Source organism: Aegilops tauschii, chromosome 5, assembly GCF_002575655.3.
Source record: "Aegilops tauschii subsp. strangulata cultivar AL8/78 chromosome 5, Aet v6.0, whole genome shotgun sequence".
In the NCBI taxonomy this organism is placed as follows: domain Eukaryota; kingdom Viridiplantae; phylum Streptophyta; class Magnoliopsida; order Poales; family Poaceae; genus Aegilops; species Aegilops tauschii.
The window spans coordinates 424,284,109-424,356,197 of record NC_053039.3 but is presented as its reverse complement, the minus strand read 5'-3'; the positions used below and the strand labels follow the sequence as shown (position 1 = coordinate 424,356,197).

At 46.1% G+C, this 72,089-nt stretch overlaps 3 protein-coding genes across 3 annotated transcripts; all 3 read right to left on the bottom strand.

Annotated features, from left to right (window-relative positions):
* Positions 1-38,873: 38,873 nt before the first annotated feature.
* Positions 38,874-39,847, bottom strand: LOC109777948 (RING-H2 finger protein ATL80-like). The gene has a single exon (XM_020336509.3). The coding sequence runs from the start codon at positions 39,563-39,565 to the stop codon at positions 39,032-39,034; it is 534 nt and encodes a 177-aa protein (XP_020192098.1). The 5' UTR covers positions 39,566-39,847; the 3' UTR covers positions 38,874-39,031.
* Positions 39,848-53,901: 14,054 nt separating this feature from the next.
* On the bottom strand, positions 53,902-54,680 carry LOC109768078 (RING-H2 finger protein ATL78-like). The gene has a single exon (XM_020336508.3). It carries the CDS (start codon positions 54,575-54,577, stop codon positions 54,023-54,025), a length of 555 nt encoding a protein of 184 aa, XP_020192097.1. The 5' UTR covers positions 54,578-54,680; the 3' UTR covers positions 53,902-54,022.
* A 15,642-nt stretch (positions 54,681-70,322) lies between these two features.
* LOC141022941 (uncharacterized) lies at positions 70,323-71,330 on the bottom strand. The gene has a single exon (XM_073499231.1). It carries the CDS (start codon positions 71,328-71,330, stop codon positions 70,323-70,325), a length of 1,008 nt encoding a protein of 335 aa, XP_073355332.1.
* Between the last annotated feature and the right edge of the window lie 759 nt (positions 71,331-72,089).

Below are 72,089 nucleotides of genomic sequence, written 5' to 3'. Positions count from 1 at the left end.
TCCTGTCAAACCGGAATTCTTCTTTGAGCAGATTTCCTGCAAAAAAGATCCATAAGGCACATGCAGAAAAGTAGAAGTTCAAATTGTCATGTGATTTCATAGACAGTACCTCATCCTGGGAACGAGACCAGTGCATAACAAGGTTTTTCCATTCAATGTCTTCTAAATTTAGCACAGGAGACTTCACCGGAAATTCGTTTATAGACTTGCCATCAAAGTGTGATTTCCTCAAGTAACACCGATACTGCTGCAATGCTTCCTTAAAAAGCACAAGCAAGCTTTGCTCGTCATGACTATCCAGATTGACCCTCGCCTAGTTAGAACAATGTAATGTAAATCATTGATGTGTTCAATCAGCAGAAAACAGGAAAATAATAACCATGAATAATAGCACTTACACGTAAGCTGGACAGGAAGATGTGAAAATGGTGTTTGTCTTCACAATAATCTTCCCATGATGGGAATATATGCACGTTGTCCCTAACAACATTGAAAGCATTGTCTTTTAAACTGGGAATAAATGGAATGGGGTTCCAATCTGCAGGAATTGGCCGTCTCTGCAGTTGGGATAGGTCTTCGGCCGGTGGACTTGCTGTACTTTTTGCTGGAGTGGGATTTTTCTGTCGTACAGCTGGTGCTATGGCAAATGAAATCGGTATACCTTTTGCTGGAGTGCAGGTCCTGTGTGGTGGGGCTAGTGGTGTGGCCAGTGAAGTATGGGTACAGTCTGCTGGAGTCGGTCCTACGTTTTGTGTCACTGGTTGTACAACCAATATAAGTGGGGTGATGTCTGATTTCTCCGGCACCACCACGTATTTCAAGGACTTTGCTGGTGCTCCTTCAGGTTCGGCATTCACCCTCTTCCTTTTTGATGTCTGATGCACAAGAATAGCATTTGAGTGGAAAAACATGGTATGATGACAGATGGAATATGTATTGATAATGGATGGGCATGGCATCTCGACATATATGATGAGTAAACTAAGCAGATGGCGGTGCAACAAAGTAGAAGAAATGCAAGACAACATATGCAAGATACCCGCAATCAATAAAACATTGCCAAATTAGAACAGGCACCTTGATGGGTGTACAGGACAGGCCATCTGCCTTTGACTCCTCGAGGTTAGAATACTCATTAGGATCATATTCTGAACAAGAATCAACAGGTGGGGAGCGTATGAGTTTCATTGCATCCAGAATGGCACTCAATGCCTTGGTGCCAATTTTGTAAGTCATTGCAGTGTTTATCTTCAAGAGTGGACTACTGCTAGTGCGACACAAAGCAGCTACACAGATCATAGTGTAGATATAACGGGAAAACCTTAAGCATCAGAGTAAAATCAGCAAAGTGGAACTTGCTGGAATATATGTGCTAGTATTGCCGGTACGGCTAGAAAGGCTTCGGATACCAGCTCTCTTCAAGTGAAGGTGCGGTACTGTTAATATTAGTGTAACTCTCAAAGGCGACATAGCTCCCCGCATTTCCTTGCTATTCTTATAGGATTCAAGTGGGCAGGCCACTACAAATCCTATTCCTATGTTTACAAGATCCTACGAATCAAAGAGGCTCAAAGTGTCCATCAGAACCGACCGTATAGACCTCTACACTGCAAATGTCCCTGCTCATCTTTAGTACAAGGAACATACTGTACTACTATCATACTCCCTCTGTTACAAAATATAAGTCTTGGTAGAGATTTCCACTATGGACACATACAGATGTATCCAGATACATTTTAGAGTGTAGATTCACTCATTTTGCTCCATATGTAGTCCATGGTGGAATCTATACAAAGACTTGTATTTAGGAACGGAGAGATTACATATTAAAGAAGTACGGAAAAGGAACATGGTAAAGAAGAGCAAGCAGATTTTGGGTAATAAAATGTTGGTTGCGCAGTGCCCACACATGATGAACCAGAGCGCATTAAGAATGCAACTCCCAGCTCTCTCTCGACCATTTCAGGCGGTTGGATGAAGATCCTACGTCTCCTAACCCTTCTTCTTCCTCGTCTCTGATTCTTCCCATATAGAACACCGCACGGGCCGCCGGCCGGACCACCGGCCCCCACCGCCTGTGTTCCTCCGCCACCCCCACCCCGACCCCCACCCGCGTCGAGTTTTCTTTGTTCGGTGAGGCCCCACAACCACCCGAGCCCCTTCGATCGCACCGGCGAACTCCGGCGAGCTCTGAAAAATCGACTGACCCAATTTTGAAATTTAGTCTATTGTGATTTAACTAGTGTGGAATATAAAAGGGGAAAACCATAAGCATTGGGAGTATAGTGTTGAGCGTGCCATGGCGGATCTGAAGGTGCAAACCGGACAAAGGCAACTTCGCAACCAAGACAAGAAATCAGAGTAAAGCAGTGGCGATCTATTTTCTTGCTGCGATAAATAAGTTGAGCAGATACGAAAGAGTACCGCCTCTGGTGCGGCGCCGTGTACGCATCTGCTGAGAATTTGACGGTGCTGCGGTAGCGATCGCTGTCGGCGGCGTGGAAGCAGATCTAGGAGGGTAGACGGTGGCGGCGGGGCGCGGTGGACGAGACGGTCGTAGGAGCGGCACCGGCAAGGTGGACGACGGCGGGGATGAAGCGAGAGGACGGGATGCAAGGATCCCGGTCCGAAGCCGTGGATGAAAGAGGTCGATCTCTTGTAAAGGACGGCGGCGGCGGGGTATCATCTCCGGCATGGTGGAGGAGGACGGCGGTGGATGGGGTGGCGGACGGCGGCGGACGGAGGAGGGTGGGGTGGAGAGGGTGTTTTGGCGCCCACGGAGTACGAATGGGGAAAAGGGAGGTAGAGAGGAAGGGGGGAACCATGTATACAGGGCGCGCTTGTCTCAAATGAGAGGAAATATACAAACTTAGCCCCCGTTTCAAATTTCTACTACATCACAGCAACATTAGTCGGTTGGGGATAGGGCGGTAATCTCGCATACACCAAATATTTGCCGACGAGAGTTTGTTTTTGGCGCCCACCGTGTATGAATATGAATCGGGGAGGGAGTCGATTTCGGCCGAGGACACACTGTGTTTTAGCGCCCACCGTGTATGAATCCGGGTGAGAGGCGGTTACATCACGTTTGGGTGAAATTACAAACCTACCCCTATTGAAACCTATAGAAATCCAGCAGATAGGCTTTGCGTGGTAGGGATAGGCAGTAGTAATTTCCATCTCGCAGATTTTGGTTTCGGGCGGTTACTGCGACTTTCCCCACTTCGTTCAAATTTTGCAGAGTGCACGTTTACCGTGCCAACTCAATTCGAATCCCGTTTGTATTCTATTTTTTTCCGGCCGGGATCCATTTTCAATTGGAATTACATTCTATATACATCATTTTTTATATATACTTTCAAAAGCACAACAAAGAATTCTGCTCCTTTATATGTATAATATGATTTACAAATACAACGATCTCGAAATCTTAAGGTTGAATTCGAAAAAATTTAACCAAATTATGTTCTACTAAAATGTATGGATCAGTAATATCTACATATTAAATAACATAGATGTGCGTGAATTCATATGAGTATGCATGTTCGATAGGTCAATTTTGGTTCGAGTATGGATTACATGTATCATCATCTCGAATTCAAATATTTGAATCCCTTTTTTGTTCACTCCTTTCACGCCCATCTCTCTCGCATGCATGCTCCTTCCGGTAGCTATCACTCTCTTTTCTCCAGCTCACCCACACGCTCACTTCATGTTTCTCCTATCCTCGCAAACATGGTCTCTCGACGTCTCCCTTGAGAAGTGTCACACTCTCCCTATCATTATACATTACACGGTTTTCATTATCTCTCACGTCTCTACTGTTCTCTGGTATCACTCGGTACCTAAGCTTTCTTTTTCACCGCCACACACACAATCTCCACTCGTCTTTCACTTTGTCTTTCTCTCTACGGGATTCTCTGACACACCCCATATGTCTCTACATATGACTCATACCACTAAAATTACTCTCTCTCTCTCCTGTAGACACAACATTTGTTGCGGTCTTCTTTTTGTCTCCATCCCAGACTGACATTATTCATTTGTTTACCGATCAGACAACCCCGACTACCGTCTCCCCTCTCTCTCTCATAGACACACACACACAACTCCTGCTTCCACTCCCCTTCCCGACTACCGTCTCTCTCTCACACACACAAAACTCTCGCTTTCGCACCCCGACTCGTATTTCTCTCACAAACATTTATCGACTAGCTAGCCTCTAGATAGGTTTATACACCCGCACACTCGTGCTTCCACCATCGCATACATGTCTCTCTCCCGCTCCTTGTATCTATGTAGATTTTTTCTTCCCTTCTTGAGACACACCCTCTCGATCGTGCACACACACACTATCGCCTCATTTTAAGCTGATACCTATCGTACACACACTCCTTGTGTCTTTGTCACACATGCACTCCGTCCTCCTCCACTCTCCCTCTCTCTCACACACACATGGGCTTTTGCAACAACTAGCAAGATGACCATGCGTTGCACGGAACATAAAGATGCATTTGTATGAGTAGTTTATCTTGTGGGGGAAAAGGATGAACGAGGGAAGGCCTTATTTGCAAATGTGGAGAGGGGTGTGGGTATCTTTTTGCAAAATTGCCATAGTTTCCTTCCTATCCGTCAGATATAGATCGGACGGCCTATATTGCAGGATGGCAGGCACACGATCATCACCGACAATGCTTTTTATAAGAGTAGGGATAAAAAATAGAGTTGGTGATGATGGTGGGCCTGCCATCCTGCAATGTAGGTCGTCCGATTTATATCTGACGGATAGGAAGGAAAATATGGCAATTTACCCGCACTCTTCACCACATTTGCAGATAAGGCCTTCCCTCGTTCATCCTTTTCTCCTACAAGATCTTGATGTTCCGTGCAACGCACGGGCATCTTGCTAGTAAGAGTAGAAATTAGACATATACCACTTCTCGAATCTTGAAACCAACAACATAACATATTTTTAGTGATATACGTATTTCAAAACTAGACTTTTTTTCTATCAAATCGGTGAATATGTATTAATCTACTTTGATCATGTGGCAACGCATTGGCACATTGCTAGTAGTTATTATAATTTTTGGGACACCAGACAAACGGTGGAGTACATATACGAAGAGAAGAGGCGCACGCACGCAGTCGGCCTCTCGCTGTCTCGCGCACATGAGTGTAACGTAAAGGCGACGTTAACAAATAAACCCTAAAACCCTAGGTGCACGATTGCTGCATTCGCGGGTACCGGGTACGTGGTGGAGCACCTTTGTAGGAATAGTCAGCTCGCGTGATAATTTGATCCGTAGGAGTTGATGGTCGGGACCACAGGTGAACGACTTGGAGCGCGGTGGCTCGCCAGTTGCCACAGATCGAGTAGCCACGTTTAAAATATCGTTTTTAGCGGGGTTAAGAGTTCCGATTTTCAATGGCGCGTTATAAGTAGTAAGTAGTTTTTAGAACGATTGGTATGGAGCGAAAATGGAATTCATAGTACTACGTACCTCCTTGGCGTATGGTTGTATGGTTTTTTTGCGATGGAGGTTCTATGGGTTTATGTTGCGAGATGTTGAACCTGGTAGTTCTAGGGCAAATACTATGGTTTAGATTTAGATGCTGGTTTTCAGTAATGAAAATCGGAAGGGGAAACCCTTCTTTGATTAAAAAAACTACTACCTCCATTCTGTTTTACTAGTCCCCATCGTACTTTGGGTCAAAGTTTGTCCACGAATTTTACTTGTAAAATGTGAATGGAAAACGAGATTTTGTTATACCCAAACAAAAAAGGACTGGAGGGAGTGATTGCTCTGACACGGAAGCGACCTCTCATAGCACAGGCATTGATCCGGCGCGCCGGCCAAGAGGGGCTGCACTCGCTGCAAGCCCGGCTGAGCACGCCTCCTAGCCGCGTGCAACCAGCTTAAGACGGCCCTGCCTGCCTTCATTGAATCCGCGCGTGTGCCAGCAACACGTCCTTCCGCAAGCCGACAGGCATTTTAGAACACAAAAAATGACTAAAATATAATTAATGTACGCATGGTCTTGACTTGTTGTGCTCGCACTGGTAGTAGGAACTAGTAGAGGATTTTCTTTATTTATAACTCTCCTCACATTTTTTGGCTTTGAAGTGAATCATGGTTGTGGACATTATGTATGAATGTGCAGATATCTGTGAACATGAGTTTGATGTGGAAGTTGAACTTGGAATGTCGGGCTTGCGCGTGAACTATACCATGTCCAATGCTTCGTCTGTTATTGTTTGGAAAGTAATTGCTGTTATTACATGACCCGAAAAAAAACATTTTGTGCCACATCAGTAGATGCACGGACATCACAACAGGCATGCTGACTGGATAAACATTTGAACCTAGCTATTATGAAGGAAATTTTGTATTGACAAAAGTTTTATATAGCAGGAGACGCCTAGCCTGCTCTGCCTCTGCTAGCTTATTTCTGGCTTCTTCCATCTCTTCTTTGGCTTGGGTGAAGAGAGCATCTGATTGCTCTTTTCGCTTCTTCAGGAACTCAGCTACATTCTCAAGGGCTGCTGCACGCTTTCTTTCAGCCTTTACTAATGCCATGAGGACACGAACAGCTGATGACTCCACCTGGCTTGTGTGTAATCCAGCATCATCTGGGAATTTGCACCTTGTGTCTAATCCAGCATCATTAGGGAACTGGCACCTTATGTGTAATCCAGCCTCATTTTGGAAACATGATCTCGAGGTTGACCATACTTCCCTCCTCGCAGGAACTGCATCCTGACATGAAGTTACTTCTTTTTTAGATCAATACTCAGAGCAACCTAGATCCATTTAGTAGAAGCCAGATAAACAAAACTCGGAGAAGTGAATTCAAAAGGAAAAAAAATAAAAACAGACTACAAGGTGAGAACACCCACTTCCTACATCAAGCTAAAAACGAAAGCATTAGGACGATTAAGACTCTTCTTATTACACATCGAAGAACACCACGCTTAAGAGAAACAGAAACTACAACATATACACATCGAAGAACACGAGGCTACATGAAAGTAATTGAAAGGGTGTTACTTACCAAAGCTCGTTTTACAGGTTCGGTGCAGCTCCTCTTTAACTTGCCATGCTCCTTGAAGATGTCCCGAGTATCCCGTGTTTGGTCTTCATTGCTCCTCTGCATGTTCGCACTCGTGGTTTTAAAATCTCAACATGGCAAGAAAAATATACTACTAGTAATACTCGCGCATCTTGTGGAACATTAAAGCACTTGTCTGCCATGTTAGAGCATCTCCAACAGAATCACAATGCGCGGCGCTTTAAAAAAGCGTTTACAGTGCTGAGATCGAGAAGTAGATACTAGAGAGTAGAGGATAGTTCTCAGCATAGATAGATAAAAAAAGATAATTCAACTACTCCTCGTCGTCCGACTCCTCCTCGGTGATGTCCTCCTCCGACGTCTGACTGTAGGCGTGAAGATACCGATCGTCGTCGGATTCCCAGGGCGACGCTGCTCCTAGCCTCATGTTGAATTGAGCGTCCGCTTTTCGCCCACGCTTGTCCTCGCGATAGGCGGCTCGCTCCGCCCTCCTCTTATCCCTCTCCGTCCTCCTTTGCGCGTAGAACTCGCGCTCGTTGATGATGTCCTGCGGGAAGTGTTGGCGCCACAGCGCCCTAAGCCGCGGCAGAGGCGCGAGCTCCTGCGCCCGCTCCCGCATCGGCACGTTGGGGAAGTTCAATGTTCTATGAGGCCACCGGAGGCGCCACACCGCCGCGTCGTACGCGCGGGTGGCCTCGTTGGCGGTGTCGAAATTGTCGAGGCCGAGGCGCATCCCGCGGAACCGGATCTCGGCGGAGAAGCCGCCGGAGGGGCGCGCGCAGACGCCGCGGTATCCCCAAGTTTCCCGGCGACGCGGCAGCATGGTGGCGCGGCGGTGGCGAGGCGAAAAAGAGCGGGGAGAGAGCGGTGGCGAGGCACAGAGCGGGGAGAGAGCGGTGGCAAGGCACAGAGCGATGGGAGGGCGTTGGTTTTATAAAGCGCATCGGACGCCGCGCGCCAAAACTAGCGCTCGCCCGGCCGCTTTTTCCCACGCGCACGCGATCCTTTCCCGACGTCTCTGCTATCTCTACTCTCTTCTCTACTAGCGCGATACAGGAGCGACGCACTATTACAAGCTGATATTTTGTTGGACAATGGAGGCTATAACCAATTACTTTTACGGGAACAATAGCACCCAGGAAATTTGAAGGGTAGGTATGAACAAAATTGGAACTGCACATGTACTGCTAAGTGATTCAATACACACATTACCAATCGAGGAGGAGAACGATGGTCGCGGCGGCCTCTGTGAGTCATGGTCGGCAACGGGAGTCAGTTCATTGTCCATGACGGTGGTACTTCTGCGCTTGGCGTCGGCTTCCGGGAAGCAGATCCGAGACCGTGGAAGACGATGCCGGGGAAGAGGCTCCGTGTACGATGACGACGGTGGACCGGCTCCAGTGCGGCGTACGAGCTCGTCGATGAGGCAGATGCGCTGCGGTGGACGAGTGCGCCGATGTAAAGGGGAGGAGCACGAAGGCTGCGGTGCCGTGGAGAAGTCTATTTTGCGGTGGGGATAGAAAATGGGGAGTATTCAGGTGTACTACTCTGGGTGCCGGGGTGGGGTTGGCTGGGTAGGGTGAACCTGAAGTTACGAAAACAGCCCCCTACCAAGTGTCATCCGTAGGCCTGTTCCGAAGGCTATGATGGTAACTTCCCACTGCTCAAATCAGGGTCACGGGAGATTTTTCCGCCGACCTCAAAATTTTGTGACACTGGACTCCCCGTGTGGCGTGTTGAGTGATTCGGTTAAGCAACTAGCGAGTAGTAGTAGTAGTAAACTCTGCATATTAGGTTTGACCGAAGTCAAACTTCCTAAAGTTTGACCAAGTTTATAGAAAAATATAAACATTTACCATAACAAATATGTATGATGTGAAAGTACATTCAATAATGAATCTAATGGTATTTACTTGTTATTGTATATGTTAATATTTTTTGTTATAAGCTTTCTGAGAGTTTACAAAACTTGACTTTGACCAATGCTAATACGCGGACTTAAATAAAAACAGAGGGAGTACACATTTGTTTTCTTAGTTTGTAGTGAACTAATCATTTGTTGAAATTGTGAAATAAATATATTAGGCTATTGACTTCGAATGTAATGGTCTATACAATTCAATAGTTACAATCATTGTCGAATCCCAAGATGTATACAAGGTCTATAGTACTTCACAACATGCTCAAACTCACATAATCCCAGTCAAATGAGAATCTAAATGCATTTCATAGTTATTACTTTGTAGGATGCAACAAAAACAACCATAACTCTACATCAGCCATTATAGAAGCAACATTTTGACATATCCCAATGTGTGAATGAAACGTGCAGAGAGAGCTTTTGAAGATGGAGCAGATAGGGTGGGAAAGATTGTATGTATGTGGACAAGAGAGTAGGAGACAAACCTAACAAGATAGAGAGAGAGATAGAGAGAGAAAGAGAGCGGAAGAAGTTAGGTCTGTGAGAAAGATGGATACATGTGCATCTGGATTCTGTATACGTGGAAGGAGAAGACACAACATGTTTGATGAGAGAGCTGGAAAAACATGGACGAGAGGGGAAGGATCTCGTGGGTTGAGGGATTGACAATTTTGTGCGGGGGAGAGAGGGATTGGTAATTTTGTGCAACAGAGAGAGAGGGTGGGGGGAGGAGTCAGTCAGCCGTCGTCACATCACCCTGCTTCCAAATGACCCCGCATTCTCTAGCGCGGTGTGGTCGCCGTCTTCGATCTGCTCGATGCCCTGTTTGAAGATTGAGGTGTTGTGCATGTTGGGGTGCAAAGAAGCACAAGCGAGAGTGGTCGCCGTATAACCTTGGATGGGGATGAATTGTGTGCTCGGGGGAGTGTGTGTGTGTGTGTGTTGTGCTGCGTGTCTGTGTGTGTGTGTGTCAGATATTGAGAGAAAACAAACCTAAGGAGAGAAATGGGTATTCATGAAGAGATTGTGCGGGCCTTGAGGTGGGCAGGGGCCGGGTGAGGGTGTCAAAATGTGTGCATTGATGCATGTGTTGCATGCGACCGTGCGAGGGACAGACGAATCAAGAGAGATGGTTGTTGTGTTACGGATGCTCCTCTCTCTGTCTCTCTCTCTCCCTCTCTCTCTCTCTCTCTCACACACACACACAAGTAAACTAGAAGACCGTTCTCTCATGTATACACAACGTATCGGCATCTGTCTATGTCTCACTCATGCATGATCATTTGCACATTCACACCTCTCTATGTCTGTATCACACGCACACCGTCTCCACATTGCCCTTCCGCCACAACACACATATGGACACATACACACGTTCTCTCTCAGTCACACACACAAAATCAGTATTAAAAAAAACTAGGGCGCACCTAAAACGTCCAAATCCAAATAAACACGAACTGGAGCTAAATTCAAATATATGGAAATATTGCAGCCTCAAGAACATTTACAGGAAAAAAAGTTGAGTAATATCTTGTTTTCACACACACAAAAAGGTTCGGTGGATGTCCTTCGACGACACGGTGACGCACCGATCGATCGACCGCATGGCCGCGGTTCACGCACTTGCACAGGATTCCTATCGTGGCTGTGGTACTAACTAATAAAAGCGCTGCCTAAGTCTAATGTTTACGTGTACTAGTACGGTTTTCTTTTAAGTTTGACCAACCTTATATATAAAACTAAAGTAAGCTCCCACACGCGCACTCATCAATATGCCGCCGCCGTTGCGCATGCCGGTGCCCGCCTGCTCGGGCCAACAATTTCTCGCCCATCACCGCCGTGTCGCCGCCATCCCTGTGCCATGAAGCCGAAGGCTCGCCCGCTCACGTCGTCTGCAGTCCCTCCTCGCGATGCCGCCGCGCTGCCAAGCACGCGAGCAGCTGGTGGAGCCGCGTCTATGCACGCAGCGTACGAAGAGGAGGACGAGCGCGTGCTCCAACACGCCGGCGAGGAGGAACTAGCGTGTCATTGTCGTCTCCGCCCGCGCAGAGGAGGCGCGCATGGTGGCTGTCGCGGCGGAAGCCGGTCGCGCGCGCGTCGAGCCCGCAAACCGGGTGCGGACGCGGAATCTACCTTCGATACCTTGAATGCCACGTGGATCCTGCAATCTGAAGGACCAATTTGGGTCAGTCGACTCATGTGAGCCGTTTGATGCAACACAGATGGCTAGAAAGGCTTCTTCCACCTCTTCTGCCGTCTTCTTCCTTCGCTCCGTCGAACTTGTTTCACAAATCGACTGACCCAAATTATACTACTAGTACGAACGTATTAAGTACAGTAGGAACACGAAGATACGAGCAGTAGTACCAACTGCAAGAAGAACAGTAGTAAGACATAGTACTAGTACTACTGTATGTACTAAAGAGTTCAAATAATGAGAAAGAACATAAACATAGTTCTGCTGGGGCCTCAGCACAACACACCCTTGAAAATAAACTAAGCAAGTAGTCCGCTTGACACTGCAGTAGAACCAGCATGAGCGATGGCACTGCCACCTACTCGGAGTCCGAGTCCACGTCCTCGACTTCGTCCTCGTCCCTCTTCCTCTTCCTCTTCGCCGATGCTTCTTTGCTTGTACCGGACATTGGGCTCTGCTTCTTCATCCAACCCTTGTAGATATTTAAACAAAGGTAGGCATCCATTGCTGCGTACAGGATGTGATCTTCATCTAATGTCTTTGACTCCCATGCATGATAAAACTCGTGATGAGGTTTCTTCAGTTTAGTGTACGAAGGATCAATCATGGCTGCTGCCAGGGTCAGCATTGAAGGTTGAGAGGAGGACACCAGGCTTGCCTTCTGGAGATCGAAGGGCTGGCCTACAACGAGACCTATCTGACGCAGGACATCCCTGTCGTTCTTAAAGCCTACAGTAACGAATTTCACTCTTTTCTCCTTGAGGAAGTTCTTAAAATCCTGGCACTCAACGTTGGCATGGCATATGTGGTAGACCAAGCAATCGTTATGTACGCAAACCTGGATCACGGCGGGCTTCTTCCTCTCTTCGTCCTTTAGATCCTTCTCTCGTCCCAGGACTGTGGTGTACTCCACATCTAGCCCAGCGACCCACTCATCCGTTGAACTGTTGAACATGCGTAGGAAGCGAGCAAGCCATGCTTTCACCGTCTCGGATCCACGTGTGTAGATGACGATGAACTGATCGCCCGTGATGGCTCTAACCTAGTACTCAGCGGCGACCATGGAGATTTGGGAGGCCATGGATTTTGGAGGAGGGTTAGGAGAAGTTGAACTGTTGTACCCCGCAAAAAAAACTGGGAGCGAACTAATGTGAAAGGACGGGACGACTGGGAGCGAACTGTTGTAAGGTAGAAGACGGGGACGAGTAGGGCGTGCGAACGGCGTGGGGTTGCTGGCTTGCCCGGTGGATAAACGGTTGCAAGCCCCCAAAGAGTTCTCCAGAACTATGCGGGGCCCACTAGATGTCATGTCTACTAGACCCATATCGTAGGCCTGACGGTATAGCTTCTGCCTGTTCGCACGCCATGTCGGCGCGTGGATGTAACTTCACTTAATTCCGTCAAACATTGCGCCTCCCACGACCTTCGCCTCCCTCGCGCGGTCGCGCCCTTTGAGACTTCGACCGGCTATAAATGAGCCATTTTTTTGCCTTTTTTTGACAAGCAATTTTTTTGCCTACTCCGCATGCAAGATACTCCCTCTGGTCCTTTTTACTCCCGTCAACCGTTTGCAAAGTGTTTGACCAAATTTATACTTTTTTTGAGCACCACCTTATATTAATTAACCAGCCACACCAGTACACTCATTCGATACAATATTCACCACATAGGGCGGTACGTTATTTACAAGAATACCATCTAATCTATTGTCAAAGCTATACTTAGCGATTAAGTGTGCCACCTTATTGGCCGAACGGCTAATCTTTGACAATTGAAGATTGTTGATCAACTTCGAGATGCTCAACGCTTTCATCTTCAGGTCACGCATAGCAGATCTGTCATAGTCCCCCCATGCAAGAGACGCTACCACAAAAGCGCAATCAGTCTCTAAAATTACAGGATTATGAAGAGAAATACCTATGTAGAGACCGGCAATGCAAGCTCTATGATAAGTATCAATATCTATGCTTTGACAGGCATCGATGAAATCCCACGACCAAATTTATACTAAGAATATCAATATCTACAATACTGATTATAATGAGTATAAGAACTACATTTTATAATGAGTGTAAAAATATTGATTTGACATTGTGAATGTTGACACATTTTTCTATAAGTCTGGTGAAAGTAGAGGTACATTGACTTCAGACAAAACTTAAATGCATAATGCAGACTAGTTCCTCCGTCCAGGTGCGTGCCATGCCCTATCTTGTCATCACAACAAGGTTAGCTATTAGGCTGGCCATAGTGGGGGTAACATAAGTAGTATCATGCACTTGGGACTCGCAAACATGCTAATGTGGTAGGCAATTAAAGAAGAGAGAGATGGTTATAGGAACATAGGTAGATACCGTAACATAATAAATGTGATGCTACTATGTGTCATGCATGGCAATAAATGAGGCCACCTATGGTACTAATCTATGATACTATGCACTATAGAGGTAGTAACATAGACTAGTAACATATGCATGTTACTAGTCTAAGTTACTCCCCACTATGACCAGCCTTAGAGTACCACTATCTCCCTTCTAGTTTAAAGGGCTCGATTCAAAAATTTCACCTACTCTTAGCAAGATAGTAGAGGCGGTGGAATAGTTTTTGAAGTCTGCAAAAGTACTCAACTAGTGTTGTCGTTCTTCACAAAAAAAATGTGTTTACCAATGCATGCATGAACACTAGTTACTCTAACCTCCCTCTCTTCTTTAATTCTTTGCCACATCGGCATGTTTGCTATTCCCGTGTGCATGATACCAGCTAAGATACCACCATTATGGCCAGCCTTAATCATCGCATGCAATAATTTAGTGCACCTTGAAATATGAACATGTGTGGGGCGTGTATGTTTTTAATGACTTCAGACTATACCTAGCACGGCATGCAAGATGACTTATTATGCACCGTTCCCCATACCTGCAGGAAGCCCGTTCGTCTCCAAATCTTTTCCTCTCCATGTGTGGAAACAATATGCCTGCTAAACTCTCCTTCTCCCTCCGGCGGTCCCACCACTCCACCCCGTGTGAAAAAATCTGCATGCATGACTCTCCTCCCCCCACGCTCGTCCAATCCGTTGTGACCAGCAATATTTCCACCCCTTCGCTCCCCCGTAATTTACTCCAACAAATATGCCCACGTAGCTGTTACTTAACTGCAGGTGCATTGGGTCACTGACATATGGGCCCAACAGGGGTCTGGCCCACATGTAAATGACACAACTGGACCTGCAGTTAAGTCAGTGCAGCTCAGTCCATATCTTACGTAGGTGTGCCATTGCTGCTATAAATACTGCGCCTCCCACGACATCGCTATCTCCTCCCCCTCACGTTCACGTTCATCGCTATCTCCTCCCCCTCCCTCTCACGTCGACCACCATGGCATCGCCCCTCCCAAGCCCTAGGAGCCCCTCGCTGCACCGCGCGGACGGTCATGCGTCGCCGTTCCGTTCCTCGCCGCCACTAGTCGAGGAGGACACGTCGGTGTTCTGCTGCTCGCTGCTACGCGACGCGTCGCCGTTCCATTACTCGCCGCCACTAGTCGAGGAGGACGCGTCGGCGTTCCGCTCCTCACCGCGACGCGACGCGTTGCCGTTCCGTTCCTCGCCGCCACTAGTCGAGGAGGACGCGTCGGTGTTCCGCTCCTCGCCGCGACGCGTCGAGGTGGATGCGTCGGTGTTCCCAATCTCCCCGGCACGCGCGCCGGAGGACGCGTCGGCTCCCCGCTACGAGGAGAACGCCGCGCCGCCCGCCGAGCCCCCCAGCCTTGAGGAGCTTTGGAAAGAAATGGATGTCGCCTTGTGGGAGGCTTTGCCTCCAGCAGAGCGCGCCAAAATAGAGGCGGAGAAGAAGGCCGAGGAAGAGAAGCGCACCGCGGAACAAGCTGCCTGGGAGGCCTCTGTCGCGTCCGAGAGAGTCGGGCAATTGGCTCTTTGGCAGAAGGCTCGTGCGAGGGCCGTGAGGGTGGCTGAGGACGCCCGTGCCGATGCCCTGAGTGCAGTCGGGCCCAAGCGCCTCATCTACGCTTGGCGGTACGTGGACCGGGTGCACGCTTCCAGCGAGGAGGAGTACATGTTGGCGCCGGATCACCACACCGGTGAGATCGCGCTCGCCAGCCGCCAAGCCGCCAATCAGCACCTCGCGAGTTGCGAGGCTGAGGAAGAGGCGTTGTGTCGGCGCGCTGGGAAACGGCCGCGCACCAGGGCACTCGTGGCGCGCCGCAAGCGCTCCTGCGAGCGCCGTGGCTTTTAGGAGGAGTATAATTTTTGTTTCGTAAGGCGATCTCATTAGTTTTGGGACGCAAATGATAAATCCCGAACGTTCAAGAATTTTTGGCGTCCTTAATTAAGTATGTAAAAGGGAAAGTTTGGAAACCTTGTGTATTCGTACGCATTTTGCAAGTACGTGAATATAGCACAAACTGTACTATATACTATCGCACTACACGTCTCTCTCGATATATGCTTGCAGACTGTGCTACTCCTTCCGTCCAGGTCAATAAGTCATCTTTGGTTGTGCACCGAGACCAAGAAGGATGGAAGACTTATACACCTAGACGGAGGGAGTACTACTATTACTTATGTACGTCCAAATGCACGTTTTAACATTACGATGCGGTTTTTGTAAAAGTAGAAAAACAACACTAGTCAAGCTTGTGAAACGATTCAATGCAAAACAAATGCAAAAATGCTCATTTGATTGTTTACTTCTAGCTTCCTTCTCTGTGGTTATTTCTCTGTCATACTTTGTACGGAGTATCTCACTGGTTGGAAAGGCATGCAAATTCCCAAACTGCTTCCTACACCCTGTATCGAATTTTTTGCCTAACAAGTTGTGCCGTGCAATTGGAATTCCAACTTGAGTACTACTACTACTAGTAGGAGTACCAGGGGCCAGTTCTTTTAGGCTTCTAGATTAGTAATCCCATAACTACTACCTCCGTCCTGGTTTATTGGTCCCCATTGTAATCTGTGTCAAATTTTGATCATAAATTTAACTAATGAAATGTTAGTGCATGTCACATACACTACTCCATCCGTCTAGGTGAGTAAGTCAACTTAGGCTGTGCACCGTGACCAAGGAGGAGGAGAAAACGAGAAACGTTAATGTTTATTTGCTAATTAATAGTATTGCACGCAATGAACTAACCACTGCATGTCGTGTTTCATATCTCAAGTCATTAAAAGCATGCACACTCTTTATCTCTTATTGGTTGATATGTCAAGAAACAAGAAACGAGGTACGGAGTAGAAGTTAATGCACCACGCCTAAGTGTTTTGGGATTATTTGGTTTTCGTAAGATGACTTACACACCTAGACGGAGGGATTACAATGGTGAGGAATAAACCAGTTAAATCTTTGGTCAAAATTTAGCACAAATTACAATGGTGAGGAATAAACCAGGACGGAGTAGTAGTTTAGAAGCCCAAATAAATGAGTGAGGCACCTTATTGTTACTCTCCACTGTGACTAGTCTTGTGGGAAAAGCTGGGGAAGCCGCCAAAAGAACTGGCCCTAGGAGTAGTAGCTAGGGATCGAGTGTGCGAGATGAACCAGAGAAAGTAAATGCAGAGACATGAAATGCAAAAAAGACGGAGGGATGTGATGGTTGCTTGTCCGTTTATTTTACCAGGCCACTTATTACTGGGAGTGGTTGGGTTTAGTGATATGACGGCTTTACTGCCGCGGCACGAGCGGGGTGAGAGGTGAGACTCCCGTGCAGCGCCGCCCTCTACACTTGTACTACATCGGTCGTGGTTTATTAGTCCCCCATTGAATTTCACTGAAGATTTAACTCACAAAATGTTAGTGCATGTCAACAAAAACTATATCGTTGGATTCGTATTTGAACATAGTTTTGAATGATATAATTTTAGGTGACATGCATCAGCATTTATCGTACTATATATAATGTTAGTTCAATTTTTGGTCGTACTAATCTATAGTAGTAAGGTGCCCGTGCGTTGCACCGAAGAGTGAAATGCATTGATCGGGGAGTTGTTTATTTTGACAAAGGATGTGGGGGTCATCTCATGTGTAACGGGTATCGATAGGTTTCTTCGGATATTATTTCATCTCGAGAGCTCACAAACATCCGGGTGAAATAGATAAAAAGGTATCTTTTGCAAACAAAAGCGTTCAACTGTTCAACCTGCATCCAAAACTTGTGAAGAAATAACACGTATTGTGCTTTGCAAGAAATGATCTTTAAGAATTAGTTTTTGAGTATCGATTGTTATACATGTTGGCTACAGATGACATGGCACTTTCTTATAGTCAACAGTTGGCTATACTATTTAGTAATATTAACCATGCCCTTATACACCTAGACGGAGGGATTAAATCAGGATGACTTGCAAGTGGGCAGAGGAGATGTAAGAAATGGTTCATCGTAAGTCTTTCACCAGTACTGTAGTAAAAATTCATACATGGAAGATTATAGACTAAACCATAAATGGATACACTTTTATTCATGCACGATACTCCAATAGAGCAAGATCCTGCATGGAAGTCTCCACATGCTTAGACAGCGGATTACATTGAGCGAAGACTAATGATCAACATTTAACTTGATAATGCGTATGTCCAGGTGAACCTCCTTGGAGTCCCCGTGCACCGTGTCGGCGGGTAAAGGATGCCATGGGTTTTCCAAGTCCACATTGGCGGGATAGTCCCAGCTCCCCAGAGTCCAAGTCCGTTCGATGAGGCCGGTGTCGCCGCCCACGCGACCCGGAGGGGTAGTAACACTGACCACGCACCCGTACATCGGCCTCATGTCAGTGTCAGCGTCAGCGGCGTCGCCCCTGACGCACATTAGAGACACGGGGCGGCGGCCTGCGCGGGCCTCGCCGGTGCCCACGATCAAGAGGAAGACGCTGCCGTCCTCCTCCGAGACTAGTAGGCGGCGGTGATCCTCCAGCGACTCCGGCATGGTGAACGGGTAGCACGTCTTGTACTTGATGTTCTCCGCCAAGGGCCAGCAGTGACCGCTGCATGCATCCATGAGGTGATGCACCATGTCCGCTGGCGAGCCACAAAACGGCATCTGGCACTCATAGCAGTGGATGAAGGGCTCCTTGGAGGCATCGACCAGACCGTCCATGAAACGAGAGTGGCTGTAGGGGACGTTGCGTCAGTTGAATATATGAGCAAGTTACTACGAGATTTAATCCGAATAAGCACGAAATAAATCATGACGGCTATAACAGAGATGAAACTAATCATGTGGTCTAGCATACTAGTAGGATACAGAGTAGAAACATGAATTCTACCACGATTTCGAACAGGAAGGACAGAAACACATACGGTGCAACGGGAGCAACACTGTTGGCGTTGAGGTTGTCGCCCATGTCCAAACACCACGTAGACACGGTCTTTGAGCATGGTTCGTAGTCGTTCCACGCTCGGGCATTGAAGTTTGTAACTATTTTAGATTAGAATATACTACTCCTCCGGTGCTAGTAGTAGAGCAGAGTCCTACTCTACTACTCTACTCAAGCAAGTTAGGGCATAGCACTGTAGGGAGTACCAGTACTGTGATCACTCAAGCAAGTTGTCTGGCATCGACATGACCCTACGCTACTGGTATGTGTCTCGTAAGTCAAGCGGCGTGCTGTAGTCATCATCACCTGTCCACTTCCCGCAGCACATATTCGCTTCTCCATCTTTGTCCGCACATAATCTCGTCCAATCCTCCATCCCCGCTAAGGCGCCTCCCCCCTCGTCCGAAACCCAAGCACTAACAATGGCAGAACCGAGCAGCGTCCGCTGAAAGAGTGGCTGGAATTCGCTCCCCACACAGGTAATCAAGCTCATTGTTTCGTGTGTGGACAATCTCAGTACCATGCCGCTCGCCATGTGCTCGTCGGGGTTGTACCATTTACTCAAAGCCCTTAGGCTGGAGCTTTTTATGCCAGCTCCTTGCTTGCTGATGCCGCCTGATCTTCAGAAACGGCGTGCCACGCAGCATAACGATCGTAGGGTGGTGAGCATCAACCCCCTTGACTGCGATCCGATCCCCGTCAGCCTCAACTACATTAACGGTATGTACTGGGTCGGCATCAACACATCTTGGATGGTGCTCGTCGACGGTCGCGGCAGCTGGATGCTCGTGGAGGTCTACACCCGGCGATTGATCCCCCTTCCTTCGATTAACACTGCACTGCTTTGGCACCGCGGCCCAGAATACTTGGAATCTTACAGTAGCCAACATGATACCAAGTTTGATTTTCTCAAGGTTGTAATCTGCCAAGTGCCCACAAGATCTGCGAATTATAAAGACTGCAGGCTAATTGCGTTCTTCAACCGCGGTCTCGCCTATCTGATAGGTCACTGCGGTAAGTGGATAAATCTGCACGTCCATCACAGGATCATACATCCTCCATGGTTCTCTGATGCCATTGAACACAAGGGCTTCATTTACGCTGTCGACTCCTTCTATGGCTGGACATATTGCTGGCCTACTCCAGTCATCACTACAAACGGCTGTTACAGCAGTATGTTACTCCCTCCGTCCCATAATATAAGAACGTTTTTCAAGCTTACATAGCTTGAAAAACGTTCTTATATTATGGGACAGAGGGAGTACTTTCCTATGATATCATGATGGCTTGCTTATATTACTGTCAACATTTGCTGAAAAATATTCATGCTCATAACATGATGTTCTTAAGATTTACTAAATCAAGAGCCCTTTTTTATTTGACTCCAACTTGATATGATGTTGTAGGCCGCCTGGTGTCCCTACCCTTCCTAATCCCAGAACCTTTCAAAGAAAAGCGGCATGGCAGTTGCAGGTGGTTCCTGGCTCGATCAGACGACGGCGAAAGATTGATGATCGTTCGCACGTACCGGACGTGTTGTTTCGCGGAATACAATCACAGTCACTGCAAGGTCTTTGAGCAGGATCCCAGCTTCTCTGGGCCTTCAGGAATTTTTGACTGGAGGCTGGTAAGTAGCCTTGGTACACGCTCTCTGTTTGTCTGACTGAAGTATCCGATTAACCAGGAGATAGCCGACGGCAAGGATCATGATGGCAGCGCGGTTTCGTTCATTAGGCAAAACTGTGTGTACACAGCGTACCATGCGTCTCTGCATGCACCATACCCTGATATGTGCCACCACGCTCTGCAGCCCAAAGTAGGAGAGAGGGTCGCAAGTATCAGACTTCGACCTGCTGGCTGGAGTTTCCCCCGTCAGGCACCCATCTGGTTCAAGTCGTCAGCCAATCTCCACAGCTTAATAAATAGTAACGTCTAATTGAGCCACATAGCTAGATGCGTACACTCGGTGTAGTAGGATCTTTATTTAGTTTGATGCATACACTTGTTCTTTTTTGGTAGCCCTTTTGTAATGATGGCTGATGTTTGGTTTGGAAGAGAGAGCTGCGTCTTCACTCTTCTGGCCTGCTTACTGCTTCTGTTGCACCCCCAGCCCTGGTTGTTGCTGCTGCTGTTTTCAATGTACAATCAGTAGTATATTTCGTCTGTTGCTTGAATAAATGGTTTGATAGAACGACAAACACAATGTTTTGGAAGTCGTTGCACGGTTCGATCCTTTAGTGCCCCGTACCGTACGTAGCGCATACTATTTTTCGTGCGGAACACATTTTCCACTTGTTGATAACATGCAGCCCACTGATGAAGGCCCAATAGAGAAGCCCATAATTAACTGGAAGGGAGGCTCTCACATGAATCCGGCCCAGGTACATGCTCATGGTCCCCTAAACATAAATAAGTAAATAAATGAATAAATAAAGCTAAATGCTCATGCACCAGTTCTTTGGGGAAATAGGTAGCCCAGTATTTCTTTTTGGAGAATACCCAAACTAGGCCTATTTATTTTCTCCGAATTACTGGGCTGCAAATCTTTCAAGACGAGGAGGGATGCATTCCGGCCTGGCTTAAGAGTATGGTCAATGTCTGTTAAAAGTAATACCAAAAGGGGTTGAAAATTCCAAAAAATTTATAGCAAATGGGATAGAAGTTTCTTTTTTTGTTTTTGTTCTTCACTGATATCTTATACGTATTTCATTGGATTTAACATGACATAGTACTAATTTATTTTTAAATTTGTTTTAGTATGGCTATTAATTTTTGGATTAAGAATATTTCGTTCCCCAGCAAATTTTCAAAATTTCCCACATATTTAGTTAATTTTTTGACCCTGGTACTGACCAGAAAATGGCCAGCAATTCTAAAAATGGAAAACGGGCTGCAATAAATTCCATATGAATTAGAAAATGAGTAAAAATTATAAAAATAATAGCAAATGGGTTGTACACGCCACAGATTTCGAGGCTGACTTGTTTACGCAAGGCTTTGTCAGTGAACACACGATTCTAGCAGTGACTGTTGGATGTCCATCCAACGGCCGACGTGCTTCTTCAATCTCTGATCTTCCTGCTCCAGCCGCCTAAACTAGCGCCGGCGGGACTGCCTGCTCCCTCCTCTTGTGGCCCGCTATGATGCCGCGCAGGCTTCCCCGGCCCACCCTACTCCCTCCGCTAGCCTGGCCGCACGCAATCAACTGCCTCCTTATTACGTGAAAAAAATGATTCCTCCCACTGACATCTGGGGCACACCGGTTGGGAGGCTGACCTGTGGGCCTACTAAGTTGACGCGTACGCAGGGCTTGTCAACTTAGTCAACAAACGATTCTAGCAGCAGTAACCGTTGGATTTGAATCGAACGGTCCTGCTGCTTCTTCAATCGCTGCTCTTCTTGCACCAGCCGCCCAAACCAGCGCCGGGGAGACCGCCTGCTCCTGCCTCCAATGGTCGGCTGTGCTGCCGTTGAGGCCTCATCGCCACCTACTACTCCCACCGCTAGCCAGGCCCTGCGGCGACGACAGCCTCACGCCGCAGTCGAACCAGTGAACCCTCGTACTCCTCTCCGCCTGGGCATCCACTGCCGCGTCTTCCCCGGCTCCGCGTCGTCCCCTTCCTAGGCCTCGCCGTCGTCCACCGCCTTGGTGCTCTCGGCGCGGCATGGTCAACGTGGTCAACGACATTCCATCGGAAGAGTACTGTACGTGGAGAGGCTGACAGCTGGGTCCACGGCCACAGCCTAGTTTTTTTGTGATTTGCCAAGTAAGTCGCTTTGTCAGGCCTGTTGGGCTGCAAATCTTTCAAGACGAGGAGAGCTTTCATTCGGCTGGCCGAGAAAATGGCCCATCAGTAATGAGAAATGGGCTGTACATTTTTAAAACACATCAAACCGGCAATTAGTTTCAAATATCTTTTTTTTCATTTCGAGATTTTAAATTACATTAATTTTTATGCGTGGAGAATTTGTTGGATTTTATATTGATATACATTATTTTTAAAATCAGTTTGAATGTGAGTCGAAATTTCGGGATTAAAAACAGTTCGGACCGCACCGAAATATGCAAAATTTCGTATAATTTTTTTAACCGTGGCCACAATATGGGCTGTAATGCTAACAAAAAGAATATGGGCTCCAAAAAAACCTTAATAATTAGCAAATGGGCTATAAATTATTAGAAATAATGGCAGATGGGTTGTATACTGTTTTCCACAGATTTGAGGCTTTCCTAAAAAAAAGGTTGACGCACAAGCAGTGACTGTTGGATGGCCATCCAACGGCCGCCGTGCTTCTTCAATCTCTGCTCTTCCTGCTCCAGCCGCTCAAACAAGCACCGGCGGGACTGCCTGCTCCCTCCTCCCCGCGGTCGGCTCTGCTGCCGCGCAGGCCTCACCACCCCACTGTACTCCCATCGCTGGCCTAGCCATCCCTCTACTCACCCACACCTGCTGTTATTCTCCGGCGACGGCAGACGAACCAGTAAACCCTCATACAGTCGTACTCCCCTCCGCGTGGGAAACAACTGCCGAGTCTTCCCTGCCTCCGTGTCGTTCCCTTCCTAGGCCTCGCTGTCGTCCACCGCCCTGGTGCTCTCGGCGCGGCCTGGTCAACGTGGTCAACGACCGACATGCATCTGAAGTGGACTGTACGTGGAGAGGCCGACAGCGGGGTCCACGGCCGCACGCAAGGAAATGCCTCCTTATTACGCGCAAAATAATGATTCCTCCACCTGACATCAGGGACCCACCGAAAGGGCCTCTGTATTTCGCGAAAAAAATGTTACCGCCGCTGACAGCTCGGACCCACCAGCTATATCTTCGCACGCAAGGAAGTGCCTCCTTATTACGCAAAAAAAAAAGAATACTCCCCCTGTTAGCTGGGACCCAGTATAGTGGCAGGCTGACTTGTGGGCCTACTAAGTTGACGGGGACGGAGGGCTTTGTCAACTTAGTCAATATGCACGATTCTAGCTCCAGTGACCGTATGATGTCCATCCAACGGCCATAGTGCTTCTTCAACCTCTGGTCTTCTTGCTCCAGCCGCCCAAACCAGCGCCGGTCGTGCCTCGTGCTCCTGCCTCCCGTGGCCGGCTGCGATGCGGCGGAGGCCTCACCGCCCCCTACTACTCTCACCGCTGGCCAGGCCATCCCTCTACTCACCCACACCCCCTGTTATTCTGCGGCGACGGTGGCCTCACACCGCAGCGAACCAGTGAACCCTCGTACTCCTCTACGCGTGGGCATCCACTGCCACGTCTTCCCCGGCTCTGCGTTGTCCCCTTCCTAGGCCTCGCCGTCGTCCACCGCCCTGGTGCTCTCGGCGCGACGTGGTCAACATGGTCAAGGAACGGCTTCCATCGGACGTGGAATGTACGTGGAGAGGCTGACAGCTGGGTCCACGACCGCAGCAAGGAAGTGCCTCCTTATTTCGTGCAAAATAATTATTCCTCCACCTGACAGCGGGGACCCACCGGACGGGCCACCGTATTTCACGAAAAAAGCGTTTCCCCCTGACTGCTGGGACCCACCAGCTACATCTTCGCACGCAAGGAAGTGCCTGACAGTCGGGACCCACCTGGTCGAAGCGTACGTAGCGTTGTCATTCTGGTCGCGAACGTGTATGTACATATATACTGGTGGATGTAGACGCGCGCACGTGTCGTAGTAGAGGCGCGCACGTAGCATGTACATGTACGTACAGCAGCCAGGGTGCAAGAAAGAAAATACGGCCACGTATGTGTACATACGGGCGGGGTCTCGAACGCCTACTCGCGCATACGTACGGCCAGGGCTCGTGTACATGGCTGGGTCGGAATAGAGAAACAGCGTCGTCGTTGTGTTCATGGGGAGGCAACGGAATGCGTCGTGTTCATGGGGAGGCAACGGAATGCGTCGTGTTCGTCGGGAGGCAATGGAACACGTGGGAGCCAACCGGCTGGGTCGGAACGGAATGCGTGGTCATGTTCATCGTGAGGGCTTGGACGGAACAGGCGATGAAAACGAGGCCTGGCGTACCGCAAAACGGAGGAAACAGACCTCCTACATTCGGAACAGGGTCCTATTGATCGGGAGGGTGTGGCGTACCGCAAAACGGAGGAAACGGACCTCCTACGGTCGAAACGGGGGTCCTATTGATCGGGAGGGGTGTGGCGTACCGCAAAACGGACGAAACGGACCTCCTACGGTCGAAACGGGGGTCCTGTTGATCGGGAGGGGTGTGGCGTACCGCAAAACGGACGAAACAGACCTCCTACGGTCGAAACGGGGGTCCTGTTCATCGGGAGGGGTGTGGCGTACCGCAAAACGGGACTCCATGGGATACTGTTCATCTCCACCGTCGACCTCCTCCAGCCTCCACGGGCTCCTATTCATCCAGCCTCCACCGCGCGCTACTCCACCGGCTACTGTTCAACCACCCCTCCACCATCTACTGTTCATCCAGCCCTCCACACCACGGGGTCCTATTCAACCACCCCTCCACGGGCACCCCTCCACCGTCTACTGTTCATCCAGCCATCCACACCACGGGGTCCTGTTCATCCAGAGGCAACGCCACCGCTCACTGTTCATCCAACCCCCCCCCCCTACAACGCTCACCATTCATCCAATCGATCGGCTTCAGTTAGCAGCAGTAGCGAAGGAATCGCTCGATCGGGTTCAGTTAACAGCCATCGATCGATCGCTCGGGTTCAGTAACGCGTAGCCTGCAGTGCAATCGCTCGGGTTCAGTTAGAGCCAACGCCTCGCACACACGCGCGTACGTGTACGAGAGAAACGCGCATCGCTCGGCCCCCGACCTCCCACCGTAACCGGGAACTCCCCGAAATTTTCCTCCCCCTCGCTTCTACCACGGTTTTTTCCGCCATGGACGGCCCAAAGAATGTCATGCAGCTGCGTCTCCGGCCCGCCCAGGACGAATGCCCATTTTTTGTCATGATTTTTTGTCATAGAAGTAGGAGCCCACCACATCTATGATGATACCGGGTTTTGTCACAATTATCGTCATAGAAGTGTCATATGTATGACAAAAAAAATTCGTTCGGCCCAAAATGTCACGGATGTGTCTTTTTTTTGTAGTGACGGAGGCAGCAGTCTAAACCTGCTTTACCAGGACACAGTGCGCAAGATGGGCATCGATCATTCGGTGATCAAACCCACTAAAGCCACTTTTAGAGCCATTATACCAGGTGTGCAAGCCAGCTGTATAGGCTCCATCGCCCTTGAGGTAGTCTTCGGATCACCAGACAATTACCGTACCGAAGAGTTAATCTTCGAAATCGTCCCTTTCCGCAGTGATTATCAGGCACTGCTCGGACGAACTGCGTTCGCTCGATTCAACGCGGTGCTACATTATGCCTATCGTAAGCTCAAAATGCCTGGTCCACGCGGCATCATCACGGTTAATGGCAAGGACGAACTTTAGTCGGCACCAACGAGTACACCGCTGCCTTAACAGCAGTAGCAACGAGCAGCACCTTGCAGCCGGACCTCGAGTCGACGGCCAGGTTCCCGGACACCGTCAAAGGACTCCGAACTACTTCGCAGCAGGATAGCCCGGCTCGTCCAGAGCTCAATTAAACACTACGGCGAAGGCCAGGACAGGCCGCACTCAGCGGCTCAACCGCTCTCCGGCACGCAAACATTTCTTACATTTCCTTCGCAGGTTCACCTTTGCGTCGACCAGGACGGGCGATATGGAGGCAGCTCGAACGCGCAAGGGAATCCGTAGATATTCCCCGCGATGACTATCCGACTATACTCCGGATCCGCACACAGCTTCTTCCCCCCTGGTCTCAGCAGGTTCCACAGTCATATCTCCTTTTTATCACATTACTTGTACTTATACGCATCGACGTACTACTCAACATATGGATTCATATGACGCTTATCTGCTGTTATTTCTTATTAAAATTCTTTTGTCAAGTGGCATCCGTACACCACGATATGCCTTCAAATATGCCAGGGGCTTCGTTTTACCCATAATACAGCAATAAAGTCCGAACACCTTCACGGAAGTTCAGCACCCCGAACCTATAGCATCATATGCGTCAGCTTCGAATCATGTCTTGGGTCAATAGTTGGGTTTTCCCGGCTCCCACGTTTTGGTACCTTACGTTCCGCTATATCGGCTAAGGTAGCACTGGGAGAACTACTACGATTGTGTCCCGGTTCTTCCGGACGAGCACCTAAGTAGAGAAAGCCGAAAACTGACTGTCATGATACGGCGAGAGTTGGTCAGCTGTTCGAGAGGTTGTAAAATCTTTAAGGGTTTCTCCCGCATAATGCCATAACCAATGCAGCGTGCGATGGATCGGTTTTTCTTCCGATCAGGTGCTTATAGAGCCCCTCGTGCGGTCTTCCGAACACCAGGGGCTGCGCCTACCTTCCTAAAGCTCCTATGGCTAAGTGAGAGCGATAAAGCCCTATAGTCCGATTGCCTGGTTCGTTGTGCTGAACACCTCCTTCAAAGGACCCAAAACTGGGATAAAGAGTGATCAGGTCTATCCCGAACACCCCCGTACTTCTTACGTGGGGGCAGAAGCCGACGACTGGCCAACTCTCAGGATTAATATATAAAACGGCCGCGCAGGAGGATAAACTTTTATATAGCAGGAAATAAATAACATGAATGACCTTGTTCAAAAATTACAAAGGACAACATGATTTGCATTCATGGAAATATAATGTCCTTGGTACATAGCCCCGCTGCAAGGTAGGATCTTTTCAGGACACTCTCATAATATAATTCGGGCTTGTGGTGCTCCTTCCCCTCTGGCGGTCGTTCGGTCACCAGCTTTTCAGCATCCATCTTCCCACAGTGCACCTTTGCGCGGACGAAGGCCATTCGCGCGCCCTTTATACAGACCGACCACTTGATGACATCAAGTCGAGGGCAGGCACTCACAAGCCGCTTCACGAGCCCGAAGTAGCTGCTTGGAATCGGCTCGGCGGGCCATAGCCGGATAATCAGATCCTTCATGGCTAGTTCCGCCGCCTTATGCAGTTTGATCAGCTGTTTCAGTTGATCGACAAAAGGCACCGGATAACTCGGTGCCAAATACTGCGACCAGAAGAGCTTATCCGCAGTGTTCCTTTCATCGGCTCGGTAGAATTGGGCGGCATCTGATATGCTGCGGGGCAGCTCGGCAAATACCCCTGAGAAATCCGAATTCAAAATTAGAAACATGATTTTCTCCTCAAATACTTGCTTTACATGGAAAAAGCCTTACCCGCCGCGATCTTCCTCGCCTCTTGGATCCCCTGCAGGGCGCTTTGGGTTTCCCCCCGGGCATCGCTCGTGGCCTGATGCGCGTTGGTGAGTTCGGATTCTTTCTCCATTAAACTCTGCTCCAAGGTCTCGCATTTCTTCACGGCCTCTTGCAACTCCTGCTCAGCTTCAATAACCCTGGCCTCGTGCTTCTGACGAAGAGCCTGCTCTGTGGTTGCCTTTTTCTCGGCCTCGGCCACAGCCTTCTTAAGAGCCTCGACTTCGGTCATCATCCCTAGCGCAAATCATGAAACATATTTTATCATACTGAAAATTCATTCGCAATAAACGTGAACAAGACTTGCGCATACCTTGTTTATCTCCCAACTGCATTTTCAACTAGCCAAGTTCTTCTTTGGCCCGCTCCAGACTTTGATACAGTCCGGAGACCTATGCAGTATGAGAGGCAGCAGCCGCTACACACGCCTGCTTATAACAGAAGAGAAATAGATGTCATCCAATGAGTCTTCCTGTGAACATAAATTTGATCCTCTGTCCGGTTCTTTCTTTCACTGAATAGTGTATCAGGGGCTACTATCCATACCATGACACTCTTCGAAACCTCATAAAACATACCTCAAAACATTTTATAAGGCCGGTACAGGCTTCATTCAGTCCACTCTCAGCAGACTGAATCTTCTCAATCACCGCACCCATAAGGGCACGGTGTTCATCGACGATGGAGGCGCTCTTCAACGCCACCAACAAAGCATCCGACACCTCTGGTTGGACAGAGATTGCCGGTGGAACAGGCATGCCCCCTCCAGCCGAGAGAGGCTGCCTGCTTGATTCTGGAACGGTATTGGTCTCCAGAATTGCATCCGGCTGGGAGCCGAATTCAAGATGGCCCCCGCCGTCAGCTCCCATGGGAATTTTCTCCCCCATGTGTCCGGCCCCTGAAGTTTGACCTCCAGGCGCCACCTTCATGGTCTTTCCCTCTCCTCCTTGGCCGGGGTCCCTCTGGGACGAAGCCTCGGTGTTGTTCACCTGTTTGGAGGAAGGGGCCTTCGGGGGCGTCCCGCTCTCCATAGCATCCGAGCTCAGCGAATCCTTTGATGAGGATTGTTTGGTACGGGACCTTGCCGGACTACAAAAAATATGGCTCAAGTTAAAATATTATGCCATGATGAGTCTAGACGCATAAACATACTCGGATTCAATATACTCACGAATTCACCAGGGGCTGGACCCTGGGATCCCATGCCGGGCCGCTGTCGGCGGCGGCAGTAGACTCCTCCGGAAGAGGAGCTTTTCCCCTTTTAGGCGACTCGGCCTCCAAGTGTGCGGAGGCCATCCTCTTCTTTCTTCCCCCTGTAGGGGATTCATCTTCCTCCTCCTCGTCCTCTTCGGAGATGGAATGGGCATCAGAGCCTTCGGATATTGTGTCCGAAGTGCCGCGGCGACGAAGGCCGCCCCGGGTCTTTTGGCCTCCTTCTCGGCCGTCTTCTTTGGCACCTTGTAAGGCGCCGGGACCAGCATCTTCGTCAGAAGGGGGACGGCCGGTTCTTCGGGTAGTGGGGCCGGACAATGGATCCGCTCTGCCTTCTTCGTCCAGCCCTAGGAGGGTTGTAGAAAAGACATTAGGCGCTTCCTTTGGGTTATGCGGATAAAAAGTATGATGACTTGCCGAACTTGTAGGGCGGGACAGTTGGTACCCACGGTCTTCGGCGGAGTCTGGCCATGATTTGCTAGACTTGAAAAGCACCTTCCAGATGTCTTTGTGCGAGGAGCCGAAAAGCTCTCGCAGGGTTTGGTGCTTGGCCGGATCGAATTCCCATAGATTGCAAGTCCGGTGTTGACAAGGCAGGATCCGGCGAACTAGCATCACCTGGACTACATTGACAAGTTCAATGTTCTTGTCTCCCATATCTTTAACGCGAGTCTGGAGCACCGACAATTCGTCGGACGAAGACCAGTTCAAGCCCTTCTTGACCCAGGATGTAAGCCGCAGAGGGGCTCCGGATCGAAACTCGGGAGTAGCGGCCCATTCCGTGCCGCGCGGCTCGGTGATGTAAAACCACTGCTGTTGCCACTCCTTGACGGAATCGTCAAAGGTGCCTGTTGGCCATGTGACGTTGGGCATCTTGCTCACCATAGCGCCCCCGCACTCGGCGTGCTCGCCACCCACTACCTTGGGCTTCACATTAAAAAACTTCAGCCATAAGCCAAAGTGTGGCGAGATGCGGAGAAAAGCCTCGCACACGACAATGAATGTTGAGATGTTGAGGAAGGAATTAGGGAACAGATCGTGAAGATCGATCCCATAATAACACATGATGTCGCGAATGAACGGGTGGAGGGGAAACCCTAGCCCACGGACGAAGTGAGGGAGGAATACGACTCTCTCGTGGGGTTCCGGAGTAGGGACGATCTGTCCCGCCGTCGGGAGACGGTGGCTGATTTTCTTGGCTAGATACCCGGCCTCCCGAAGCTTTTTGATATCCTTCTCCCGGACGGTAGAGGCCATCCACTTGCCTCCTGCTCCAGATCCGGACATTTTCGGAAGGCCTTTGTGGGCAGAGAAGATGAACGCTTGGGCGCTAGAGCTCGAGCGAAGGGGAATGGATCAAGAAGAAGAAAGCATGGGTGCGAAAGGGAGTCCTTATCCCCTTATAAAGGCAGCAGGGATTCTGCGCCTCACCACTTGCCTGGTAAACCCTCTTATTCCCCAAGCGCCATAATTGATGGCGCGATTGGGTTACCCACACCCGTATTGATGAGAATCCCGTGATAAGAGGAACACGATCTCTGCTTCGACAAGACGTGCCAATAAAACCGCCTCGCAACACGTGCAGTGGCAGGCTGGGAAAAACGGTTCGTCATGACCAGACCACGGCAGAACATCACGCTATGAAAAGTTTTCAGCAGATTAAGATTTGTGAAAATATTATACTCTCTACGGTGGTATGTGGAATTTATTTTACAGAGCCGGACACGATCCTTGTGTTCAAAATCTTCTATGAAGTATTCGGAGGAAGAACCCGCCTTGCAATGCCGAAGACAATCTGCGCGCCGGACTCATCGTCATTGAAGCCTGGTTCAGGGGCTACCGAGGGAGTCCTGGATTAGGGGGTCCTCGGACAGCCAGATTATATACTTTAGCCGGACTGTTGGACTATGAAGATACAAGACTCAAGACTTTGTCCCGTGTCCGGATGGGACTCTCCTTTGCGTGGAAGGCAAGCTTGGCAATACGGATATGTAGATCTCCTCCCTTGTAACCGACTCTGTGTAACCCTAGCCCCTCCCGTGTCTATATAAACCGGAGGGTTTAGTCCGTAGGACAACAACAATCATAATCATAGGCTAGCTTCTAGGGTTTAGCCTCTACGATCTCGTGGTAGATCAACTCTTGTAATACTCATATCATCAAGATCAATCAAGCAGGAAGTAGGGTATTACCTCCATCGAGAGGGCCCGGACCTAGGTAAACATTGTGTCCCCCGCCTCCTGTTACCATCCGCCTTAGACGCACAGTTTGGGACCCCTACCCGAGATCCGCCGGTTTTGACACCGACAGCAGGTATCGTTATTTTCTGACCTTCACAGATGATTTGAGCAGATATGGGTATATCTACTTGATGAAACATAAGTCTGAAACATTTGAAAAGTTCAAAGAATTTCAGAGTGAAGTGGAAAATCATCGTAACAAGAAAATAAAGTTTCTACGATCTGATCGTGGAGGTGAATATTTGAGTTATGAGTTTGGTCTTCATTTTAAGCAATGTGGAATAGTTTCACAACTCACGCCACCTGGAACACCACAACATAATGGTGTGTCCGAACATCGTAACCGTACTTTATTAGATATGGTGCGATCTATGATGTCTCTTACTGATTTACCGCTATCGTTTTGGGGTTATGCTTTAGAGACGGCTACATTCACGTTAAATAGGGCACCAACTAAATCCATTGAGACGACACCATATGAACTGTGGTTTGGAAAGAAACCTAAGCTGTCGTTTCTTAAAGTTTGGGGCTGCAATGCTTATGTGAAAAAGCTTCAACCTGATAAGCTCAAACCCAAATCGGAGAAATGTGTTTTCATAGGATACCCAAAGGAGACTGTTGGGTACACCTTCTATCACAGATCGAAGGCAAGATATTCGTTGCTAAGAATGGATCCTTTCTAGAGAAGGAGTTTCTCTCGAAAGAAGTGAGTGGGAGGAAAGTAGAACTTGATGAGGTAATTGTACCTTCTCCCGAATTGGAAAGTAGTACATCACTGAAATCAGTTCCATTGATTCCTACACTAATCAGCGAGGAAGCTAATGATGATGATCATGAAGCTTCAGATCAAGTTACCACTGAACCTCGTAGGTCAACCAGAGTACGGTCTGCACCAGAGTGGTATGGTAATCCTGTTTTGGAGGTCATGTTACTTGACCATGACGAACCTACGAACTATGAGGAAGCGATGATGAGCCCAGATTCCGCGAAATGGCTTGAGGCCATGAAATCTGAGATGGGATCCATGTATGAGAACAAAGTGTGGACTTTGGTTGACTTGCTCGATGACCGGCAAGCCATAGAGAATAAATGGATCTTCAAGAAGAAGACTGATGCTGACGGTAATGTTACTGTCTACAAAGCATGACTTGTTGCGAAAGGTTTTCGACTAGTTCAAGGAGTTGACTACGATGAGACCTTCTCACCCGTAGTGATGCTTAGGTCTGTCCGAATCATGTTAGCAATTGCCACATTTTATGATTATGAAATTTGGCAAATGGATGTCAAAACTGCATTCCTTAATGGATATCTTAAAGAAGAGTTGTATATGATGCAACCAGAAGGTTTTGTCGATCCTAAAGGTGCTGACAAAGTGTGCAAGCTCCGGCGATCCATTTATGGATTGGTGCAAGCCTCTCGGAGTTGGAATATACGCTTTGATAGTGTGATCAAAGCATATGGTTTTTTACAGACTTTTGGAGAAGCCTGTATTTACAAGAAAGTGAGTGGGAGCTCTGTAGCATTTCTGATATTATATGTGGATGACATATTGTTGATCGTAAATGATATAGAATTTCTGGATAGCATAAAAGGATACTTGAATAAGAATTTTTCAATGAAAGACCTCGGTGAAGCTGCTTATATATTGGGCATCAAGATCTATAGAGATAGATCAAGAAACTTAATTGGACTTTCACAAAGCACATACCTTGGTAAAGTTTTGAAGAAGTTCAAAATGGATTAGTCAAAGAAAGATGAAGGTCATTCCCTATGCCTCAGCCATAGGTTCTATCATGTATGCAATGCTGTGTACCAGACCTGATGTGTGCCTTGCTATAAGTTTAGCAGGGAGGTACCAAAGTAATCCAGGAGTGGATCACTGGACAGTGGTCAAGAACATCCTAAAATACCTGAAAAGGACTAAGGATATGTTTCTCGTTTATGGAGGTGACAGAGAGCTCATCGTCAATGGTTACGTCGATGCAAGCTTTGACACTGATCCGGATGATTCTAAGTCACAAATCGGATAGGTATTTATATTGAATGGTGGAGCTGTCAGTTGGTGCAGTTCCAAACAGAGCGTCGTGGCAGGATCTACGTGTGAAGCGGAGTACATAGCTGCTTCGGAAGCAGCAAATGAAGGAGTCTGGATGAAAGAGTTCATATCCGATCTAGGTGTAATACCTAGTGCATCGGGTCCAATGAAAATCTTTTGTGACAATACTGGAGCAATAGCCTTGGCGAAGGAATCTAGATTTCACAAGAGAACCAAACACATCAAGACACGCTTCAATTCCATCCGCGATCAAGTCAAGGAGAGAGACATAGAGATTTGCAAAATACATATGGATGTGAATGTTGCAAACCCGTTGACTAAGACTCTTCCACGAGCAAAACATGATCAACACCAAGACTCCATGGGTGTTAGAATCATTACTATGTAATCTAGATTATTGACTCTAGTGCAAGTGGGAGACTGAAGGAAATATGCCCTAGAGGCAATAACAAAGTTGTTATTTATATTTCCTTATATCATGATAAATGTTTATTATTCATGCTAGAATTGTATTAACCGGAAACTTAGTACATGTGTGAATACATAGACAAAACAGAGTGTCCCTAGAATGCCTCTACTTGACTAGCTCGTTAATCAAAGATGGCTAAGTTTCCTAGCCATAGACATGTGTTGTCATTTGATGAACAAGATCACATCATTAGAGAATGATGTGATGGACAAGACCCATCTGTTAGCTTAGCATAATGATCGTTTAGTTTTATTGCTATTGCTTTCTTCATGACTTATACATGTTCCTCTAACTATGAGATTATGCAACTCCCGAATACCTGAGGAACACTTTGTGTGCTATCAAACTTCACAACGTAACTGGGTGATTATAAAGATGCTCTACAGGTGTCTCCGATGGTGTTTGTTGAGTTGGCATAGATCGACATTAGGATTTGTCACTCCGAGTATCGGAGAGGTATCTCTGGGCACTCTCGGTAATGCACATCACTATAAGCCTTGCAAGAAATGTGACTAATGAGTTAGTTACGGGATGATGCATTACGGAACGAGTAAAGAGACTTGCCGGTAACGAGATTGAACTAGGTATGAGGATACCGATGATCGAATCTCAGGCAAGTAACATACCGGCGACAAAGGGAATGACGTATGTTGTTATGCGGTTTGACCGATAAAGATCTTCATAGAATATGTAGGAGCCAATATGAGCATCCAGGTTCCTCTATTGGTCATTGACCAGAGATGTGTCTTGGTCATGTCTACATAGTTCTCGAACCCATAGGGACCGCACGCTTACCGTTTGATGATGATTTGTATTATGAGTTATGTGATTTGATGACCGAAGTTTTTTTGGAGTCCCGGATGAGATCACGGACATGACGAGGAGTATCAAAATGGTCGAGAGGTAAATATTCATATATTGGAAGGTTATATTCGGACATCGGAATGGTTCCGAGTGATTCGGGTATTTTTTCGAAGTACCGAGGGGTTACTGGAACCCCCGGGGAAGTTAATGGGCCTTAGTGGGCTTTAGTGGAGAGAGGGAAGAAGGGCCACGAGGTGGCGCGCGCCTCCCCCACGCCCAAACCGAATTGGACAAGGGGTGGGGGCGCGTCCCCCTCCTTCCTTCTCCTTCTCCCCTCCTTCCTTTCCCTCCGGTGGAAGAAAGGAAAAGGGGGGAATCCTACTTGGACTAGGAGTCCAAGTAGGACCCCCCCTTTGGCGCGCTCCTCCTGGCCGCCGGCCTCTCTCCCTCCCTCCTTTATATACGTGGCCAGGGGGCACCCCAAAGCACAACAAACAATCTCTTAGCCATGTGTGGTGCCCTCCTCCACAGTTTAACACCTCGGTCATATCGTCATAGTGCTTAGGCGAAGCCCTGTGCCGGTAACTTCATCATCACTGTCGCCACGCCGTCGGGCTGACGGAACTCTCCCTCGTCCTCAGCTGGATCAAGAGCTCGAGGGACGTCATCGCGCTGAACGTGTGCAGAACACGGAGGTGCGTACGTTTGGTACTTGGATCGGTTGGATCATGAAGACGTTCGACCACACCAACCGCGTTATTAAACGCTTCCACTTTCGGTCTACGAGGGTACGTGGACACACTCTCCCCGCTCGTTGCTATGCTTCTCCTAGATAGATCTTGCGTGGTCGTTGGAAATTATTTGAATTACTATGTTCCCTAACATGTATCCCGCGTCAAGCCGTATCTGATCTATGCACACAACTGGGAGCATATTTTTCCGCGGCTTTCCACGAAACCATTTTGAGACCACACCATATTACCAAACAATCTACGAGTAATTACCTAATGTTGTGATTTCTAAAGAGAATGTATGAGAAAGTTAGATACACCTAATCAACATAGGAATTTGATCATCCAAACATCATTAAACAAAAGAACATCAAGTCAATGCTCTTGGAACCATCTCGATACGAGCAATGAGGCATGCTACAAATCGACCCAATTAGCGGCACACAAGCTAGTACTCAATGCACACACTCAAAATGGAAAGTAAAGTCAACACAAATCGAACTAATATACCAACCTAGGAAAAGAAATTGACCAACCCAGCAAAGAACGAGTGTTACAGACCCGCTGATCGGGGATAAAACTTACTAGAAGAAATGAATGCTACAACTAATCTTCTCTGAATCCTCCATTCTCTCTGGCCCACCTGCATTGACCATAATTGTACTCCACTTAGCAAACGTGTACCCACAATCAACATGCATCATGTGAATATTCAACGACCAGATGCCACAGAAAACACAATCACCACATGACTCCAAATCCTCTCTCTCAACACTTACTTATATTACATGTTCATTGTCTCATCATACACTTTTTAGTGATTTTGCTTTGTTGTTACATTTATCAAAATTAATGACAAAACCATGTTGGTTATATAACCTATCATATATCGTACAAATCTAATGTATCATATATTATACAATTCTAATGTACAACATTGTGATAATTTTGCACCATGTCTCTACTTTCCGTTTCATGAAATCCCCTTGAAAGACATATTGTTAAAGATTGGAGGAAACAAATAAAAAAATCACTTGCTTCCATGATTAGTTTTTACAATCTAATTAGACGAACCTTAGGCATAAGTATGGGTTCACTTCTATTTCAATGTTCTTCTTTTATATTTGCAAAAAACTCTATGGCATAAGCCTAAACTAGATTATTGCTATATGTATGTTTAGATGTCTATTTTAGTAACCATAACTACCTTGGTTGTGAGATCGAAAGTGTATTTCCAAGTATCTTGATACCGAATCTCAAGGGCACTATTAATTATCTTAGGTGCAAGTAAATAGAAAATTGTAAGATACATCGATTGGAGGACAAATCCTCATAGACACTTTTCCCAAACTTGGGCAACATGGTCATGCTCAAGTTGTTTACAGTTGATGATAAGATTCCTTAATTGTACCATTTAAGTATGAGGATAATATTTACTAATGAAAGCATCCTTACATTTAGTACAAGAATCAATATTATTTCTAAGCAAAGGTAGAAACCATTCTTTAGCTTTTGCTCGTAATGAAAATGGGAAAACTTTTAACTTAACCACATCATCATCTACTTTAATTTTTGCACATCACATAGATCAACAAAATTCTTAGATGAGAAGCAACATCTTCATTATAAGAACCAGATAATTGTTCTTTCATTACCAAATTCAACAAAGCAGGTTTGATTTCATAAGATATAGCACTAGTGTTTGGTGGAGCAATTGGTGTACTAATGAAATCGTTGTTACTACCACTAGTGAAACTTTCACTGATTTTTTCCAGGTTTTCTTGAGCTAGATGAAATTGATTTTCCTTAAAACCCAAAAACATACAGAAAACAGTAACTCACATTGGACACTGAATTAATAGTTTAGTTCAAAAGATAATATAAATTGATGCCAAAACTATGTCAAATGATATAAACATGACATGAAACAATAAAAAGTTACAGTTACATTTGAGACATATCATACGCGGATTCAAAACTCGATGTCCCGGCGTGGAATCCTCGAAGTTGGGAACATGCTCCTCCATACTCTCCGTTTCTTCAACAACCGCCATCATTATTACCGTTTCATCCCTCTCATCATCAGCAGATGGAGACTAACCCATGAACTCGTTGTAGAAGTACTCATCTTCTGAATCCATCATGTTTCATTGAAAGTAGACAACCAAAACATAAAAATATATGCATTGTGGCATTTAACCGAGCACTTGTCGTGTGTTGTGTCTGGCATGAACATCGTCCCTTGGGGCGGAGGGCGGATCCGATGAGGACGGCTGGCGGAGACACGGCAGAGGTCCTGATAGTTTTGTTTACATTGCCCAATCGGCAAAAGTAGAACGACACCTGGATGAAAATGTTGGGGAACTTAGAGCAACTCCAATGGGTGGACCCATTTCGTCTGCGCATGTCCATTTGGGTCCGTGCGGACAAAAAACACTGCCCACCACGCTGATCCATTTTTATTTTTTGCCCACTTTGTGTCCGCACAGACCCATTTTCAGATGCAAATTTGGGTTGCATTTGGGTCCGAGGCGGACACAAAGCCAGCGCTCTTTGCGTCCTTCTCGTCCGCTGCATGCGAGGCTGGCCCACCTGGCACAGACTCACCACCTCCCACCTCTCTCCTCCTTTTTCTCTGGCCAGCCCACGAGCCCCCGTACCCCCACGCCGGCAGCCGGCCTCGCCTCGCCTCCCCTCCCCTGCGCCCGGTCGTCGCAGCTGCTCGAGCCGGAGCGCCACCGCGCCCCGCGCCGCGCCCAGCCGGCGCTCCTACCCGCGCTCGCCCAGCTGCTCCTGGTCGCGCGCCCGGCCGTGCCCACTCCCGTGCCTGGTTCGGAGCAGGCCGTAGACGCCGCAGCTCCAGGCGTTGACGCGCTCGCCCCGCGCCACGCGTGCTTGTCGTCCTTGCCGTCCTCGCACAACCGCATGCTAGGTGCTGCTATGCTAGCCAGCCAGTGCGGCGGGCGAGGCGAGCTGCCGCGGCGAGCGGGGTGAGCTAGCGCGGCGTCGGGGGCGAGCGTGCTGCTCCGGCCGTGCTGGTGCTGCTATGGATGCGGCTGGAGTTGCCATCCGACGACCTCCGTGCTCCGCGGCGTCCTCCTGCGCATGCGCCTGCTAGGTGTTTGACAAAATGCCGGAAGCGGACATCTCACAACTACGGCAGCACCGCGTTGGGTGCATATACCGACCCAAATCAAAAAGCAGATAAAGGTGTCCACTCGGCCGACCCAACGACAAAAAAAGGACAAACCGCGCGTCCGTTTGAGTCGGCCCGTTGGAGTTGCTCTTATAACGTACTCAAAGTGGATGTTTTTTTTTTTTGAACTTACTCAAAGTGGATGTTAGTAAAACTGAACAGTCAGTCGCCACCCTCAAAAGGAAAAAAAAGAAAAAAAAGAACAGTCAGTCGCCCTCTACCGTCGACGTCACGGGCCACCCAACTAGCCCGAGCGAGGATGCCTGAATCGGCCACCCGGTGACGACGTAGCTGGCCGTTAGCACATTCACCGTGCGCATGGCTATTGTACGTGTCGTGTCCCGGCACCAGTCAACCGGCGGAAAAGAGGACATGCGAGCAAACAAATTCAGCAAAACTTTGTACTCATTGTCGAATATTTACATGAGCAATTGGGCATTGCGCCTAACAATCATAGCAATCGTTGTCGGAAACTTCCACAATCGCCTGCGCATGCAGGAGTGTGCTGTACCGGCAGCAATGGCATGCTTCGCCGCGAGACGGACTCACACGATGACAACGGTGATGACCGTGTTCGTGTCTGCCGCCTTCGCGGGCGCGCCATCGATGACCGGCTGCCGGCACGTGGGACAGGAGCCGTGCGACACCAGCCAGGCGTCGACGCAGCGGACGTGGAAGCCGTGCCCGCAGAGCGGCAGCACGCGCACCTTCTCGCCGTCCACGAACTCGCTCAGGCATATGGCGCACACGTCGTCGATGTCCTCCCCGGAGCCGTACACCTCCACGGGGAGGATCCTCAGGACGCGCCTTTTGATGCCGCTGCCGCTGCAGGCCACCCGCGCCGACGCCCGACCCTCGCCGGCAGCGGCCGCGGCCCCGCGCCAGACGCGCCGGAGCGCGCACCGCACCATTAAGTTGAGGCCGATGACGAGGAGCAGCGCGAAGAAGAGCGCGGCAAGGATGATCACCACGTTGGTCTCGACAGCCGAGTCTGCCCCCGCCCCCGCGGGCGCCGCCGCGCCTCCGCTGCCTCCGTAGGCAACGCTCGACGCCGGCGCCTCCGAATCAGGACGACCCATGGTTGATGAAGTTATATAATCTGAGAGATGCCCACCGAGCAGGATCGAGCAGAGTTCACCCGGCCTCCTCTGTTTCAAGCTATTCGAACTGGATTTTGATGCCTGTGCTAGCCGCTATCCGTGTCTGTCTGTCGTTCTCTGCTCCGCTCGTGGGGTATATATAGGGGCGGCCGCTGCGCGAGTGTAGTTTGTTGGATAACACTCGTGGGGTATATATAGGGGCATTGGGTAAAGTTCAGGAATCCTATCTATCTGCTAGTGAAAGCTCACGCCGACGACTGTCAAGTGGCACGACTGTGGGTAGTGCTGTAGTACGTGGTGCCCGTCCCCACTCCCGTGTCAAAAGTATAGGTATTACGTTGTACCGGGCTTTGTTACACCTATGAAGGGATTATCACGTTCTCTACGTAATTGTTGATATGGCAGCTTTTAATTTGTCACTAGTGGTTGGGGCGCATCACTGATGCGCCGCCTGAGAGAAAGTTGGGGTGGTGCCAGGTGAGATGCGCCCCTTTCACATCTGCTAGTGAAGTCATATCAAACTATATAAAATAGTCATATCAAACTGGATGAAGTCCATGTATAAAATTGAAATATATACCAAATGGAAACTAGATGTAGGAAATATCAATGAAGATGGAAGAAAATAGGAAATATATGACAACTTAATGAAGTTATACGATTGTTATATTCCATTGATAAATGATGGAAACTTGTTTTATTAAGATGTAAGCTTTTCTGGCCTAAATGTTTTTGTGTACATTAAGTTCTAGGAGCTTGAGAAAAACTATGAAGTCAGACAAAAGAACTATGAGACCAATAAATAGCCCATTTTATATCGGGTATCATCTTCCATACAAATGTGAAACTACAAACTATATGTCAAAGGTGATCCCTGTAAATAATGGGAAATTCTAAAGTAGCACAAATGGTTACAACACAAACATATCTACGGATAGTACTTTTTAAATAGAAGAAGAAGTTGTTGTTCGAAGCCAATATATTTTCGTTGGAGAAAATACTCCCATTTTGAAAATATTTTGTATAAATTTCATCCACAAAGCAACTTAACCTGTAACTCGTTTATGAACATGTACATATAGAAATTATGAGAAGTATGACACTAATCTTTTTGCTGATATATGTGATGCACAATTTTGACTACCAATTTTCTAGGAGTCATATATCTTAAAGTGTACACATATAATATGATTGACATAAATATGGTACTTTTAAGAACGCAATACTATATGGAACACGATAATATAACAATGTCCACCATGCTTAATGTCTTCCCAAGAATAGATAGGCTGAACTATAGAAAATACTTTTGTTAGTAGATTTGGTAAATTTAAATATTTTTTAATAATAAGCTAAAATAATAAATGCAATCTAGAATCTATGTAATCTCAAATTATATAAGGAGTTTAATATTAAAATATGACATATAGTAAATGGACATTCACGACCACTTAGCTAGTTATTTTTAATAATATTACAACTGTGTGCATGGGACATTGCCATCACAACTCCAAAGTCTAGAGAACCTCATCTCGTAGTGAAATCTTATGGTTGTGAGCACTAATGGCACGAGTGGTGCGTCTATGTGGTGTGCGTCCCTACGGCATTTTATAAATGAAGCAAAAAAGTACGCCCTTATCTGCTATACTACGGAAGAGTGTTAATGTGCGTTGTGCGTGTCCCCACCGTATCCAAAACAAAAAGAGCAAAAGTGTGCACTTTGTTTGCGTGGCTAGGAAAAAAATCTGCCACGATATCCTACAAGGCATCGTCCCTATGGGGAGTTTATTACCATACCTAAATGCATAAGGTGACAATGCAAGTGCTAATGCGGACAGTGAGTGATCGGTGGTTGGTGCTCTGCTTTATTTATGTTCAGTTTCTTGGTATCTTGGATATCCAAGGTTGATTGTACATTGATTAGCCGAGAGGTTTGGAGGATACTAATGAGTTATTTAAATGATCCATAACTGGGTGCATTGTCTATGCTATCGTCCCGTAAAGTTGCGCCCAGCAGAATAGCAGTATGTTGCTCTCAACGTACTTTTTAATAGCGATTTAGAAGAGGTTTGTTCTGTTGAGCATGTACCACTCGGTAATATCTTCTCTGTATAAATATATGGACTTTTTCTGTAAAATAAATAAATAAATAAATGCACCACAAAGATCTTGCTCTAAAGATATTGTTCTATTAAAAACAATTCAACACAGAATTAATACCTTCCCGTGCCAAATAGCGATATGCTCTTTAACAGTTTAACATACTTGCTTTTAAGTGCTTTAGAGCTAGAGTTGTTCAAGCGAACCTTGCCCTAAAGCTGGATCAACAAATATCTTCTTTTGTGCAAATAATACTAGCTTCTTAACGATTCATAAGAGATTTGTTTGACTTTTCTTTCAAGTAAAGATGCAACAAGCAAGCAGCACCACCCATTGGCCAACATATACACGTTGCGTTTTAGCATTTGGTGGCATCAGTGAATGGAGGCGGTGGATATGGGTCTACCATGTAGTAGATTGTGCGTTGCAGTTGCATCACATTGGCGAGATATTATTCTTATGAGACAATGTCAAGTATAGTAAGCGGTATCTTGTTATATTCGCTGGACTTTGGTGATCCTCCGCAGATAAATATGTTTTCTTCATCACAAACACAATGGCATGACAAGTCCTAGGAAGGCATAGTAAATCAATGTATTTTCAGTAAATATGTACTACCCTCCATACCTGCGCTGAGAGGCTTGAAGAAAAGAAGAGGCAATTATCTTACTAGCATAGTTGATTATTCTTACAACTAGATAATACCACGTGTGTTGCTTTGGGAATCAACTGCAACATATTTCAATGAGATTTGATTATGTGAAATATAAATAGTTAGTTTAATAACACATGAACCAAAATTAAAAATGTATACAACTTATTATATTTGATTATGTATAGTTGTAAAATATTTATTGAATATAAGTAGAATAATAGAATAAAGAAAATGGTCATGCATGGTTGCATGTGGTGGTGGCTCTTTTCCTGTGTATGGTTGCATGTTGAGGTGGGTCTTATCGCATCCATAATTGTATAGTGATGTGGCATGCTTGCATGTTGAGATAAAGAAGTTAGTCGGAATCACTCTCTTAGGTATATAAGATTTCAAGAGAGTTGTTTGACTTTTTCCCCATGAAGATACATCTAACAAATATTGTCACGCGGGTTCAGTTGTAGGATCGAAAGTAGGTCTAGAGGGGGGTGATTAGACTACTTGACCAATAAAAATCTAACATTTTCCCAATTTAAGTTGTGGGCAGATTTTAGCAATTAGCACAAGTCAAGCAATCAACCTACACATGCAATTCTAAGTGTGTAGCAGCGGAAAGTAAAACATTGCATATGAAGGTAAATGGAAGGGTTTGGAGTGTGCAAATGCAATGATGACATGAAGATTTTTGGCGTGGTTCCGATAGGTGATGCTATCGTACGTCCACGTTGATGGAGACTTCAACCCATGAAGGGTAACGGTTGCGCGAGTCCACGGAGGGCTCCACCCATGAAGGGTCCACGAAGAAGCAACCTTGTCTATCCCACCATGGCCATCTCCCACGAATGACTTGCCTCACTCGGGTATATCATCACGAAGTGGGCGATCTCCTTGCCCTTACAAACTTCTTGGTTCAACTCCACAATCTTGTCGGAGGCTCCCAAGCGACACCTAACCAATCTAGGAGACACCACTCTCCAAAAGGTAATAGATGTTGTGTTGATGATGAACTCCTTGCTCTTGTGCTTCAAATGATAGTATCCCCAACACTCAACTCTCTCTCACAGATTTGGATATGGTGGAAAGATGATTTGAGTGGAAAACAACTTTGGGAAGGCTAGAAATCAAGATTCTTGTGGTTGGATTGGTGTCTTGATCTCAACACATGAGTAGGTGGTTCTCTCTCAGAAAATGTAAGCTGGAAGTGTACGCACGTTCTGATGTCTCTCTCTCATATGGAGAAGGTGGTGGAGGGGTATATATAGCCTCCACACAAAATCCAACCATTAAACACATTTGAGCCAACTCGGTCAGACTGAATAGAAGAAGTCAGTGAGACCGATTTAGTTCAAAATATGAATGTTAGAAATCTCGTCGGGACCGACTGGAACAACTCAGTGGGACTGATGTGCTAGGGCTTAGAGCAAACATCAACTCGGTGGCACCGATTGCATCATCTCGGTTAGACCGAAGTGAAGCAATAAGGCAACAGAGCGAATGTCAAGCAAACTCGGTGGGACCGATTGCATAATTCGGTGAGACCGAAATAATGCAACAAGTCACAGAGCGTTTGCAAGGCCATCTCGGTGAGACCGAAATCCGTATCAGTGTGACCGAAGTGTCTAGGGTTTCTGGTAGTGGCGATGTCAAATGAACTCGGCGGCGCCGGATAGAAGATTTCGGTGGGGCCGAGTTTGACTTTGGGTTTTGGACATATTTAGAATGAGAAAGTGGTTGAGGGTTTTTGGAGCAATATCACTAAGCACTTTGAGCAAGTAGACCATTGCTGCCTCTTGAGCTTGCGTTGGTTTTTTCCTTGAAGAGGAAATGGTGATGTAGCAAAGTAGCGTAAGTATTTCCCTCAATTATGAGAACCAAGGTATCAATCCACTAGGAGACAATGCAACAAGCCACCGAATACCTGCACAAACAAACACCAACTTGCAACCAACGCGACAAAGGGGTTGTCAATCCCTTCACGGTTATTCGCAAAGTTCGATCTGATAGAGATGGATAAACGGTGAAGTAATTTTTTTTGTATTTTTGGTTTATGGGACGAAAAGTAAAAGATTGCAAAAGAAAGTAAATAGGAAACTAGCATTGCAGATCGGAAACTTCTATGATGGAAAATAGACCCGGGAGCCATAGGTTTCACTAGAGGCTTCTCCCGAGATAGAAAATATTACGGTGGGTGAACAAATTACTGTCGAGCAATTGATAGAAAAGCGCAAAGTTATGACGATATCTAAGGTAATGATCATGAATATAGGCATCATGTTCGTGTCAAGTAGACCGAAACAATTCTGCATCTACTACTATTACTCGACACATCGACCCTATCCAGCATGCATCTAGAGTATTAAGTTCATAAAGAACGAAGTAACGCCTTAAGCAAGATGACATGATGTAGAGGAATTAACTCAAGCAATATGATGAAAACCCCATCATTTTATCCTCGATGACAACAATACAATAAATGTCGGTTCCCCTTCTGTCACTACGATCGAGCACCGCGAGATTGAACCCAAAGCTAAACACTTCTCCCATTGCAAGAAAAACCAATCTAGTTGGCCAAACCAAATCTATAGTTTGAAGAGACTTGCAAAGATATCAAATCATGCATAAAAGAATTCAGAGGAGATTCAAATAATATTCATAGAGAAGTTGATCATAAATCCACAATTCATCGGATCTCGGCAAACACACCGCAAAAGAGTATTACATCGAATAGACCTCCAAGAACATCGAGGAGAACTTTCTATTGAGAATCAAAGAGAGAGAAGAAGCCACCTATATACTAGTATGGACCCGTAGGTCTGAGGTAAACTACTCACGCTTCATCGGAGAGGCAATGGTGTTGATGTAGAAGCCCTCCGTGATCGAATCCCCCTCCGGCAGGATGGCGGAAAAGGCCCCAAGATGGGAACCCACGGGTACAGAAGGTTGCGGTGGTAGAAAAGTGGTTTTGTGGCTCCCCTGGAAGTTTTTGGGGTATAAGAGTATAAATAGGAGGAAGATCTAGGTCAGGAAGTCACCGAGGGGCCCACAAGGTTGGGGGCGCGCCCTCCACCCTTGTGGCCGCCTCGTGCCTCTTCTGACTTGCACTCCAAGTCTCCTGGGTGTCTTCTGGTCCAAGAAAAATCATCGCGAAAGTTTTATTCCGTTTGGACTCCGTTTGGCGTTCCTTTTCTGCGAAACTCTTAAACAAGGAAAAAACAGAAACTGGCACTGGGCTCTAGGTTAATAGGTTAGTCCCAAAAATCATATAAAACAGCATATTAATGTATATAAAACATACAAAACAGATAATATAATAGCATGGAACAATAAAAAATTATAGATACGTTGGAGACGTATCAAGGATCCCCAAGCTTAATTCCTGCTCGTCCTAGAGTAGGTAAATGATAAAAACATAATTTTTGATGTGGAATGCTACCTAACATATTTATCCATGTAATTATCTTTATTGTGGCATGAATGTTCAGATCCATAAGATTTAAAATGAAAGTTTAATATTGACATAAAAACAATAATACTTCAAGCATACTAACAAAATAATTATGTCTTCTCAAAATAACATGGCCAAAGAAAGCTTATCCCTACAAAATCATATAGTCTGGCTATGCTCCGTCTTCATCACACAAAATATTCAAATCATGCACAACCCCGATGAAAAGCCAAGCAATTGTTTCATACTTTTGATGTTCTCAAACATTTTCAACTTTCACGCAATACATGAGCGTGAGCCATGGACATTGCACTATAGGTGGAATAGACAGTGGTTGTGGAGAAGACAAACAGGAGGAGATAGTCTCACATCAACTAGGTGTATCAACGGGCTATGGAGATGCCCATCAATAGATATCAATGTGAGTGAGTAGGGATTGCCATGCAACGGATGCACTAGAGCTATAAGTTTATGAAAGCTCAAATAGAAAACTAAGTGGGTGTGCATCCAACTTGCTTGCTCATGAAGACCTAGGGCGTTTGAGGAAGCCCATCGTTGGAATATACAAGCCAAGTTCTATAATAAAAAATTTCCACTAGTATATGAAAGTGATAACATAGGAGACTCTCTATCATGATGATCATGGTGCTAGTTTGAAGCACAAGTGTGGCAAAAAGGATAGTAACATTGTCCCTTCTCTCTTTTTCTCTCATTTTTTCTTTTCTCTTTCTTTTCTTTTCTCTTTTTTTGGTCCTTCTCTTTTTTTATTTGGTATTTCTCTTTTTTTATTTCCTCACATGAGACAATGCTCTAATAATGAAAATCATCACACTTCTATTTACTTACAACTCGACACTAGAAAAAAATATGACTCTATGTGAATGCCTCCGGCGGTGTACCGGGATGTGCAATGAATCAAGAGCGACATGTATAAAAAATGATGAACGGTGGCTTTGCCACAAATACGATGTCAACTACATGATCATGCAAAGCAATATGACAATGATGATGTATGTCATAATAAACAGAATGGTGGAAAGTTGCATGGCAATATATCTCGGAATGGCTATGGAAATGCCATGATAGGTAGGTATGGTGGCTGTTTTGAGGAAGGATATGTGGTGGTTTATGGTACCGGTGAAAGTTGTGAGGTACTAGAGAGGCTAGCAATGGCGCAAAGGTGAGTGTGTGTATAATCCATGGACTCAACATTAGTCATAAAGACCTCACATACTTATTCCAAAAATCTATTAGTCATCGAAACAAAGTACTATGCATGCTCCTAGGGAGATAGATTGGTAGGAAAAGACCATCGCTCGTCCCCAACCGCCACTCATAAGGAAGACAATCAAAAAACATCTCATGCTCCAACATCGTTACATAACGGTTCACCATACGTGCATGCTACGGGACTCACAAACCTTAACACAAGTATTTCTAAAATTCACAACTACTTACTAGCATGACTCTAATATCACCATCTTTATATCTCAAAACAATCATAAGGAATCAAACTTCTCATAGTATTCAATGCACTTTATATGAAAGTTTTTACTATATCCCTTTTGGATGCCTATCATACTAGGACTAATTTTATAACCAAAGAAAATTACCATCCTGTTCTAAAGACTCTCAAAATAATATAAGTGAAGTACGAGAGTTCATCAATTTCTATAAAATAAAGCCACCGTCGTGCTCTAAAAAGATATAAGTGAAGCACTAGAGCAATTTTGCCTAGCTCAAAAGATATAAGTGAAGCACATAGAGTATTCTAATAAATCACGATTCATGCGTGTCTCTCCCAAAAGTTGTGTACAGCAAGGATGATTGTGGCAAACTAAAAATCAAAGACTCAAATCATACAAGACGCTCCAAGCAAAACACATATCATGTGGTGAATGAAAATATAGCTTCAAGTAAAGTTACCAATAGACGAAGACGAAAGAGGGGATGCCTTCCTGGGGCATCCCCAAGCTTAGGATTTTTGACATCCTTGAATATTACCTAGGGGTGCCTTGGGCATCCCCAAGCTTAGGCTCTAGCCACTCCTTATTCCATAGTCCATCAAATCCTTACCCAAAACTTGAAAACTTCACAACACAAAACTCCAACAGAAAATCTCGTAAGCTCCGTTAGTATAAGAAAATAAATCACCACTTTTGGTACTGTTGTGAACTCATTCTTTATTTATATTGGTGTAATATCTACTGTATTCCAACTTTTTCATGGTTCATACCCCCCAGTACTAGCCATATATGCATCAAAATAAGCAAACAACACGCGAAAAACAGAATCTGTCAAAAACAGAACAGTCTGTAGCAATCTATAAATTTAGAATACTTTTGTAACTCTAAAAATCTTGAGAAAATAGGAAGTCCTAGATAATTTGTCTATTAATCTTCTGCAAAACTAATAAACTAAAAAGAAGTCTCCAGCTACAAATGAGAATTGTTTTCGTGAGGGCAAAAGTTCCTGTTTTTCAACAAGATCAAATCAACTATCACCGTAGGTTATCCCATAGGTCTTACTTGGCACAAACACTAATTAAAACACAAAACCACATCTGACCAGAGGCTAGATGAAATATTTATTGCTGAACAGGACCTAAAAAGCAAGAACAAAAATAAAAGTGGGTTGCCTCCCAACAAGCGCTATTGTTTAACGCCCCTAGCTAGGCATAAAAACACGAATAGATCTAAGTGTTATCATCTTTGGCATGCAATCCATAAGTGGCTCTCATAATAGATTCATAAGGCAATTTAATTTTCTTTCTAGGGAAGTGTTCCATGCCTTTCCTTAACGGACATTGAAATCTAATGTTTCCTTCTTTCATATCAATAATTGCACCAATCGTTCTAAGGAAATGTCTACCAAGAATAATAGGACATGTAGAATTGCAATCTATATCAAGAACAATGAAATCTATGGGCGCATAATTCCTATTTGCAACAATAAGAACATCATTAATTCTTCCCATAGGTTTCTTAATAGTGGAATCCGCAAGATGCAAATTTAAGGAAGAATCATCAAATTCACGGAAACCTAACACATCACATAAAGTTTTTGGAATCGTGAAAACACTCGCACCCAAATCACACAAAGCATAGCATTCATAATATTTAATCTTAATCTTAATAGTAGGTTCCCACTCATCATAAAGTTTTCTAGGGATATAAACTTCCAATTCAAGCTTTTCTTCAAAATATTCCATCATAGCATCAACGATATGTTTAGTAAAAGCTTTGTTTTGATTATAAGCATGAGGAGAATTCAACATGGATTGCAACAAGGAAATATAATCAATTAAAGAACAATTATGATAATTAAATTCCTTGAAATCCAAAAGAGTGGGTTCATTGCTACTTAAAGTTTTGACCTCTCCAATCCCACTTTTATCAATTTTTGCATCAAGATCTAAAAACTCCGAATCATTGGGACGCCTTCTAACTAAAGTTGACTCATCTTCAGTCCCATCTTTATCAAGATTTACATTGGAAAACAAAGATTCACTAGGGGTCACATCAATTACTTTAAGATCTTCATCATTATTTTAAAGAAAACTAGAAGAACGTGCTTTTATAAACCAATCTTTCTTAGCACGCATCTTAGCGGTTCTTTCTTTGCACTCATCAATGGAAATTCTCATGGCTTTGAGAGACTCATTGATATCATGCTTAGGTGGCATAGATCTAAGTTTCAAAGAATCAACATCAAGAGAAATTATATCCATGTTTCTAGCCAAATCATCAATCTTCAGCAATTTTTCTTCAATCAAGGCATTGAAATTCTTTTGCGAACTAATAAATTCTTTATCACTATTCTAAAATTCAGAGGGCATCTTATTATAATTTCCATAAGAATTGTTGTAGGAATTACCATAACTATTAGAGGAATTACTAGGAAACGGTCTAGGATTAAAATTACCTCTATACGCGTTATTACCAAAATTGTTCCTACCAACAAAATTCACATCCATAGATTCATTATTGTTTTCAATCAAAGTAGACAAAGACATATCATTAGTATCAATAGGAGCACTCTTATTAGCAAACAATTTCATAAGCTCATCCATCTTTCCACTCAAAACATTTATTTCTTCAATCGCATGCAATTTTTACTAGTGGAAGAGCCTCCCGATGCCGAATCTAAAAGATTTCTAGAAGCAAAGTTCAATCCGACATACAAATTTTGTATAATCATCCACAAATTCAAACCATTAGTAGGGCAATTTCTAATCATCAATTTCATCCTCTCCCAAGATTGTGCAACATGTTCATGATCAAGTTGCTTAAAATTCATAATATTGTTCCTAAGGGAGATGATCTTAGCGGGAGGAAAGTACTTGGAAATAAAAACATCTTGACACTTATTCCATGAATCAATACTATTTTTAGGCAAAGATGAAAACCAAGTTTTAGCGCGATCCCTAAGCCAGAACGGAAATAGCTTCAACTTAACAATATCATTATCCACATATTTTTTCTTTTGCATATCGCACAAATCAACAAAATTATTAAGATGGGATGCGGCATCTTCATTGGGAAGGCCGGAAAATTGATCTTTCATAACAAGATTCAGTAAAGCAGTATTAATTTCACAAGATTCCGCATTAGCATCGGAGCAATCGGAGTACTAATAAAATCATTGTTGTTGGTATTGGAAAAGTCACACAATTTGGTATTATCTTGAGCCATCGTTACAAAGCAAGCAATCCAACACATGAGGACACAAAAAGCAAGCGAAGAAGACGAATGGAAGAGAGGCGAAGAAAAGGCGAATCTTTTTGAAAATCGTTTTAGAAGTGGGGGGAGGAAAACGAGAGGCGAATGGCGAATAATGTAATGCGAGGGATGAGAGTTTATGATGGGTACTTGGTATGTATTGGCTTGGCATAGATCTCCCTGGCAACGACGCCAGGAATCCTTCTTGCTACCTCTTGAGCTTGCGTTGGTTTTTCCCTTGAAGAGGAAAGGGTGATGCAATAAAGTAGCGTAAGTATTTCCCTCAGTTTTGAGAACCAAGGTATCAATCCAGTAGGAGACAACGCAAGAAGCTACCGAATACCTGCACAAACAAACACCAACTTGCAACCAACGCGACAAAGGGGTTGTCAATCCCTTCACGGTTATTCGCAAAGTGAGATCTGATAGAGATGGATAAACGGTAAGTAATATTTTTGGTATTTTTGGTTTATGGAACGGAAAGTAAAAGATTGCAAAAGAAAGTAAATAGGAAACTGGAATTGTAGATTAGAAACTTATATGATGGAAAATAGACCCGGGGGCCATAGGTTTCACTAGAGGCTTCTCTCGAGAAAGAAAATATTACGGTGGGTGAACAAATTACTACCGAGCAATTGATAGAAAAGCGCAAAGTTATGACGATATCTAAGGCAATGATCATGATTATAGGCATCACGTCCGTGTCAAGTAGACCGAAACAATTCTGCATCTACTACTATTACTCCACACACCGACCGCTATCTAGCATGCATCTAGAGTATTAAGTTCATAAAGAACGGAGTAACGCCTTAAGCAAGATGGCATGATGTAGAGGAATTAACTTAAGCAATATGATGAAAACCCCATCTTTTTATCCTCGATGGCAACAATACAATACATGTCGGTTCCCCTTCTGTTACTAGGATCGAGCACCGCAAGATTGAACCCAGAGCTAAACACTTCTCCCATTGCAAGAAAAACCAATCTAGTTGGCCAAACCAAATCGATAGTTCGAAGAGACTTGCAAAGATATCAAATCATGGATAAAAGAATTCAAAGGAGATTCAAATAATATTCGTAGATAAGCTGGTCATAAATCCACAATTCATCGGATCTCGGCAAACACACCACAAAAGAGTATTACATCGAATAGATCTCCAAGAACATCGAGGAGAACTTTGTATTCAGAATCAAAGAGAGAGAAGAAGCCATCTAGCTACTAGCTATGGACCCGTAGGTCTGAGGTAAACTACTCACGCTTCATCGGAGAGGCAATGGTGTTGATGTAGAAGCCCTCCGTGATTGAATCCCCCTCCGGCAGGATGCCGGGAAAGGCCCCAAGATGGGATATCACGGGTACAGAAGGTTGCGGCGGTGGAAAAGTGGTTTTGTGGCTCCCCTGAAAGTTTTTGGGGTATAAGAGTATATATAGGAGGAAGATCTAGGTCAGGAGGTCACCGAGGGGCCCACAAGGTTGGGGGGCGCGCCCTCCACCCTTGTGGCCTCCTCGTGTCTCTTTTGACTTGCACTCCAAGTCTCCTGGGTGTCTTCTGGTCCAAGAAAAATCATCGCGAAAGTTTTATTCCGTTTGGCGTTCCTTTTCTGCGAAACTCTAAAACAAGGAAAAAAACAGAAACTGGCACTGGGCTCTATGTTAATAGGTTAGTCCCAAAAATCATATAAAACAGCATATTAATGCATATAAAACATCCAAAATAGATAATATAATAGCATGGAACAATAAAAAATTATAGATACGTTGGAGACGTATCAACCATTAAGCAACACCTCATCCCCTTTTAATAGTATTGGTTTTCCTATGGACCCAATGTGATCTTGGGTCACTAAAATAGAAATGAAGAGTCTTGAGCTTTTGCCAATGTGTGTCCTTAGCATTTTGAGAGGTCCACATCTCTAGTCCGTCCCATGCCATTCAGTGAACTTTCTGAAATATTAAACTTGAATGGATATTAGTTCAATGAGCTATATGTTGTTATGAATTACCAAAACCATCCGGGGATTAGTTGCACTTTCATTAGCTGAATAGCGTCTAGTGATGAAGAGACTTGTCTTTTCACGTGGAAGGCTGCCATCTTGTGTGGATCTCCCGTGTTGTGCACGCGGGTTCAGCTCAGCCTTGCCTAGCAGTGGGACGGCCGCGTGCTACGTACCCATGGATCTACGGTTGGGAGCATAGGTAGTCCGGTTTGGCGGCCTTACCTCATCTATCTTTTTGGACGCGCCTTCCCCTGTGGGGGACGACATCAGCGTGACTGCGCGCAACCAGTCTAGATAGCGCTTTGGCTTCCGGTGGTGGACATAGGCGCCCACCAGTGGCTTCTCAAGGAGAACCCTTCACCAGCGGCAATCATCTAGAACACATGGTAGTTTGGGAGCGTGGATCTAGTACCCATATGTGCTGATCCGATGGCGACAACGGGTGAAGGCTGTTGCATCACAATGGCGGTGAGGGTTGCAAGATCATGCGGATCTGGTACGATGCATCAAGCGTTGGCTTGGTCTTGTGGGTCTGCTAGGCATGGTGGTGACGCGCATGATAAACATTGATGGGACAACGATGCAGTAGTGAACGGAAGCGATGAGATCATCTTCCCTTCCTACATTTCTTCTTTGGCATGCTTGTTTTTTGTGAGGAGGGGCGATAGAGAGCTAGGTGGATGGTGACTATGGAGGTAGACATCACGGTTGTGTCCTCTTGGTGTAGAAACCATGATGTACCATTCTGACATGATCAGGTAGCGTCTACGTCCGTAAATCACTACCTTGTGGAAGGTGTTGGTTCTAGATTTTGTTCCAAGGGTGATAGTCGTTGGTCTAATTTCTCGTTCGACCAACTAAGATTATCGTGCAAGTGATGGTTCCTTCTTGAAGGGGATGAGTAGATTTGTACCCTCGTTTAAACACGATATTCCTAGATATTTTTTTTATTTTTTCCTTAAACTTGCCCGCTAATCGGTGATAATTGCAAAGATGTACTCCCTCTATCGCATTATGTAATATGGTATTGACATTAATGTAGTGTTAAAAAATGTCTTATATTATAGGACGGAGGGGTACAAATTTCCTTGATTTTTTTGTTGGAAATCAAAACATATACTATGAAAGTACTTGACTTGAATACCGATTCCACTTAAAATTGGGCATCAATGGAGTTCGGCCGGCGGTATGACCGTGCCCTGTCGTACCACGCACCATCGACTCTATGACGTCAGCACAAAAAACATTCGTGAAGAGGCCCCGGTCATGGGAGTACTATCATCCAAGTGGTCCGTTGAACAGAACAGTTAGTCGTCCTCCATCCATCGACGTCACGGGTCACCCTACTTGTGGACTGCGACGGAGAATGGGACACGGGAGCAAATTAATTCAGCAAAACTGTATACTACTTATAGTATTGTCTGTGCAGCGCTTTGCGCCGTTGAATATTTACATGGGCAATTGAGCGTTTCGAACTGTGATGTATCGTCAGCAATGCCATGCTTCCTTGCGCGAAAAACTCACACGATCACCACGGTGATGATCGTGTCCGTCTCCGCAGGGCGCTGGCTTTCGACGACACCGCGGCTGGCGCCCTTCTCGATGACCGGCCGCCGGCAAGTGGGACACGAGCCGTGGGACACCAGCCAGGCGTCGACGCAGCGGACGTGGAAGCCGTGCCCGCATAGCGGCAGCACGCGCACCTTCTCGCCGTCCACGAACTCGCTCAGGCATATGGCGCACACGTCGTCGATAACCTCCCCGGAGCCATACACCTCCACGGGGAGGCTCCTGAGGACGCGCCTCTTGATGCCGCTGCCGCTGCAGGCCACCCGCGCCGACGCCCTGCCCTCGCCAGCAGCGGCAGCGGCCCCGCGCCACACGCGCCGGAGCGCGCACCGCACCATTAAATTGAGTCCAATGACGAGGAGCAGCGCGAAGAAGAGCGCGGCCAGGATGATCACCACGTTGGTCTCGAAAGCCGGGTCTGCCCCCACCCCCGCGGGCGCCGCCGCGCCTCCGTCGCCTCCGTAGGCAACGCTCGATGCCGGTGCCTCCGAATCAGGACGACCCATGGTTGATGAAGTTATGTAATCTGAGAGATGCCCACCGAGCAGGATCGAGCAGAGTTCACCCGGCCTCTGTTTCAAGCTATCCGAACTGGATTTTGATGCCTGTGCTAGCCGCTATCCGTGTCTGTCTGTCGTTCTCTGCTCCGTTCGTGGGGTATATATAGGGGCTGCCGCTGCGCGAGTGTAGTTTGTTGGAGACAAGGCATTGGGTAAAGTTCAGGAATCCTATCTACGATTATCTGGTAGTGAAAGCTCACGTCTACTACTGTCAAGTGGAACGACTGTGGCTCTAGTGCTGTAGTACGTGGTGCCCGTCCCCACTCCCGTGTCAAAAGTATAGGTATTACGTTGTACCCGTCCCAAGCCTGGGATAAAATCCGAAGACCGAGCCCATAAATACCGAGACCGAACCCGTAAAGGCCGAGCTAAAATCGGTCGTCAAAACTAGAAGACCGAATTAAATTTGATTGGACCGGTCTTCTTCTCTGGATGACCGAATAAACCGAATAGACACAATTCTCTGGATGTTTATGGCACAATTAGCATAATCGTCGGTCTTCTCTGGAAGTTTATGGCACGATTCTAGTTGCATACATCTACTATATACACATGTTGTCTGAACTCTAAATTTACTTTAATATCAAAGACACTCAATGTTAAATTTGAGAGGACAAATGGCTTGGGGTACCAAGTCCTTTCCATATTGTCTGAAATAAGCATGATTTTATACATAATTGAACTTCTAAGCTCTTCTTAGGATTAGACACGGGGAAGGAGAAGAGAGACATGATACATATGCCAGGGGAGAAAAAAATGTGGCTATTAAAGAAAGTGACACAAATGTGCTTATTTTTGTTGCAAAAAGTCGTCCAAAGTCATGCTTTCAATACCAACTACATATGTAGTGAGAATTGAAAGTACATCACGGTACCAAACAATGCATGCTCCTAGAATATGTAATTAATTTGGATTAAGATTTTAATGTAATTATAATATGGTTAGTCACGCCTTGGCTAATTTTGGTAGGGTGCAACGCCGAACTATGGTTTGGCTAGGCCCGGGACCAGATGAGGTCGTGGAAATTGTAAGACGAGAGTGTAAAATTTGATTTGAGTTATGCAAGAAATTATTTCGCAAAGAAGAAAAATGTAATATTACAGCCAAACAAAACAAATGTTGGAGAAAAATTAAACTGAGTACAATTAGAAATGTACGGTTTTGAATACAAAGACAAAAGCGCAAACACCGTGGTCATATGAGTTTGCGCCAAAAAAGAAGTATGTATTCTTCAATATAGAATAAATAACTAAAAAATCGATATATGTTGGAAACTTCTTTTTAAGAATGAGACATGTTCGATGTCATACCTTTCATAATTGAAGTCATATGAAACTATATGAAATAGTCATATCAAACTCGATGAAGTCCATGTATAAAATTGAAATATATACCAAATGGAAACTAGATGTAGGAAATATCAATGAAGATGGAAGAAAACACGAAATATATGACAACTTAATGAAGTTATATGATTGTTATATTCCATTGAGAAATGAAGGAAATAGGTTTTATTAAGATGTGAGCTTTTCTAACCTAAATATTTTGCATATGTTAAGTCCTAGGAGCTCCAGAAAAACTATGAAATCAGACAAATAAATAGCCCAATTTATATCAGGTATCATCTTCCATACAAATGTGAAACTACAAACTCCATGAAGATATGTCAAAGGTGATCCCCGTAAATAATGGAAAATTCTAAAGTAGCACAAATGATTACAACACAGACATATCTACGAATAGTACTTTCAAAATAGAAGAACAAGTAGTTGTTCCAAGCCAATCTTTTTTTCCTGGGAGAAAATAATGCTATTTTGAAAATATTTGACGCTGCAAATTTTGTATAAATTTCCTCCACAAAGCAACTTAACCTATAATTCATTTATGAACATGTACATATAGAAATTGTGAGAAGTACGACACTGATCTTTTTAACGATGTATGTGATACACAATTTTGACTACCAATTTTCGAGGAGTCATATATCTTAAAGGGTACACATATAATATGATTGACCTAAATATGGTACTTCTAAGAATGCAATACTATATGGAACACAATAATATAACAACGTCCACCATGCTTAATGTCTTCCCAAGAATTGATAGGGCTGAACTATAGAAAATAATTTCACGAGTAGATTTGGTAAAAAAAACTACAATAAGCTAAAATAATAAATGAAATCCGGAATTTATGTAATCCCAAATTATATAAGGAGTTTAATAGTAAAATATGACAACAGTAAATGGACATTTTGCGCACCACTTAGCTAGTTATTTTTAATAATATTATAACTGTGTACATGGGACATTGCCATCACCACTCAAAAGTCTAGAGAACCTCATATCGTAGTGAAATCCTATGGTTGTGAGCACTAGTGGCACGAGTGGCGTGTGTACGTGGTGTGCGTCCCTACCGCATTGTAAAAATGGAGCAAAAAAGTGCGTCCTTATCTTCTATCCAACGGAAGAGTGTGAATGTACGTTGTGCGTGTCCCCACCGTATCCAAAACAAAAAGAGCAAAAGCATGCACTTTGTTTGCGTGGCTAGGAAAGAAATCTGCCACGATATCCTACAAGGCATCGTCCCTATGGGGAGTTTATTACCATACCTAAATGCGTAAGGTGACAATGCAAGTGCTAATGCGGACAGTGATTGATCGGTGGTTGGTGCCCTGCTTTGTTTATGTGACCTTTCTTGGTATCTCGGATATCCAAGGTTGATTGTACATTGATTAGTCAAGAGATTTGGAGGATACTAATGAGTTCTTTAAATGATCCATAACAGGGTGAATTGTTTATGCTACCGTCCCGTAAAGTTGCGCCCAGCAGAATAGCAGTATGTTGCTCTCAATGTACTTTTTAATAGCCCTTTATAACAGGGTTATTCTGTTATGCATCTACCACTTGGTAATATCTTCTCTGCCATAAGTGTAAAAAAAAATATCTTCTCTGCCATAAATATATGGACTTTTTCTCTAAAAATAAATAAATAAATGCACCACAAATATCTTACTCTAAAGATATTGTTCTATTAAAAATGATTCAACACATAATTAATACCTTCCCGTGCCAAATAGCGATCTGCTCTTTAACAGTTTAACATACTTGCTTTTAAGCGCTTTAAAGCTAGAGTTGCTCAAGCGAACCTTGCCCTAAAGCTGGACCAGCAAATATCTTCTTTTGAGCAAATAATACTAGTTTCTTAACGATTCATAAGAGACTTGTTTGACTTTTCTTTCTAGTAAAGATGCAGCAAACAACACCGCCCATTGGCCAACATATACGCTTTGTGTTTTAGCAAAGCGTTTTAGCATTTGGTGGCATCAGTGAATGGAGGCGGTGGATATAGGTCTACCTTGTTGTAGATTGTGGGTTGCAATTGCATCACATCGGCGAGATATTATTCTTACGAGACAATGTCAAGTATAGTAAGCGGTATATTGTTACTTTCGCTGGACTTTGGTGATCCTCCGCACATAAATATGTTTTTTTTATCACAAACACAATGGCATGACAAGTCCTAGGAAGGCATAGTAAATTAATGTATTTGCAGTAAATATGTACTGCCCTCCACACCTGCGCTGAGAGGCTTGAAGAAAAGAAGACGCAATTATCTTAGTAGCATAGTTGGTTATTCTTATAACTAGATAATACCACGTGTGTTGCTGTGGGAATCAATTGCAACATATATATTTCAATGAGATTTGATTATGTGAAATATAAATATTTAGTTTAATAACACATGAACCAAAATTAAAATATATACAACTTATTATATTTGATTATGTATAGTTGTAAAATATTTATTGAATATAAGTAGAATAACATAATGAAAATAAATGGTCATGCATGGTTGCATGTGGTGGTGGGTCTTTTCCTGTGTATGGTTGCGTGTTGAGGTGGGCCTTATCGCTTCCATAATTATATAGTGATGTGGCATGCTTGCATGTTGAGATAAAAAAGTTAGTCGGAATCGCTCTCTTAAGTATATAAGATTTCAAGAGAGTTGTTTGACTTATCTTCCCATGGAAGATACACCTAACAAATATTGTCATGACTGCCCTCGCCTCGCCACCACCGGCACACATTCATGGGCAAAGCCCACTAGTGTCTAGTGATGGAGAGACTTGTCTTCTCACGTCGAAGGGCGCGATCTTGCGTGGGATCTCCCGTGTTGTGCGCGCGGGTTCAGCTCAGCCTTTCCTAGCAGTGGCACGGCCGCTTGCTACCCATGAATCTACGTTTGGGAGCGTTGGTAGTCCGTTTTGGCGGCCTGGCTCATCTATCTTTTCGGACGCGCCTTGCCCTGTGGGGGACGACGGTGGCGCGACTGCGCGCAACCAGTCTAGATAGCGCTTTGGCTTTCGATGGTGGACATAGGCACCCACCAGTGACTTCTCAGGGAGAACCCTTGCACCTGCGGCAGTCATCTCGAACCCATGGTAGTTTGGGCGCGTGGATCTAGTACCCATATGTGCTGATCCGATGCGATAACGGGTGAGGGCTGTTGGATCACAATGGCGGGGAGGGTTGCAAGATCATGCGGATCTGGTACGATGCATCGAGCGTTGGCTTGGTCTTGTGGGTTTACTAGGCATGGTGGTGACACGACCACAAACATTGATGGGACCACGATGCGGTAGTGATCGGAAGCGATGAGATAATCTTCCCTTCCTGCATTTCTTCTTTGGCTTGCACCAAGCCCCAATGAAGGATAAATGGGACCGGGCAACGCCACCAGCTCCGCTTGTTAATCCATCCGGGAAAACCGATCCATCAGTGTTGATGGTAATCCACCCCGCGTCGGGGGGTTTCCAATCCTGTCCCGCCTGCACCCTTGTGCGACGAACAGGTAACTCCAGCAAAGATAGGGTTTCATGGATCCATTTGAGTGCCTGAACAGGATCATATCCATCTTGATCATGAGTCCACTTGTTCCTGGAGGTCCATATAGCGTGCATGATTGTGACGATCTTGCATCTGGTGTCGTCCGTGAACATAGGATCCAACACAATATCACGCGCCCATGTTAGCGGATGCAGCCGAGGGAGTTGAAGGTCGAACCGCTCCTTGGCCGCAATCCAGAACTGCTTCACATGCGAGCATGAAATAAGCGCATGCATCAAATCTTCATCCATTGCCTGACAGATGTCACAGCGTCTGAGTGGCTTAATATGTCGATGCTTCAAGGTTGAGGAGTCCGGTAAGATACCGTGAAGCACTCGCCACCAGAAAACTCTTACTTTCGGCACCACATGTATTTTCCAAAGTGCAGACCACAACTGTTTATTTGCCGATGAAGTATCCGTAGTCGTCCCTTCCTCTAGAGAGCTAATCTCGTTGCGAGTCATTAGAGAGCGATACGCTGATTTGACAGTGTAGTTGCCTGACTTTTCCAGTGCCCACGCCAAGGTGTCTTCCCCTCCCACTCTATTCAAAGGTATGTTCAGAATGGCCTCGACATCCGGCAGGAGGAAATTTTGGCGAACGAGATCAACATTCCAACTACCGGTGTAATCATCGATCAACTCCGATATGCACTCGAGAGGGGCAGCCCCGAGGCGACCGACCGGTTTCATAGTAACAGTATCCAAGGATCGTTCCAAATGGACGTGGAGGAACCATCACCTATCCGGTGGATCAGCCCAGCTTCCAAAGCTTTCCTTCCCGCAACAATCGCTCTCCAGGTCGAGGAAGCACTCTTAGGAATCGTGGCTTGGAAGCTTTGTATGAGGGAAATATTTACCCTTCAACACCCGAGCACAAAGAGAGCTAGGGTTTGTTAGAAGTCGCCAGCCTTGCTTGCCGAGCATGGCTAGATTGAAGACTTGATGATCCCGAAACTCCAGGCCGCCCTTGATCTTCGGCTGTGTCAGCTTATCCCAAGAGAGCCAATGTAGGGATCGCTTGTCCAAAGAACTACCCCACTAGTACTTTGCCATGGGCGATGTGATAGTCTTGCATACTTTTTTGGTCAACTAAAAACAACTCATGCTATATGTTGGGATTGCTTGAGCAATGGATTTAAGTAGCACTTGTTGGGGATCGTTGCAGAAATTAATTTTTTTTCTACGCATCACCAAGATCAATCTATGGAGTTTACTAGCAACGAGAGGGGAGTGCACCTTCATACCTTTGAAGATCGCGATGCAGAAGCGTTGCAAGAACGCGGTTGGAGCAGTCGTACACGTAGCGATTCAGATCGCGGCAGAATCCGATCCAAGCACCGAACAACGGTGCCTCCGTGTTGAACACACGTGCAGCCCGGTGACGTCTCCCGTGCCTTGATCCAGCAAGGAGGAGGGAGAGGTTGAAGAAGAAGGCTCCAACAGCAGCACGATGGCGTGGTGGTGGTGGAGTGGCAGTTCTCCGGCAGGGCGTCGCCAAGCTCACGCGGAGGAGGAGAGGTGTTGGGGAGGGGAGGGGCTGCGCCTTGGATGTCGTGCTGCAGCCCTCCCTCCACCCCTCTATTTATACGGAGAAGGGGGAAGGGGGCCGGCCCCTCTAGATGAGATCTAGAGGGGGGCGGCGGCCAAGGGGGAGGGGGCTTGCCCCCCCAAGCAAGGGGGGCGCCCCCCTTTAGGGTTCCCCCAACCCTAGGCGCATGGGCCTTAGGGGGGATGGCGCCCAGCCCACTTAGGGGCTGGTTCCCTTCCACCTACAGCCCATAAGGCCCTCCGGGGCAGGTGGACCCTCCCGGTGGACCCCCGGAACCCCTCCAGTGGTCCCGGTACAATACTGGTATACCCCCGAATATTTCCGGTGACCGTATGATGACTTCCCATATATAAATCTTCACCTCCGGACCAATCCGGAACTCCTCGTGACGTCCGGGATCTCATCCGGGACTCCGAACAACATTCGGTAATCACATACAAACCTTCCTTATAACCCTAGCGTCATCGAACCTTAAGTGTGTAGACCCTACGGGTTCGGGAATCATGCAGACATGACCGAGACACCTCTCTAGCCAATAATCAATAGCGGGGTCTGGATACCCATGTTGGCTCCCACACGTTCCACGATGATCTCATCGGATGAACCACGATGTCGAGGATTCAAGCAATCCCGTATACAATTCCCTTTGTCAATCGGTACGTTACTTGCCCGAGATTCGATCGTCGGTATCCCAATACCTCGTTCAATCTCGTTACCGGCAAGTCACTTTACTCGTTCCGTAATGAATGATCCCGTGACCAACTACTTGGTCACATTGAGCTCATTATGATGATGTATTACCGAGTGGGCCCAGTGATACCTCTCCGTCATACGGAGTGACAAATCCCAGTCTCGATCCGTGCCAACCCAACAGACACTTTCGGAGATACCTGTAGTGCACCTTTATAGCCACCCAGTTACGTTGTGACGTTTGGTACACCCAAAGCATTCCTACGGCATCCGGGAGTTGCACGATCTCATGGTCTAAGGAAATGATACTTGACATTAGAAAAGCTTTAGCAAACGAACTACACGATCTAGTGCTATGCTTAGGATTGGGTCTTGTCCATCACATCATTCTCCTACTGATGTGATCCCGTTATCAATGACATCCAATGTCCATGGTCAGGAAACCGTAACCATCTATTGATCAACGAGCTAGTCAACTAGAGGCTCACTAGGGACATGTTGTGGTCTATGTATTCACACATGTATTACGATTTCTGGATAACACAATTATAGCATGAACAATAGAAAATTATCATGAACAAGGAAATATAATAATAACCATTTTATTATTGCCTCTAGGGCATATTTCCAACAGTCTCCCACTTGCACTAGAGTCAATAATCTAGTTACATTGTGATGAATCGAACACCCATAGAGTTCTGGTGTTGATCATGTTTTGCTCGTGGAAGAGGTTTAGTCAACGGATCTGCGACATTCAGGTCCGTATGCACTTTACAAATATCTATGTCTCCATCTTGAACATTTTCACGAATGGAGTTGAAGCGACGCTTGATATGCCTGGTCTTCTTGTGAAACCTGGGCTCCTTGGCCAGGGCAATAGCTCCAGTGTTGTCACAGAAGAGAGTCACCGGGCCCGACGCATTGAGAATAACTCCTAGGTTGGTAATGAACTCCTTCATGCAGATTGCTTCATGCGCTGCCTCCGAGGCTGCCATGTACTCCGCTTCACATGTAGATCCCGCCACGACGCTTTGCTTGCAACTGCACCAGCTGACTGGCCCACCATTCAAAATATAAACGTATCCGGTTTGTGACTTAGAGTCATCCAGATCTGTGTCGAAGCTAGCGTCAACGTAACCCTTTACGACGAGCTCTTCGTCACCTCCATAAACGAGAAACATATCCTTAGTCCTCTTCAGGTACTTCAGGATATTCTTGACCGCTGTCCAGTGTTCCATGCCGGGATTACTTTGGTACCTTCCTACCAAACTTACGGCAAGGTTTACATCAGGTCTGGTACACAGCATGGCATACATAATAGACCCTATGGCCGAGGCATAGGGGATGACACTCATCTTTTCTCTATCTTCTGCCGTGGTCGGGCATTGAGCCGTGCTCAATCTCACACCTTGCAATACAGGCAAGAACCCCTTCTTGGACTGATCCATATTGAACTTCTTCAATATCTTGTCAAGGTACGTGCTTTGTGAAAGACCAATGAGGCGTCTCGATCTATCTCTATAGATCTTGATGCCTAATATATAAGCAGCTTCTCCAAGGTCCTTCATTGAAAAACACTTATTCAAGTAGGCCTTTATGCTTTCCAAGAATTCTATATCATTTCCCATCAATAGTATGTCATCCACATATAATATGAGAAACGCTACAGAGCTCCCACTCACTTTCTTGTAAACACAGGCTTCTCCATATGTCTGCGTAAACCCAAACGCTTTGATCATCTCATCAAAGCGAATGTTCCAACTCCGAGATGCTTGCACCAGCCCATAGATTGAGCGTTGGAGCTTGCACACCTTGTCAGCATTCTTAGGATCGACAAAACCTTCTGGCTGCATCATATACAATTCTTCCTTAAGGAAACCATTAAGGAATGCCGTTTTGACGTCCATTTGCCATATCTCATAATCATAGAACGCGACAATTGCTAACATGATTCGGACGGACTTCAGCTTCGCTACGGGTGAGAAAGTCTCATCGTAGTCAACCCCTTGAACTTGTCGATAACCCTTAGCGACAAGCCGAGCCTTATCGATGGTCACATTACCATCCGCGTCTGTCTTTTTCTTAATGATCCATTTATTTTCTATGGCTCGCCGATCATTGAGCAAGTCAGTCAAAGTCCATACTTCGTTTTCATACATGGATCCTATCTCGGATTTCATGGCTTCAAGCCATTTGTCGGAATCCGGGCCCACCATCGCTTCTTCATAGTTCGAAGGTTCACCGTTGTCTAACAACATGATTTCTAGGACAGGGTTGCCGTACCACTCTGGTGCGGAACGTGTCCTTGTGGACCTATGAAGTTCAGTGGTAACTTGATCATGATCGTCATCATTTACCTCCTCTCTAGTCGGTGCAGGCACCACAGAAACATTTTCTTGAGCTGCGCTACTTTCCGGTTCAAGAGGCAGTACTTCATCAAGTTCCACTTTCCTCCCACTTACTTCTTTCGAGAGAAACTCTTTCTCTAGAAAGCATCCATTCTTGGCAACAAAGATCTTGCCTTCAGATCTGAGGTAGAAGGTATACCCAATAGTTTCCTTAGGTATCCTATGAAGACGCATTTTTCCGACTTGGGTTCGAGCTTTTCAGGTTGAAGTTTCTTGACATAAGCATCGCATCCCCAAACTTTCAGAAACGACAGCTTAGGTTTCTTCCCAAACCATAATTCATACGGTGTCGTCTCAACGGATTTCGACGGAGCCCTATTTAAAGTGAATGCGGCAGTCTCTAAAGCATATCCCCAAAATGATAGCGGTAGGTCGGTAAGAGACATCATAGATCGCACCATGTCCAACAGAGTGCGATTACGACGTTCGGACACACTATTACGCTGAGGTGTTCCAGGCGGCGTGAGTTGTGAAACAATTCCACATTTCCTTAAGTGCGTGCCAAATTCGTGACTCAAATATTCTCCCCCACGATCTGATCGTAAGAACTTTATTTTCCTGTCACGTTGATTCTCAACCTCACTCTGAAATTCCTTGAACCTTTCAAAGGTCTCAGACTTGTGTTTCATTAAGTAGACATACCCATATCTACTTAAGTCATCAGTGAGGGTGAGAACATAACGATAACCACCGCGAGCCTCAACGCTCATTGGACCGCACACATCAGTATGTATGATTTCCAATAAGTTGGTTGCTCGCTCCATTGTTCCGGAGAACGGAGTCTTGGTCATTTTGCCCATGAGGCATGGTTCGCACGTGTCAAATGATTCATAATCAAGAGACTCCAAAAGTCCATCTGCATGGAGTTTCTTCATGCGTTTGACACCAATGTGACCAAGGCGGCAGTGCCACAAGTATGTGGGACTATCATTATCAACCTTACATCTTTTGGCATTCACACTATGAATATGTGTAACATCACGTTCGAGATTCAATAAGAATAAACCATTGACCAGCGGGGCATGACCATAAAACATATCTCTCATATAAATAGAACAACCATTATTCTCAGATTTAAATGAGTAGCCATCTCGCATTAAACGAGATCCAGATACAATGTTCATGCTCAAAGCTGGCACTAAATAACAATTATTGAGGTTTAAAACTAATCCTGTAGGTAAATGTAGAGGTAGCGTGCCGACGGCGATCACATCGACCTTGGAACCATTCCCGATGCGCATCGTCACCTCGTCCTTCGCCAGTCTCCGCTTATTCCGCAGCTCCTGTTTTGAGTTACAAATATGAGCAACCATACCGGTATCAAATACCCAGGAGCTACTACGAGCGCTGGTAAGGTACACATCAATAACATGTATATCACATATACCTTTGGTATTGCCGGCCTTCTTATCCGCTAAGTACTTGGGGCAGTTCCGCTTCCAGTGACTGTTTCCCTTGCAATAAAAGCACTCAGTCTCAGGCTTGGGTCCATGCTTTGGCTTTTTCCCAGCAACTGGCTTACCGGGCGCGGCAACCCCCTTGTCGTCCTTTTGGAAGTTCTTCTTACCCTTGCCTTTCTTGAAACTAGTGGTTTTATTGACCATCAACACTTGATGTTCCTTTTTGATCTCCACCTCCGCTGATTTCAGCATTGAATACACCTCAGGATTGGTCTTTTCCATCCCGTGCATATTGAAGTTCATCACAAAGCTCTTGTAGCTAGGTGGGAGCGACTGAAGGATTCTGTCAACGACCACGTCATCTGGGAGATTAACTCCCAGCTGAGATAAGCGATTGTGTAACCTAGACATTTTGAGTATGTGCTCGCTGACAGAACTATTCTCCTCCATCTTACAACTATAGAACTTGTCAGAGACTTCATATCTCTCGACCCGGGCATGAGCTTGGAAAACCATTTTCAGCCCTTGGAACATCTCATATGCTCCGTGCTGCTCAAAACGCTTTTGGAGCCCCGGTTCTAAGCTGTAAAGCATGCCGCACTAAACCAGGGAGTAATCATCAACACGTGCTTGCCAGGCGTTCATAACGTCTTGGTTTGCTGGGACGGGTGCTTCACCTAGCGGTGCTTCCAGGACATATGCTTTCTTGGCAGCTATGAGGATGATCCTCAAGTTTCGGACCCAGTCCGTATAGTTGCTACCATCGTCTTTCAGCTTGGTTTTCTCTAGGAACGCGTTGAAGTTGAGGTTGACATTAGCATGGGCCATTTGATCTACAAGACATATTGTAAAGGTTTTAGACTAAGTTCATGATAATTAAGTTCATCTAATCAAATTATTAATGAACTCCCACTCAGGCAGACATCCCTCTAGTCATCTAAGTGATACATGATCCGAGTCAACTAGGCTGTGTCCGATCATCACGTGAGACGGACTAGTCATCATCGGTGAACATCTTCATGTTGATCGTATCTGCTATACGACTCATGCTCGACCTTTCGGTCTCTTGTGTTCCGAGGCCATGTCTGTACATGCTAGGCTCGTCAAGTCAACCTAAGTGTATTGCGTGTGTAAATCTGGCTTACACCCGTTGTATGCGAACGTTAGAACCTATCACACCCGATCATCACGTGGTGCTTCGGAACAACGAACCTTCGCAACGGTGCACAGTTAGGGGGAACACTTTCTTGAAATTTTAGCGAGGGGTCATCTTATTTATGCTACCGTCGTTCTAAGCAAATAAGATGTAGAACATGATAAACATCACATGCAATCAAACAGTGACATGATATGGCCAATACCATTTTGCTCCTTTTGATCTCCATCTTCGGGGCGCCATGATCATCATCGTCACCGGCATGACACCATGATCTCCATCATCATGATCTCCATCATCGTGTGTTCATGAAGTTGTCTCGCCAACTATTACTTCTACTACTATGGCTAACGATTAGCAATAAAGTAAAGTAATTACATGACGTTCCAGTTGACACGCAGGTCATAAATAAATTAAGACAACTCCTATGGCTCCTGCCGGTTGTCATACTCATCGACATGCAAGTCGTGATTCCTATTACAAGAACATGATCAATCTCATACATCACATATATCATTCATCACATCCTTCTGGCCATATCACATCACATGACACTTGCTGCAAAAACAAGTTAGACGTCCTCTAATTGTTGTTGCAATTTTTTTACGTGGCTGCTATAGGTTTCTAGCAAGAATGTTTCTTACCTAGGCCAAAACCACAACGTGATATGCCAATTTCTATTTACCCTTCATAAGGACCCTTTTCATCGAATCCGATCCGACTAAAGTGGGAGACACAGACACCCGCTAGCCACCTTATGCAACTAGTGCATGTCAGTCGGTGGAACCTGTCTCACGTAAGCGTACGTGTAAGGTCGGTCCAGGCCGCTTCATCCCACGATGCCGCCGAATCAAGATAAGACTAGTAACGACAAGTAAATTGACAAAATCGACGCCCACAACAACTTGTGTTCTACTCGTGCATAGAAACTACACATAGACCTAGCTCATGATGCCACTGTTGGGGATCGTTGAAGAAATTAAATTTTTTTCTACGCCTCACCAAGATCAATCTATGGAGTTTACTAGCAACGAGAGGGGAGTGCATCTTCATACCTTTGAAGATCGTGATGCGGAAGCGTTGCAAGAACGCGGTTGGAGGAGTCGTACACGTAGCGATTCAGATCGCGGGAGAATCCGATCCAAGCACCGAACAACGGTGCCTCCGCGTTCAACACACGTGCAGCCCGGTGACGTCTCCCGCGCCTTGATCCAGCAAGGAGGAGGGAGAGGTTGAGGAAGAAGGCTCCAACAGCAGCACGACGGCGTGGTGGTGGTGGAGTGGCAGTTCTCCGGCAGGGCTTCGCCAAGCTCACGCGGAGGAGGAGAGGTGTTGGGGAGGGGAGGGGCTGCGCCTTGGATGTCGTGCTGCAGCCCTCCCTCCACCCCTCTATTTATAGGGAGAAGGGGGAAGGGGGCCGGCCCCTCTAGATGAGATCTAGAGGGGGGCGGCGGCCAAGGGGGAGGGGGCTTGCCCCCCAAGCAAGGGAGGCGCCCCCCCTTTAGGGTTCCCCCAACCCTAGGCGCATGGGCCTTAGGGGGGATGGCGCCCAGCCCACTTAGGGGCTGGTTCCCTTCCACCTACAGCCCATAAGGCCCTCCGGGGCAGGTGGACCCTCCCGGTGGACCCCCCGGAACCCCTCCAGTGGTCCCGGTACAATACCGGTATACCCCCGAATATTTCCGGTGACCGTATCATGACTTCCCATATATAAATCTTCACCTCCGGACCAAACCGGAACTCCTCGTGACATCCGGGATCTCATCCGGGACTCCGAACTACATTCGGTAATCACATACAAACCTTCCTTATAACCCTAGCGTCATCGAACCTTAAGTGTGTAGACCCTACGGGTTCGGGAATCATGCAGACATGACCGAGACACCTCTCTAGCCAATAATCAATAGCGGGATCTGGATACCCATGTTGGCTCCCACACGTTCCACGATGATCTCATCGGATGAACCACGATGTCGAGGATTCAAGCAATCCCGTATACAATTCCCTTTGTCAATCGATACGTTACTTGCCTGAGATTCGATCGTCGGTATCCCAATACCTTGTTCAATCTCATTACCGACAAGTCACTTTACTCATTCCGTAATGCATGATCCCGTGACCAACTACTTGGTCACATTGAGCTCATTATGATGATGCATTACCGAGTGGGCCCAGTGATACCTCTCCGTCATACGGAGTGACAAACCCAGTCTCGATCCGTGCCAACCCAACAAACACTTTCGGAGATACCTGTAGTGCACCTTTATAGCCACCCAGTTACGTTGTGACGTTTGGTACACCCAAAGCATTCCTACGGCATCCGGGAGTTGCACGATCTCATGGTCTAAGGAAATGATACTTGACATTAGAAAAGCTTTAGCAAACGAACTACACGATCTAGTGCTATGCTTAGGATTGGGTCTTGTCCATCACATCATTCTCCTAATGATGTGATCCCATTATCAATGACATCCGATGTCCATGGTCAGGAAACCGTAACCATCTATTGATCAACGAGCTAGTCAACTAGAGGCTCACTAGGGACATGTTGTGGTCTATGTATTCACACATGTATTACGATTTCTGGATAACACAATTATAGCATGAACAATAGAAAATTATCATGAACAAGGAAATATAATAATAACCATTTTATTATTGCCTCTAGGGCATATTTCCAACAGCACTTCCCTTCCCGCACAAGCAAGGTTTCGTTCTGACCAGCCACCAATCTTGCTGCGGATACGATCACTGATGTGGTTGAATGTACCGCTAGTGATTCTACCAATGGCCGTGGGCAGTCCCAAATATCGTTGGAACGCCTAAACTGCAATGCCAAGAGATTGTCTGAGGGTCGCTCGAAGGGGCTGCTCTGTATTGCCACTGAAGAAGATGGAGCTCTTGTCTCGGTTCACTGCTTGGCCGGAGCAAGTAGCGTAAATATGAAGAATTTCATTGAGCCATTCTGCACTTTGGGTGTTAGCTTTGAGGAAAATGAGACTATCGTCAGCAATTAAAAGGTGACTAACCCAAGGTGCATGAACACTCACACGGATCCCCCTGTCAATGCGTGCCCCGCCAAAGTTATTGAGCATTGAGGTGAGGCCTTGGGCGCATATGAGGAAGAGATATGGAGAGACTAGGTATCCTTGTCGGAGCCCTCTGGTTGGATTGAAGTACGGGAGCAGCTCTCCGTTAACCTTGATGGTAAATCTGACCGATGTAACACACTTCATAATGAGGCTAGTAAAACGATCACCGAAGCCCAGTTTGGCCAGCATAGCTTCGAGATAACACCATTCCACACGATCGTATGCTTTCAGCATATCAGGTTTGATGGCGCAGCTGAAATTCTTACCCTTCTTCCTTCTCCTGATGGCGTGGATACACTAATAGGCCACTAGAACATTGTCCGTGATTAAGCGGCCTCGAACAAAAGCACTTTGTTCCTCTCCAATGACTTCATCGAGAATGAGCCGAACGCAGTTGGCCACTGTCTTGACTGCAATTTTGTACAGAACAGGGCACAATGCTATTGGTCTATATTGTGAGATTTTCTAGGGGTGATGGACTTTAGGGATCAAAGTTATTGCTGTGTCATTCAGTCCCAAAGGTAATTCTCCTCCGTTCAAAAAACTCAAGATAGCCAAAGTGATATCTTCCCCCATCCCAGTGTCGTTGGTAAAAACCCGCGGTGAATCCATCCACACCGGGCGCTTTGGAAGGCGCCATATCGAACAATGCTATCTTTACGTCGGCCGCCGTGTACTCCCGCTCGAGTGTATAATTCATATCGTCGGTGACCCGTGGTTGAACGCATTGCAGCAGCCCCTCCATCGGATTGTAGCCTTGTGATTGGTAAAGGGCATGATAAAAATGAGTGATCTCCTCCTTCACTTCACCTGGATCACTACTCACATGGCCATCGGCCAACTCCAATGAGGTAATGCGATTGATCCTCTTGCGCTGCCTAGCCTGTGCCTGGAAATAGCTAGTGTTCCGGTCACCTGCATGTAGCCACAGCACTCGAGATCTCTGTTTGAGCCAAATCTCCTCTTGCCGGAGGGCCTCCCTTAGCTGTGAGGCGACAACCCTCTCCTCGTCATTTGGACCACACCCTATTGCAGCAGTCCGGAGACGCTCAAGTCTTTTCTGAAGTTTACGCACTCGGCGTTCCATGTTCCAAAACTCTTTATGCCCCCATGCTCCCAGCTCACTCTGAACCATGGAGAGGGCATCAACGATGCCTTGCAATCCTCCCTGACCTGCTCCCGACTGCCACATCTTCCGCACTTTCTCATCATAGTCGGCGTGTGATTGCCAAACATTTTCGTAGCGGAAAGATTGGGTCGCCCGGGACCAGCCCATCGCTGCCGTAGCTCGGCACTCGGCAAGCAAAAAGCAGTGATCCGATTCTACACTGCTAATATGTTTGACAATTGAGAACTCGAACATCTGAAGAAAATCGGCATTGGCAAAGGCCCTGTCTAGCCTTGCTTTCACGTTCATGTTCCCCTGCTGCCTATTATCACATGTGAAAGGGACACCGCGCCACCCCAGGTCCTGAAGTGCGCAATCCGAAATCGCCTCGTGGAAAGCATGCATCTGTGCCTCCGGTCTAGCATGTATACTGAAATGCTCGTCCGCAAATAGGGTTTCATTGAAATCACCCAAACATAACCATGCCCTATGCGGGACAGCAAAAAGAGTGCGAAGAAACCGCCAACTGTGATGGCGATTCTCCAAACGTGGCTCTCCATAGAAGCCAGTAAAGCGCCAATTTTTATCATTCTGACTGACCTTGACATCAATATGCGATTTGCTGAAATTCTCCAAAGTAACTTCAACATCTTTTGACCAAAACAAACCGATACCTCCACTTAAACCGTCACTGTCAACGGCAAAGCAACCAAAAAAACCTAAGTAAACTTCAAATCTTCCACACGTTTCCCCCTGATCTTTGTCTCCATGACGAAAAGCAAGGTGGGGCCTTCTTGCTTCACTAACTTGCGAAGCTCACGAACTGTCTCAGGGTTCCCAAGCCCTCGATAGTTCTAGCTCATAGCATTCATTGGCTTGGGCAGGGCTGACTCGCAGCCGCTGCCGATGATTCAGATGATGGTGGGGTGGGCCTCTTCTTCTTCGGTTCCCTCTCAAGGAAAGTTTCATTCAGGTTCTCCGGGGTTTGAGCTGTAGGATTGGGTAAACCCTCTTCCTCAACAATGTTTGCATTAGCCTCGCCGTGCTCTGTGATTGCCAGCGGCTGTTGCTCCACCCTACGATAAACCTGGGTGGAATGCGGACCACCTTTGCATTTTTGTGGCGCGGGGGAGAATTGATCAAGATCCATCTACGGAGAGGTTT

Bases quoted from the DNA above. Each gene is read 5' to 3' on its own strand.
- LOC109777948 (XM_020336509.3), bottom strand. From the start codon at position 39,565: ATGGGTCGTCCTGATTCGGAGGCGCCGGCGTCGAGCGTTGCCTACGGA.
- LOC109768078 (XM_020336508.3), bottom strand. From the start codon at position 54,577: ATGGGTCGTCCTGATTCGGAGGCACCGGCATCGAGCGTTGCCTACGGA.
- LOC141022941 (XM_073499231.1), bottom strand. From the start codon at position 71,330: ATGCATGCTTTCCACGAGGCGATTTCGGATTGCGCACTTCAGGACCTG.